General features: G+C 36.2%; 2 protein-coding genes across 3 annotated transcripts; both read right to left on the bottom strand.

Moving 5' to 3' along the window:
• Positions 1-12,286: 12,286 nt before the first annotated feature.
• LOC128227722 (protogenin-like) lies at positions 12,287-57,812 on the bottom strand. 2 transcript variants are annotated; one of them, XM_052938505.1, is made up of 21 exons: positions 57,503-57,812; positions 37,868-38,179; positions 36,485-36,635; positions 33,464-33,600; positions 32,594-32,728; positions 32,195-32,359; positions 30,415-30,563; positions 28,470-28,587; positions 28,042-28,179; positions 27,677-27,859; positions 25,804-25,989; positions 24,807-24,944; positions 24,193-24,378; positions 23,676-23,937; positions 23,403-23,530; positions 22,958-23,134; positions 22,656-22,826; positions 20,273-20,384; positions 19,560-19,722; positions 18,854-19,042; positions 12,287-18,421 (listed from the first exon to the last, which is right to left on the bottom strand). In XM_052938505.1, the coding sequence occupies exons 1-21, from the start codon at positions 57,585-57,587 to the stop codon at positions 18,395-18,397; spliced, it is 3,312 nt and encodes a 1,103-aa protein (XP_052794465.1). In that variant the 5' UTR covers positions 57,588-57,812; the 3' UTR covers positions 12,287-18,394. The 2 variants fall into 2 exon arrangements, with proteins under 2 accessions (XP_052794465.1, XP_052794464.1); XM_052938504.1 differs by having other exon boundaries at positions 12,287-19,042.
• A 225-nt stretch (positions 57,813-58,037) lies between these two features.
• LOC128228782 (uncharacterized) lies at positions 58,038-68,103 on the bottom strand. Its single transcript, XM_052940283.1, has 7 exons — positions 67,813-68,103; positions 60,771-60,875; positions 60,274-60,417; positions 59,664-59,803; positions 59,226-59,364; positions 58,945-59,074; positions 58,038-58,284 (listed from the first exon to the last, which is right to left on the bottom strand). Exons 1-7 carry the CDS (start codon positions 67,948-67,950, stop codon positions 58,190-58,192), a joined length of 891 nt encoding a protein of 296 aa, XP_052796243.1. The 5' UTR covers positions 67,951-68,103; the 3' UTR covers positions 58,038-58,189.
• Between the last annotated feature and the right edge of the window lie 3,986 nt (positions 68,104-72,089).

Below are 72,089 nucleotides of genomic sequence, written 5' to 3'. Positions count from 1 at the left end.
TTGTTGTTGTCGTGAAAACAAAGGGTGACCCCCTTACATTTGATTGAAGCTTGAGTTTAACAAATATAATATATATATTACAGCCTTAATAACGCTTCATCAGGCCTCAAATACTACAAGTGCAGGTCTTGAAACCAAAATACCAGTACATTTCTGAAGTCATAATCCAACAATCTGTAGAGCATATGTAGACAGTCGTATAATATGAAATATGAATACTTTTTTATGTCAATGTGATCTGTGAAAATTATTACCTTACACGGCAAAATCGCGTTGAAGGTCTTTCTGAACCCGGTTATACACATGTAAATTCCCGTCTACGTGTGTATGTTCTGTGGTAACATACTGGTGACATGTTTCAGTAACTAGAACACAGTAATGCTTCTGTACACGCTTATGTACGCGCGTTGAGAGTTACCAGCAGTCCTCAAAGAGTTCATAAAATACATTGCAGACGAACTAGTTACTAGCTAACTGCTCTGCTCTGTTTTTGATATCGACTAACACAGTTGGTGTAAATATTTTGCTTCAAATGGCCAAAGTGTATAAAACAATGTTTTGCATTAAGGTTGTACGTTGAAATATACTTTTCTTTTAATAATACAACTTATAAACAAGTCAGTTTAATGTCAGAGTTTTTAGTAGATTATATAGATGCATGTCTTTCAGAATAAGCTCTACACCAGTATTGGGACGACACACACCATGAGCGTACTCATTTTTACGACGAATAAAAATGAAATAACAATTGCACCAGTCATTATGTCACAAAATACACCATCTCGTTATATTAATGATTTGTTCTTGCAAATTTCCTAAAAAGCGCGTTACCGCTTCATATGTCGATTACGAGCGTTCTCATATTGCATGAACGCACGTAAAATACGGATCAATCCTTAAATATTTTACAAAATACAATTTCTCAAGATCACGTTTAAAACTGCTCATTCGGTTAGTCGACTAATTCGGTTCACCATCATCTCCTTCGACACGCTAGTTCCTGGCTGTGGAACACATGACGAAGCGACGTTCGTTAGAAGTAGGATTAGACAAAAACCAGCCCTGATGGCGGGAGGTTCTCTGGGGAGCCCGATCTCGTGTTCCTGTCGTTCACAAGCCGATAAATTTATTAGGCTTGTTGAAACTGGAAACAGCTTCTTATTATAGTTATGATTATTACATTACGTGACGTCTGTTGTAATTGCAGATAATAAAATACTGGCTAATTTGCGTACATCCGTGTAAGGAAGAGTAAATTTAACACCATAAAATTATCTCCAAAACAATGTTAAAACTCAACCACATTGGTATCATGGTCATCAGATTTTTGTCTAAAGGAAACTGGGGCGAGCGAACGAACTAGTGTTTGGTTTGTCAATTTTTGGGATAGAGCGAGTAGTAAAATAAAAGTGCTTATTTATCGTTGAAATAGCATGATTTTAAACCCAATCTCAACATGTATTGTACGCTAATTGTATTGTATATTTTGAGTCATTAAATCCAACACGCCTTCGATTTTCAGTTTTAGTGTTTAGTGAATGTTCATGTTCCAGTAAACGCGCCAAATTCCATGGAAATATTTAAATAAAACACATTAAGGTTATATTTCGTATGCCCCGTCCAAGTAAGAACCTTTTCAAAAAGCTAAAATTGATTTAATCCAGAAGACGTAGGCAATTTCTATCTTTCGTAAGCTTCTATTCCCGAGTCTCCGTAATAGCAGATCATACAACTGCATCCTCAGGATTAGCATATGCACTGGTCGTCATGAAAAGCTGTCATGTGCACTTCAATTGTATACATGTTGTGCCAATCGGTCTTCAGGTACACACACGGCATGCTGTGCCTATCTGTCTTTGGGTAAACACACGGCATGTTGTGGGTAAACACCTAGCATATTGTGCCTATCTGTCTTTGGGTAAACACCTAGCATGTTGTGCCTATCTGTCTTTGGGTAAACACACGGCATGTTGTGCCTATCTGTCTTTGGGTAAACACACGGCATGTTGTGCTCATCTGTCTTTTGGTAAACACACAGCTTGTTGTACTAATCTGTCTTTGGGTAAACACACGGCATGTTGCGCCTATCTGTCTTTGGGTAAACACACAGCATGTTGTGCCAATCGGTCTTTACGTACACACACGTGTTGCCGGGCCACCTATGACCTCTACTGGGCGGTAGATGGGGAACAGAACAAACGTGAATTCGTGCCAATCATTTTAATAGTACCTATACTATCGACGTCATCGTCATCCTCCTAAACAATGCTTAAATGATAAAGTATATAATCTAACATAGAACATGTACAAATACTCGAACACAGAATTTCAGATAAACAATGGCGCGATCATTAAACAATACATTGAAGCAATGTAAATATCTCACGACATACAAAAACCTATAACACTATAGATCAATACAAAGATAACAGATTATATTAACGGGATTTAATGAATTACCTGCAGTATTCTAAATAAGTAGCTGCATAAATTGGATAGAAAAGCACCGTATAAAAATGGCGTTGTACGTGAAGATTTGTTGACTTAAAAGTGAAAGTATTAATAAGTTGATTGGTTAATTTAAAACACTGACGGATTAGTTTTAGGTTAATATATACTATTACTCGATATTTAACAAACTACACTACACTATATGTAAAAGGTACCAAACCTGATAATTTACGGGGCGGAGTAATAAATGAGAATTAGGGTATTTTAACAAAATACAAATAAATATATTTGTAACACTTTTATTGAAATATAAAAGTCACACCCTATGACACAGGGCATGTTGTGCCTATCTGTCTTTGGGTAAACACACGTCATGTTGTGCCTATCTGTCCTTAGGTAAACACACGGCATGTTGTGCCTATCTGTCTTTGGGTAAACACACGGCATGTTCTGCTCATCTGTCTTTGGGTAAACACACGGCATGTTGTGGGTAAACACCCAGCATGTTGTACTCATCTGTCTTTTGGTAAACACACGGCATGTTGTGGGTAAATACACAGCATGTTGTGCTCATCTGTCTTTGGGTAAACACACAGCTTGTTGTACTCATCTGTCTTTTGGTAAACACACGGCTTGTTGTGCTCATCTGTCTTTGGGTAAACACACGGCATGTTGTGCTCATCTGTCTTTTGGTAAACACACAGCTTGTTGTACTCATCTGTCTTTGGGTAAACACACGGCATGTTGTGGGTACACACCCAGCATGTTGTGCTCATCTGTCTTTGGGTAAACACACGGCATGTTGTGCCTATCTGTCTTTGGGTAAACACAAAGCTTGTTGTACTCATCTGTCTTTGGGTAAACACACAGCATGTTGTGCTCATCTGTCTTTGGGTAAACACACAGCTTGGTGTGCTCATCTGTCTTTTGGTAAACACACGGCATGTTGTGGGTAAACACACCGCTTGTTGTACTCATCTGTCTTTTGGTAAACACCCGGCATGTTGTGCTCATCTGTCTTTTGGTAAACACCCGGCATGTTGTGCTCATCTGTCTTTGGGTAAACACCCAGCATTTTGTGCTCATCTGTCTTTGGGTAAACACACGGCATGTTGTGCCTATCTGTCTTTGGGTAAACACACAGCATGTTGTGCTCATCTGTCTTTTGGTAAACACCCAGCTTGTTGTACTCATCTGTCTTTGGGTAAACACACAGCATGTTGTGCTCATCTGTCTTTGGGTAAACACACAACTTGATGTGCTCATCTGTCTTTGGGTAAACACACAGCATGTTGTGCTCATCTGTCTTTTGGTAAACACACAGCTTGTTGTGCTCATCTGTCTTTTGGTAAACACCCAGCTCGTTTTACTCATCTGTCTTTGGGTAAACACACGGCATGTTGTGCCTATCTGTCTTTGGGTAAACACACAGCTTGTTGTACTCATCTGTCTTTGGGTAAACACACGACATGTTGTGCTCATCTGTCTTTGGGTAAACATACAGCTTGTTGTACTCATCTGTCTTTGGGTAAACACACGGCATGTTGTGCCTATCTTTCTTTGGGTAAACACACGGCATGTTGTGCTCATCTGTCTTTTGGTAAACACACAGCTTGTTGTACTAATCTGTCTTTGGGTAAACACACGGCATGTTGTGCCTATCTGTCTTTGGGTAAACACACGGCATGTTGTGCCTATCTGTCTTTGGGTAAACACACGGCATGTTGTGCTTATCTCTCTTTTGGTAAACACACAGCTTGTTGTACTAATCTGTCTTTGGGTAAACACACGGCATGTTGTGCATATCTGTCTTTGGGTAAACACACGGCATGTTGTGCCTATCTGTCTTTGGGTAAACACACGGCATGTTGTGCTCATTTGTCTTTTGGTAAACACACAGCATGTTGTGCTCATCTGTCTTTGGGTAAACACACGGCATGTTGTGCCTATCTGTCTTTGGGTAAACACCCAGCATGTTGTGCTCATCTGTCTTTGAGTAAACACACGGCATGTTGTGCCTATCTGTCTTTGGGTAATCACACGGCATGTTGTGGGTAAACACCCAGCATGTTGTGCTCATCTGTCTTTGGGTAAACACCAGGCATGTTGTGCTCATCTGTCTTTGGGTAAACACACGGCATGTTGTGCCTATCTGTCTTTGGGTAAACACACGGCATGTTGTGCTCATCTGTCTTTGGGTAAACACACAGCTTGTTGTACTCATATGTCTTTGGGTAAACACACGGCATGTTGTGCTTATCTGTCTTTGTGTAAACACTAGGCATGTTGTGCCTATCTGTCTTTGGGTAAACACACAACATGTTGTGCCAATAGGTATTTAGGTACACACACGGCATGCTGTGCCTATCTGTCTTTGTGTAAACACACGGCATGTTGTGCCTATCTGTCTTTGGGTAAACACACAACATGTTGTGCCAATCGGTATTTAGGTACACACACGCATGTTGTGCTCATCTGTCTTTGTTTAAACACACGGCATGTTGTGCCTATCTGTCTTTGGGTAAACACACAGCTTAATGTGCCTACCTTTCTTTGTGTAAACACACTGCTTGTTGTGCCTATCTGTCTCTGGGGGAAACACACGGCATGTTGTGCCTATATGTCTTTGGGTAAACACACGGCATGTTGTGCCTATTTCTCTTTGGGTAAACACACGGCATGTTGTGCCTATCTGTTTTTCGGGTAAACACACAGCTTAATGTGCCTACCTGTGTTTGTGTAAACGCACAGCTTGGTGTGCTCATTTGTTTTTGGGTAAACACAAAGCCTGGTGTGCTCATCGTCTTGGGGTTAACACATAACATGCTGTGCTCATGGGTTCTGGATTAAACACAGAGCTTGGTGTGCTCATCTGTCTTGGGGTAAACACAGAACAAGCTGTGCTCATTTGTTCTGGAGTAAATACACTGCTTGGTGTGCTCATCTCTCTTTGGGTAAACACAGAACATGTTTTGCTCATTTGTTCTGCGGTAAATTCAGAACATGTTTTGCTCATTTGTTCTGCGGTAAACACAGAACATGTTTTGCTCATTTGTTCTGCGGTAAACACACAGCAAACTTTGCTCATTTGTCATTGGGTAAGCACACAGCATAATGTGCTTATTTGTCACTGGGTAAACGCACAGCATAATGTGCTCATTTGTCATTGGGTAAACACACAGGGTGGTGTGCTCATCTGTTCTTTGGTAAACACAGAACATGTCTTGCTCATTTGTTCTGGAGTAAACACACATCATGTTGTGCTCTTCTGTTCTTGGGTAAACACAGAAAATGTCGTGCTCATTTGATCTGGGGTAAACACACAGCATGTTGTGTTCATCTATTCTTGGGTAAACACAGAACATGTCTTGCTCATTTGTTCTGGGGTAAACACACAGCATGTTGTGCTCATCTGTTCTTGGGTAAACACAGAACATGTCGTGCTCATTTGTTCTGGGGTAAACACACAGATCTACATATTTACACGTATTGCTTCCTGTTTAAATTACATCAAGTTTTGTTTCTATTCTTGTAAAGCATGACGTAAATATTTAAACTGAATCTAGGACTTGTAAATCGAGTTGAATTGTCATTCGCATTCGTTGAAACATTCAGGAAGGCATTTAAATAATAGAAATTACATAATGATACAAGTGTTGGATTAAACCTTCTTCATTAACGATAAGGATATATTTTGTATCCGTGTAAATGTAGGGGGAGTCATCAAGCGGGTATCTTTTCCCGCATGAAAGGGTCATTGCAGATTGGTTGCCGTTTCGACTTATACCGGAAAATGTTCCCATGATAGTGTCGTTCGAAGGGAGAGTAGATAATGTAGATAGACAATGGCCTCTTTAAATGGCTGGAAGATGATATTAGCCGTTCACAAATCATAAGGTATTGTTGCGACGAATGACCAGTGTAATGCTTTGCAAATATAAATGGTGTTGAATAGTGTATATAGAGAATTTCATTTGAACTTGAATCTTAATTAGATGGTATAGAATTTAAAAATCATAGCATTGCTTTCACAAAATAACGTATATGTTCTCATTGTTTAGTTAATAGTCAGATGACATGAAGTAATATTTTTTTATAATTTAGAATGGGCGAATTGAGCGAAGCGAATACTTCTTAGAATACTTCCTCATTGGCTGACACATAATGTCAACGCAAACTCTGACGGAGGGAGTGTGTATCGAATGAGGGTCAGAAGGCGGACCTTTAAACACCCTCGAAAGTTGAAAGTCTTTATGATTAAACCTAGTACTTAATGATTGCCTTACTGCAGTATCATTGACTAAAAATGTAGGTCATATTCGGAGAGTGTATACTGGTATATATCATTCATGTCATTGTTTAGTGTGTGATTCAAATTAAATACAAGACGGATTTAATTTTATGTTTTAGTGTACACCAACTGTTCAGTAAAGAGAAACCTATATAGATGTTATAATAGAGTTTCACCTAGTATGTTTAAACTTGAACAGCTGCATTATACACAAAAAAATCTGACACATTTATGTTAAGCAAATTTATATCGGAAGCATTTAATGTTAGCTATACTTCACATATAGAGGATCGCAAATGAGTGTTTATTTTGTATCAAATTTATTAAACGAGTTCATTTTAAAATGATAGAAATGTTTATCGTTTTTAACTGACGAGTTTGATAAAGTTGATACAAAATAATCACGAATTTGAGATTCTAATTATAACATAACTCAATTACGGTCCAAATACAGGTCAAAGTTTCTTCAATACACATTCTCGTGTTATTTACAATAAAAACATATTTCATGTCTCAATTATCAACCAATTTTCAAAGGTTTCACTTAAAAAAGCGAACATATTTCAATCCAAATAAATCAAGCAAATCAACAATTAGAGCAATGTCATAACTGCGTGACATCATTAGTAATCACGCGAGTGTGTACATGTCATTTGGCGGTTGAAGTTTAAAAAGACTGTTCGTCAGCGTCACAGTCGCTTTCAGAAGTGCGAATTCGCTTTGTAGCTGTTGGTTAACATCATGGATTTTTTCATTTGATGGATATGCACAATGAGTTTTACCTCCGTGAAATGGAGCATCAAAACTGTTCTAAAATCCAACAGAAAAAGTGCGATTTCGTGTGGAATCAGTGACTGTGTGAACTTGAGCATTGCAGGCGAACTGTGTGCATAGACTTAGCATTGTACAGGTATTTTCATTGGAGTACAGAATGTTGGATATTTCCTTGTGTTGATTTGGATTTATGTGGCTACGGTTGTTTAAAGATGCAGTGTTCTTGTGTCCCCCTATTTGCATAATCATGTACGCAGGAACATTGTTGTCATTCATGATTTAATTCCTGCACGAGGTATTTTCTGGCGCTGTGAGCAGGGGGTCGTTTGTTTGGATTAAACCAAGCCTTCTTCATCATTCGTTTATCGTTGAGCTGAGTTTGTTGACATCGACAGGATTTGTTTTGAAACATTGTTTCTGATGTTTGTTTACGTTTTCGACAGCGCGTATGAATACATTTTTCTGTGATGCGGTTACCTAATTTGCATAGTTATTACACTAGTTATATATGAAAAATATTGCATGGGGTTATATCACTCCTGTTCCGTAAGTTATGTTATAATAATGAATATATAAGCCATTCATTTATTGCAATTGTATCGTTCCAACATGTGTATGTTAATAAAAAATGATAACATGTATCATATGTGTTTGTCCAATAGGTGCCGTAGAACTTCTATGAGTTTTCCTCAGGCTACCTTGCCTTTTTATTCAAACCAAGGAGTAAAGAATTATTTCTCTAAACAATCACGTTCCATTTTGCCTATTGTTTAAAAACTTAGACATAGTTACCTACCACGTCCGTTGATGGACAAGATTCGAACTCCATATTTATCTGGACATGTGGATGTCGTAGTGTCGTGGCACTACGGAGATGCAATGTAGACACTATATCAATTAGGTTTTATGACCCCAGGTTTGATATAGGGGATCTAGATGTAATACCTATACAGAAATCGCTATCGCTTGCTGTAACTGAAGACATCTTCAATGTACGTCTATACATTTTGACGCTTTGAAAGTAAATCAGATATTGTGAAAATATATTTGATCAAAGTAAAATGCTTTGTACTGGTCAAGATAAAAAAAAAAGATAAACATGTATGGCTAATGTAAATAGCTAAAGAACTTCAGCGAACACGTTATATATTACCTTTTTTGGATAATGTGTTGTAAACATCAAAAAAATAAATATCAACATTAAAGTTATGGAAGCCAGAACTAAATATAAACAGCTGTGTGAAGTTAGCTAAACATACGACATTGGACATTGGACATTCAAAAGTGAAAGTCGTGCTAGCACGACTTTCACTTTTGAATGTCCAATGTCCAATGTCGTGCCAGCACAACATTCGATTTGAATGTCCAATGTCCAATGTCGTGCTAGCACGACTTTCACTTTTGAATGTCCAATGTCCAATGTCGTGCTAGCACGACTTTCACTTTTGAATGTCCAATGTCCAATGTCGTGCCCGCACAACATTCGATTTTGAATGTCCAATGTCCAATGTCGTGCTAGCACGACTTTCACTTTTGAATGTCCAATGTCCAATGTCGTGCTAGCACGACTTTCACTTTTGAATGTCCAATGTCCAATGTCGTGCCCGCACAACATTCGATTTTGAATGTCCAATGTCCAATGTCGTGCTAGCACGACTTTCACTTTTGAATGTCCAATGTCCAATGTCGTGCTAGCACGACTTTCACTTTTGAATGTCCAATGTCCAATGTCGTGCCCGCACAACATTCGATTTTGAATGTCCAATGTCCAATGTCGTGCTAGCACGACTTTCACTTTTGAATGTCCAATGTCCAATGTCGTGCCCGCACAACATTCGATTTTGAATGTCCAATGTCCAATGTCGTGCTAGCACGACTTTCACTTTTGAATGTCCAATGTCCAATGTCGTGCCCGCACAACATTCGATTTTGAATGTCCAATGTCCAATGTCGTGCTAGCACGACTTTCACTTTTGAATGTCCAATGTCGTGCCCGCACAACATTCGATTTTGAATGTCCAATGTCCAATGTCGTGCTAGCACGACTTTCACTTTTGAATGTCCAATGTCCAATGTCGTGCCCGCACAACATTCGATTTTGAATGTCCAATGTCGTGCTAGCACGACTTTCACTTGCGAATGTCCAATGTCGTGCCCGCACAACATTCGATTTTGAATGTCCAATGTCCAATGTCGTGCTAGCACGACTTTCACTTTTGAATGTCCAATGTCCAATGTCGTGCTAGCACGACTTTCACTTTTGAATGTCCAATGTCCAATGTCGTGCCCGCACAACATTCGATTTTGAATGTCCAATGTCCAATGTCGTGCTAGCACGACTTTCACTTTTGAATGTCCAATGTCCAATGTCGTGCCCGCACAACATTCGATTTTGAATGTCCAATGTCCAATGTCGTGCTAGCACGACTTTCACTTTTGAATGTCCAATGTCCAATGTCGTGCCCGCACAACATTCGATTTTGAATGTCCAATGTCCAATGTCGTGCTAGCACGACTTTCACTTTTGAATGTCCAATGTCGTGCCCGCACAACATTCGATTTTGAATGTCCAATGTCCAATGTCGTGCTAGCACGACTTTCACTTTTGAATGTCCAATGTCCAATGTCGTGCCCGCACAACATTCGATTTTGAATGTCCAATGTCCAATGTCGTGCTAGCACGACTTTCACTTTTGAATGTCCAATGTCGTGCCCGCACAACATTCGATTTTGAATGTCCAATGTCGTGCTAGCACGACTTTCACTTTTGAATGTCCAATGTCCAATGTCGTGCCCGCACAACATTCGATTTTGAATGTCCGATGTCCAATGTCGTGCTAGCACGACTTTCACTTTTGAATGTCCAATGTCCAATGTCGTGCCCGCACAACATTCGATTTTAAATGTCCAATGTCGTGCTAGCACGACTTTCACTTTTGAATGTCCAATGTCCAATGTCGTGCCCGCACAACATTCGATTTTGAATGTCCAATGTCCAATGTCGTGCTAGCACGACTTTCACTTTTGAATGTCCAATGTCCAATGTCGTGCCCGCACAACATTCGATTTTGAATGTCCAATGTCCAATGTCGTGCTAGCACGACTTTCACTTTTGAATGTCCAATGACCAATGTCGTGCCCGCACAACATTCGATTTTTAATGTCCAATGTCCAATGTCGTGCTAGTACGACTTTCACTTTTGAATGTCCAATGTCCAATGTCGTGCCCGCACAACATTCGATTTTGAATGTCCAATGTCGTGCTAGCACGACTTTCACTTTTGAATGTCCAATGTCGTGCCCGCACAACATTCGATTTTGAATGTCCAATGTCGTGCTAGCACGACTTTCACTTTTGAATGTCCAATGTCCAATGTCGTGCCCGCACAACATTCGATTTTGAATGTCCAATGTCCAATGTCCAATGTCGTGCTAGCACGACTTTCACTTTTGAATGTCCAATGTCCAATGTCGTGCCCGCACAACATTCGATTTTGAATGTCCAATGTCGTGCTAGCACGACTTTCACTTTTGAATGTCCAATGTCCAATGTCGTGCCCGCACAACATTCGATTTTGAATGTCCAATGTCCAATGTCGTGCTAGCACGACTTTCACTTATGAATGTCCAATGTCCAATGTCATGCCCGCACAACATTCGATTTTGAATGTCCAATGTCTAATGTCGTGCTAGCACGACTTTCACTTTTGAATGTCCAATGTCCAATGTCGTGCCCGCACAACATTCGATTTTGAATGTCCAATGTCTAATGTCGTGCTAGCACGACTTTCACTTTTGAATGTCCAATGTCCAATGTCGTATGTTTAGCTAACTTCACACAGCTAATATATACAATGCATACCATTTAACTATTTCAAATTCAGAACCAGCGGTACCCCACACATCATATAACATCATATAAATGACTCGATATTATACGTAAAACATGGCGTTTTCAGCAAATTGAGTAATTAAATATTGAAACAAAATTATAGCCACTGGCGCATTATCCTATGTGGCTCTTCAAATGCAGCATTCTACATTATCTAAAACTTCAAAATTAAACATATTCCTCTGATAAAAAGTGCCTCTAGTAAAAAAAAATCCAGCCATGTTATTTCAAATATGTTAGTTGGTGAAGGTGCAGAAAAGTATTAGCTGGTTAAAAAAATGTTGACCTTTTCCTTTTTATGAAAATAAACAATGATTTTGACCATTTCATATTATATATTTTACATTTTCTGAAGGAAATGCATACAAAACTAAACCAATATGACTACTAGTAAAGTAAAGATCATAATTCTGGGACTCTGAGACCTCGGACTAGGGGAGAAAATTCTCAACGTCGTTTGAAGGAGACATACTGGAGGGATCATGTGATGTGATGTTTCCTTGCTTGGACATTATATATTTACACTCAAGTAATAACGATGCTGCACAAATACCGGAATTATTCATTGCAGATTTTTGAGCAGTCATTATCTGGGATCAAATATTTGTTAGTCGATGTCAGATCGACATATGTCTTCAGTGTTTCTTTCGATAAAAATGTATTTAAAAATAATTCTTTCACCAACCGGGACTTAGCGGATAAAACTAATCCCTCATAATAGAATACAGTATAACCTATATTCAGTTGCCACCATTGGGAAATGGTCAAATTGGCTGCTTAAGGCAGGTGACCACTTAATGCAGGTTGAAAAGTGGTGCCACTGTAGTAATAGGTACCATGGGATAATGTCATTAATAAAATGCAGAACAATCTTGTCTTATTTCTATATTTTATTAACCTAATAATGCACCTGTAAACAACAAGAACATCGAACAACACCGAATTATCTTAATGCTCCTTATACAAAGTATATTCAAACAAAGTTCAAATATGTTAAGAAACGTATTTCTACTCAAGAATACATCAACAGAAGAACAGAAGAATGCACAGTGTAAAATGCAACGACAAACGAAAATGAAACCAAATATTGATTTTTCACAATGTATTTTGACAAAAAATGTATATATAAGGAGGGCAATATCGCTTCCTGGAGTATTGTTACATCTGCCATTATTGGCAATAGCGATCTGCATGTGTTCCAAAAATGTTGAAACTACTCCTTTTCGTCCAGAAAAAAATAATCGTATCCATGTATGATTTGAATTAGTTATAAAACAATTCACACGAGTGTATACAGATGTATAAAAGACGATGGAAAGACGGCAACCTTCATAGAGTCACGAACTGAGCACTTTTTGCTCAATTGCACTCAAAGTATTAGTAAATGGATAACGTTACAGCATCCTCATAACATAACGTCTTTAGTGTTGTTTAAATTATACATCATCTAAATTAAAAACTGTCATTTTAAATGTAAATGAGCAATGTGAATGAACAAGAAAGTCAACCGACCACAAAGGGAAATCGTTAGTCGATACATATCAGGTTTCTACCAAATCCAGTTTTGAACATCGCTGTCTGCCTCTCGTCCATTGAAATTGCCAAAGGAAAAATACGCGAGATTTAATGTTAAATAATTGCATCGTTCTTTTTCGTTCAACTCATACTGTAAACATTTGAGATTTCTGCTCGAAATCCATGAAAAGATGCCATATTTCATTTTCACTTCCGTTTTTTTTATTCATTAATAATTTAATATGTTAATATGTTTCGTTTCCTGATAAAATTGAGATTCGAGTTTTCATTATTATGTATTATTTGCGGAGACTGTGTGTATGTTATTGTAAAATCCCTCTGCATATTCGTGTCTAAAAGTAAGTCTGGGATGCGGAGGCGAGCTGGCGAGAACATAGCATTGAATATCGCGAGTTTGTTTTATGGACTTGGAGGAGAAAACTTGTTTACTGCGAAATTGAATGAACTAAAAATGCGATAATGTAACAAAGAACTTTCGCTCTTCCTTCTTCACTATTTCAAGGGGCGAGGGAGGCAATCGAGATATCCCTATCAGGTTGGTCGTAGGTTATAAGCATTTTTATTTTTACCCATAATGATACACGCGGTAAACCGTTTTTGAGAGTAATTGGTATACAAAACATTGACGGTTTGATACGGGTGTTCCACCGACAGACATTTGTTGTTAAGGTATCGTGATAATATTGTACATACATAGTAATAAGCACGGCTAAGTACTCTAGCGTGTATTCACATAATAAAACAAGTACGGAAACAGACAAACATCGAAAAAAGATGTTCCTCACAATGGACAGTATCAACAGCTGTAACACGCCGTAAACTGTGTATACTCGTTTTGAACATTATAAAGGAACCGGACTCACAAACCATACACTGTTGATGCCGGGTGACCCCATACACATTTTATATTGTTCGGAAGGGTATTGTAAATAAATTACATAAATTTCTTTATATATACCGTCATTGCAGTTTGTTTTCTTGCTCTTTATCTAAACTGAAATCGGATTTGAAATACCGCCTTTGAAGGCCAACAATTCTGGTTTATAATAATAGTATTATTGTTTTACATTTAAAACCCTTCCAAAGGATATCAAAATAGTATGTTCACGGTCCACCATGCAACTAACATGCATGTTTGTAGGAGTCGTATTCCTTTATCAGTATCTAATATAGAGTATGTGTTGCATGCATTGTTACACACACTCCTTATGAACTCAAACATCTAGTCCGAATAAATATACTGACACTTAAACCTGATTCAGTCATTCTACAACATGTATATAATCTATGCACTGGCATGATGTTGACTATTTAGAAAAATACACAACAGACAATGGTGCTTAGAAGGAACCATTCACACAATTCACATATAACTAGATAGTATTGGCACAAAATGTAAGCAGCATGTCATACAGTATGTTATAAAGGTATTGTTTTCTCCGGAAGTACCATCTTGTAATAAGAGCACGATTGTTTTTTATTGAAAAACAAATACAATTAAACGCTGTACACCGCTTTGAAAGTATAATATGCAATTTCGTTTATTTAAGAACTTGTTCATGCATTCACTTCGCATATAAAATGTTTGGGTTTAAAATGCCCTTGGTAACGTTACAAAATGATATTCGTCAAGAGAGAAGCGAATATCAAACCTGCCATCATTCAAGTGATTTCATCAGCAATGTCTTTTGCAATACAGCGACGACTTGCAGCTGAGAACTGACTCAAATTAACATTAGTTAAGATGCGCATATAGTTTAGAAGGAGAGAGAGCACGTCGTCTTATATGATGTTGCTGGCCTAACTGCACAGTTTTCTTGACACAGTCTTTGTCACCTCAAGACGAAACCTCCTGAGATTCACATGATGAGCAGGCTGCGAGTGCATGGCAATTCAGGTCCTGAGTTAGTGATTGAAACAGCATCTAGATTGTATAAATCTTTAACTACAGTCTTAAATACGCGATTTTTACATTCAAAAAAAGCTTAGCTTATATACATTGTGGCTACTTAAACGAATGTTTGGTTCTAATCAATCTAATTTCAAACCCGAAATATTAAATAAAATACTGGTACATTTATACAACAGAATACTTATTAATCCTGATTGATTTTACCTGCTATGTATGGCCTATATGCAAAACAGAGTTCTATAGATATACGCCCCGAAGACATTTTTGATTTATCGAAGCAAATTCAAACATCTATGACAGCCAGTGAGTCGACAACACTTACTCAAAACCAAATTTAGAATTACGGTCACCATCGAAGGTGTACATTATCTCAATACGTTCTTACAAAATAAGAAAGCAACAAACATCACATGCGCAACATAGCAACACATATAGCAACAATGATATTTATGATGATGATAATAATAATAGTAATAATATACACATTATTTATATCAGTGTATATAATATGAAAAGCAATATTTGTATCTGAAAAACAAGTCGATTGGTATCCGTAAAACAGCCAAGTCGACTAGAAACTGTCAAACTTTTGCCGTTAAAATACACTTGTGCATCTCAGACAAAGAGGGCTTGGTAAGGAAACACTTTTCTCGGGTAAGAAAAAAATATTAGCGATATTTTGGAACATTTTTACTTGAGAATTTCTGGCCACGTTGCTATTAATTGCAAACCCACATTTGTGAAGGCTTATATTTTTTCAAAGGAGTCAAATATAATAATGCATTAAAATTAAAAAGATTCTTTTGTGCATTCAGTGTAGAATTATATTGTCCTCCTTTAAAGCGGAATAATTTGTTATTAAATTCATGTTTGAAAATTAAATAAAAACCTCCCAAAACAGCGATAGCGAATTCAGAACAAATCCAGATTAATTCGTAGCACATTAACTATAATTAATAGCTTATCAACTATGCGAAATTAATAAATTGACTTCCTTAGGTAGGTTAATAAACAAAATAAAGGGCATGTGACTTAATTCTTCACTATGATTTGAACTAAGCAAGCGATGAAATATTCTGCTTATACCACTATCAATTTGTCAACAACTAACCTGTATATCAGAACTAGAATAAGAAGAGTACCTAGTCCGTTTCTTGCTCGGGTGAATGTATATCTAAAGGCTTATCAAGTATTCATGTATAAAGTTCGTCGCTCGTCTGTTATGTTTTAGGCAAAAGGGTTGCATTTCCCAACAATGATTAAAGCCGAGTTATGTGCTTTGCTTTACATGCATTATTGTCTCTGGCAACGTGGGTACCTAGTTTCAAATGAATATCTTGAACACTTTTTGAGTAATGACCAAGGTTTTAGTTTTTGCAAGCCGACGACGCCACCGACCCCGACAGCGATATCGACGCTTGGGTTACGACAAAACCTCGACACCAGGGCTATGTGAATATACCTCGACGCCATGACTTTGACAATTCCTCGACGCCAGGGCTATGATAATAGCCCGGCTTCTTTTCTTCGAACAAAATGAGGTCCTACCGCTAAGGTAATACCACGTACAGAAAACACAAACACAAATACATGAAAATATCATTGATAAAATGCAGATCTAATTATACAGTTCTGCTTATTTCATCTGCCAGGAGAAAAACCATGTCATTTGATTCATCAGGTTTATAATTTATATTCATAAAACAGTCAAAAAAACATCAATAACGATGATAAAAGACGAATAAACTCAAATATTATGTCATGGTTGTTAGGCATTCACAATGTTGTAGATAGTCATATCAATGCATCTGTATGTACCGAGGTATATTTTATGGTGTACGAAATGGCCCAAAAGTCCTGAATGTACGTTGTGCCGACTAAAATGAATTTACTGGTCAAATGTTTATGGTTATGTTTAAGTTGCACATTGACGTCTACGTAACAAGGACAAGCCGTTGAAAGAAACAGAACCGTGAAAAACACACAGAACAGCAAAATATATCATCTAAGGTATAGCAAAATGGAAAGAAACATCGATGATGACATGTTATGAAACATTTAGGCAAATTGAGGTATATAAATTCCATATTTAATTTAGTACAAATTACAATACAACTTGAACATTCAGATAAAAGATACGGCCTTTTAAAAAATGTGCTGATGACAGAAATATAAAAAAAAGTAATTTAGTGAGGCGTAAATCAGACGATTGCGACTTTCCTTGTGACCATTGGTAATGAAGGCCGTATCTTTTTATTTGAAATGTATATATACAAATGGTAGAGAAGTGGTCCAAGCGTGAGGTATAGTAATGTCAACATCGCTATTGGCGGGGCCGTAACCCCCTAATACTGATGTTTTAAAGTGCTTTGCTGTTAAATGGGATTTACTGATTGTGCACTGTCATATAATGTAATTATCTATGTCAATAATCGTGCTGTAAATCGGTTACAGTGAAAACATAACTTATAAACAAATGATCAAAATAATTATGCCCCTGACCACTTGTGTCCGATTAATGCGCTAACCAAAGCATTCATACTTCCACACTTGTAGGATAATATTACCTTCCGTAATTGATCACCTTCACTTAATCCGCCCAATTTTGACATTTAACAAACCAATCCAATAACTTGTTAGGCTTAAGGGCTTTTTCAGGAAAATATCTCAAAGTAGGACGTGGAAGCGACGAGCGATTTAAACACGCAAGCATTACTTGCATGATACATCTGCAATTATGACGGGCTACTTTTTTGACTGGTGGATCAAAACATTTCATGATTAATGCCCAATTATGACGTGTGTCAACGACAGTGAGGCTAATTAAAGTGAACAGATGCTTTATGAATGTTCACAACTATTGAAGTCTAACATATTATTTTATTGAGGACAGGATGACGCAGCATTGACAATTCTAAAGAATAACCTAAAACAGAGTGTAAGAACAGATGGTTGGTTGTAATGAGGGAAAACAGACATACCGTCGGGAGTAAACGGGAAGATATTAAATAAAACGTGTATAAAGACGCTCGGCCCAATTCCAGCCTCGTGAGATATTTTCTTGAAATAGTTCAAATAAGAAAAGTCCTCTAGATCTGAAAGTTGTCAGTTTGCAAAAGAACACCTAAGATATATGTGGAACTATAAGTATGGCAACAAACAATTATAATACATAGAAAACATAAACCTGACATTTCATTGTCATACTATAAACATTAACAATTAACATGCTTGTAGACATCTACATGTAAATAAAGCACATATCTATTTACAAACACACAGGTATGCCAGTATAATAACTTACTAACTAACGATAGTTTGAATGGCAATGACTTAGGTTCCAACATACCGGGATATTCACAACGAGCAAAAATATCGAAACATAGAAAATATCTGCATTGATGCTATCTCATTGACGAGTACACTATTGCTCCTAGGACAACAAATCATCGGACCTGATGTACAGGTTGTGTCTTCCTTCTTAAACCCTGGCATAACATCTGAGAGGTCACTGTTTTTTTGTAAAATGCGGGTCCGTTTAGACCGATGAGATATGTGTTAAAGTCTGAAGATAAATATAATGGCAAGTACTGGTTCGTGTAAACCACAGTGAAAATCAAAAGCCAAACATTGAGATTACGAAGATGCCAAACAGCAGAATACAATAAATCAATCGTAATTAAGAAATATAATAACCCGAACTTTCAAAATTGTTTCCCTGAATAAGGATCTAACAGAGGCCACAAATTTCCTGACAGAGCGGCTTTTGATCGCCTAAAGCACGTATGAGGCTCTCCCTGTTCTAGTGAATCTGAGGTAGTTCCATAGCAGTATCCGTATATTAAATGAATATTACCTGCCAAAGGGCTTATTAGAACCTGTATATTTAAGTTTGACTGTCAGGTCGGGAATTTGCCATCCCCGCTACTATGTTAACATTTTCTGTGTTAGGATAAAAGCAGACATCAGAATGAGCGGAACACCCAAGGCTACTAACAGAGTCTCTATTTTTGGAGGTAGTGGCATCGACCAGGAACACATGTCGGTTACCAGGTGACGACAGGTGCTCGCAGTCGAGGCAGTCGAGCTTACTCTCACAGGATTCCACGTTGGTGGAGGCGGTCTTTCCGGGTTCACTTCCGTTCGAGCTGCACGATAGGAGTGCCCCGCTGTCATTGTCCTCCGCCTTAAAAGAATGTGCAGATTTGAATGATATGAGGAATCCGACCCCACACAGATATCTCCCTTAACCTGAATATGAAATGTTGATGCCTGCTGTCCCCATACAATTGTGGTATCATTTTACAGGTATCTGCTGGATGATTACTTAAAATTATATAAAGTATAACCACATGTACAAGAAATAACACTGTTTAAGTGTGTTCATTATGAAAATAGACGAAATTAAATTGTTTACAATCTTTAAAGAAATGTGTTAGGCGTTTTTGATATGTTCTTGTTTTGCACACAGAAACCTGTCAAATTATAATCAAATAGTGTGGGTTCACCAAAGGCATCTAAAATTCAAATATTTGTGTAGTCGATTCCATAAGCTATTGTATGTGGTATAATATTATTATAACTACGACCGACCCTACTTTTCTTTTATCATGTGAAGCCCTTGAATGCGTGGGTATATTGTATTAGTTTTTATCATCTTAGTTGAAGAAATTTAGTGCTAAAACGTCGTTTACATTTTATACCTCATTTTCGACATCTTTGTTTGCGATCATCCTGCTTAGCATAGGTGAGTACGCCTGCGCGTCGTGCATGTAGCGGGCGACTCCGGCATCCGGTGGTTGTTGGATGGTCTGCTTCTGGGCGCTCAACGCCGCAGCACGCTCGGCATACATACGGCTCAGGTTCCTGGTAAACAGGAGGATTTTGATTTTTTGGGTTACCATGTTTAAATAGTTATATTACGCACAGCGTTCTGCAATAATAATGATTTTAAATATGTCTCTACCTAAACCCGGCCACTTTTCGATATGTTTCATAAGTTCGGCATGAACAATTGTTGGGATAATATTCATATCTTTCACTCAAGAAATCATAAAAGACAAACGTTTGAAAATCGAATATCTGAATGTTATATAAAAAGGAAGCCGGTTACATAACAGCTCTTTATCTTTTAAGAGTACTTAAATTTCGGCCATTTTATACTGTCAAGTTTTCATTCTGAAATTCAAACAAATAATAAAACGCCGACATGATTCTATCACATTTTAAACTTTTTAATTTTACAATGTTTCGTAGCCAAATTTGCACGTGCACCTGAGTACGGAATATTCGTTTGAGACGTATATAACTTTGGTAACATGTGATAAACAAAGTATCATTTATGTTGAATAGTAATCGTTCAAGAAGGATGTTTGAAGTAGGTCGTACGTGTTTTTGTCTATGATAAACACCTTACTTGTGTTTGTACACGAGAAAGGTGACGCAGACGACAATGCACATGACGCCAACACCGCAGCCAATCAGAATCCCCAGGCGCTGTTTAAACTCGCCGTCTTCTTCAGGACCTCCTAAACAGGGCAGGATAGTTATATTATCAACGAATGTAGGACAAAATATCGTTGGATTAAGCATTTTGAGTGAATGTCACAATTTTTCATTGAAATATGTACTCACAAAATCAATACACTTGCATTTAAAACATGGCCCCTTGACACGAGGTTCCATTTTCAATGCATTTCAATAAGGTTCATTGAAATATTTGTTTGTGAATATTTACGTAAGTTAGGGCAATATCTATTGTGTTACAAATGGAATGAGACAAGATCAATGGGAGACTACTTCTCACACGCACAACTTTCTCCTTCCTATCGGTTCAACTTCCCTTACTATTGGTGTCGCAAATTGTGCAAACAGAGACTTCTACATTCGGAACTCCTCGGTCATTTTTATCGAAAACAACCTCGGATGTATTTGGACGGTTTACATACTCAAAAAGAGGTACCGGTTTAAGTCCGCTTCAAGTAGATGGCGTTTTTATTTTATTTAACAGTTCAACTTTATGACTGAACTCTTGGAAATCTGAATTATGTTTGCAATAATACACTTCACTGACAATCAATTTAAACTTAGATCAATAAATAAAACTCTAAAACACTATATTTAATTAATGATATAATTCAAAATTTTACGAACTACTTCAACTGATGTACCGACATACATCCGAGGTTGTTTTCGAAAACAAGAGGCCCAAAAGGGCCTATGCTCTACTGGCATGACTTACGTTTGAGTAATAGGCAACAAATATATAGTTCACTTTTAGTGTTTGGGTTAGCTGAAAACGCTGCACGTTCAACATCTGAGGACAGGAAGTGTTGTAAGCAGATTAGTTGCATGAACTATTTTAATATGTGCCAAGTAAAGGTAATCCGAGAGTAAAAAAAATGCTTTCAAAACTGTACTCATTGTCAAAATTTCATTTCTGTAGCTTTAAAAATAAAGTCGGTCAAAGGTCAAAGTCAAGGACATCCGAGGACAACATTAATGCTAGTTTCCAAAACTGTTCACATGGTCAAAATTTCATTACTGTAGCTTTAAAAATTAATAAATAAGTCAAAAGGGGTGGGGCCAACTTTTGCCCAAGGGGCATTATTTCAAATGTTTCAATTGCATCATATGATGCTCCACAACAAATATCAAAGGTATGGGCCTTGTGGTTTGAAACAAGAAGATTTTGAAAATATTTCTTAAATAAGTCTCTATAAAAATTGTGACACCCAGAGCAGTTCCAGTTTTGACCCAAGGGGCATAATTTGAACAACCATGGTAGTGGACCACTAAATAAAGCCTTGTCCAAAATAGCAAGGATTTGCAAAGTGGTTTCAGACAAAAAGGTTTTTAACATTTCCCAATTTAAGGGGGGGGGGGTCCGTCCCTTACAAAGAAAAGAGACCTCTTCTCTGGGACTCCGCCAACGTCGCCGAGGTCGTTTGCATTTGCCGCACTGGTCCCTTACGGGACAATCTCCGTGGGGTGGGGGGGGGCAGTAATGACCCAAGGGGCATAATTTGAACAAACCTTCACAAGCAATTGTGACTTTACATGTAAACTTGGCTAAAAATAGATTTCGCTCATGTAGACTTGGCTAAAAATAGACTTAGCTTATAATAGCATTTTTATACTTTCAAGGCCCATAATCCAGGCATGCATGGGTAGATCTGGCTGGTTTTCAAAAGGAACCAAGTTCTAATGAATATCTAAATACTGTACAAGTTTCATCGAGATACAATCAAAACTGAAGACTGTATCATGTTCATAAGCAATTGTTTACAGACGAACTGATTTTTTAATACTTTCAAGGCCCATAATCTAGGCATGCATGGTCGGATCTGGCTGGTTTTCGACAGGAACCGAGCTCTAATAGATATCTAAATACTGTACAAGTTTCATCGAGGTACAATCAAAACTGAAGACTGTATCTTGTTCACAAGCTAGTGTTTACACAATAGCATTTTTTTTCTATCAAGGGCCATAATCTAGGCATGCATGGTCGGATCTGGCTGGTTTTCGAAAGGAACCGAGTTCTAATGGATATCTAGATACTGTAAAGTTTCATCGAGATACAATCGAAAATGAAGACTGTATCGTGTTCACAACCAATTGTTTACACAATATAATTTGTTATACTATCAAGGGCCATAATCTAGGCATGCATGGGCGGATCTGGCTGGTTTTCGAAAGGAACCGAGCTCTAATGGATATCTAGATACTGAAGACTGTATCGTGTTCACAAGCAATTGTTTACAGACGCATGGACGCACGAACACAGATGGGTCACGTACCTTTCACTTTACAGCCAGTCTCGGTCGTGCAGTCCGGACACGAGTCGCACGTGCGCACGTCGACACTAACAATCTGGGTAGGGAGACCTTCACCCGCGTTAGTACACGCCCCCAGCTTGAAGAAATACAGCCGTCCAGTCAAGTCCTCAAGAACAACTGAGGTAGTCGTAGCTGGCAAACAAAAACAGCTTTTATGAGACCCAGATTTTATCTTATCATAACGTCAGCATTATTTGTCTTTTTTAATGTTAAAATAGAAATTATTTTCCTATGAAATTTGAATTTATGTGAACGGTACAAACCATTTTGATGAAAGGAAGACCATGAATCGTCGGGGACGCCTTTGAGCGGGTTTCCCGGTGTGAAGTAGATGATATAGTACGTGATTATGCCATTTTGGTGCCGCGGCGGCCCCCACTCCAGCTTTACCTTGCCCGGCGACACATTCTCCGCAACAAGAATTTGCGGCGGTGAAGGTTCTAACAAAACAACACGGCTATACTTTAGCATCAATGTTTCAGATATTTATCACAGCATTTGTCTGCCATGTATTCTTATGCGTACACACGACATAATTAACAAAACAGATATATAAGCAATAAATTTGTTAAACTTTTTTATTTTGTCAACCTTGCCGCATATTACAATGAGTATTTTTAATACAATATATGTATCTCTCTCTCTCTCTCTCTTCGTTTCTTACAAAATGTGATCATATTTTTTGTGTGGCAAGAAACTGTAGCGTACTTCCTTCTTTGGTCTGTACAATGACGGGTTTGCTGTAGGGACCGTAGCGGTCACTGGTATGGGTGCGGACGCACAGCATGTACCACGTGAATGGCTGAAGGTCCGTCAACAAAGTGTGGGTGAATTCCCTTAAGAGTGAGATGAAAAGTCATAAATTAGTAAATGAAAACAGAGGTTATAGTTAATATACTGATCGTAATAAATTTAATTTCGTGTCGCTGACACTAAACCAAACTTCAGTTTAAGTGCATAACCAGTTTTGGGAATACATACGCCTGAACCAGCCTTGGTAACTTGTCTCCTCCTTGTCGCTCGTAGCTGACGGTGTAATGGCTGATGTTCATGTGTGTTGGCGGTTTGTCCCACGTCAACTTAATCTGTATAGCAGACAGTGGGGTCGGGGTCAGGACGAACGGCGGAGGGGGCTCTGGGAGGTCATCTGGACCAAGCGCCTGGTGCCATTCGGTCACGTGGTCCATCACATCATTATCAGCGTTTCTTACGTCAAATTCTATCTGGTAGAACTTCCGGGGTACTGAAAAAAGACATTGATGACATTTGTTTACGTGTATAAGTCTCAAGACCTTTTATTCTAGGATTGAAGTTCGTATTAGAAAAAAAACATTTCCCAATCCAGATTTAAGCACTGATGTGAATTATTATCAACTCAATTAAACTACCTTTTTACTTCTTGGTTTATGTAAAACAATGTAGACTTAAATTTGAATCATATTCTACATATTTTAAGGCTACATCATTCCATCACTCTAGAAATCCCAATAGAGCAAACCTAGATCGGTGACGATGAGGCTTAAAGTGTGAACAGGGAGTATAAACTCCATGACCGGTGCTCCATGGATCATCTGCTGGACGACCACCCGGAAGTGACTCATGCCGCTCACATTCACTGGGGACCAACTCAGCTGCAAGGCGCTCGCGTTGACTGACTCAACGTGCAGGACTGTGTCCGACGTCTCTGTAGACACAAATACAGTAATATGTTATTAATATTACAACCTAAGAAAGGAAGCCAACCTGCGCCAGCCTGTGAAATACGATGAGTACACTATAACGTTACGCACCGCCAATTAGTATATGCTTAACGGTGGTTTATAGAGATTTATCAGTGAAAACAATGATATTCCACTGCTCCAAACAGTGAAATAATATTTGATATATTTCGTTGTTTTGAAATTTTAGCTACACCACTCGTGCACTATAGCTGTCGGTGCTCACTCAGTGAAATAATACACTGAAAAAAGACAGTTATCCTCCATGTATTCACTATAAATGAATATCTGTTTCAATCACCTAAACGTCTTCGGCATCAGCATCACATAAAGTAATAAACATATAAAATGTATAATGTTAATTTACTGAACGAAGAATCCATGGTTGTTTCACCTGTGAGTGGCGTCTTGGCCGTGTGGTATCTCATCCAGCCGGCGTCCGTCTCCGGGAAACAGTTGTCCTCAGCGTCGGGGAAGCCCACCGAATTCCCTGCCAAAACGCGCACCTGGTACACGCTGTCGGGTAACAAACCTGCAATAATAACAGCGACTTGTGTGTAATGCATTAAAAGGAAAATGATAACTTAAATGTATATTTTCCTTCCAGCCTAATGCACGTACTCGTACTGATCAGGATATTAACAGCTGGTTCGGTTGAAACAATTGATCGGCAGTTGAGGTATCCGTTACACAATGATGTGAAATTGTGAATGTTGGATGCCGTGTGACCCCATCTTAGTTTGGTATAATATGGCAGGTTTTCTTGTGCAGAGAAAGAATAATTAATATGATACTGAAAATAGCTTTACAAATAAGTATTGTTTGCCTTGAAAGATTGCAAAAATGGTTATTTCAAGACTGGTTTCAGCTGAAATTAGGAACAAAAGTACAAACTAGAATAACTTCATCTATCCTATAGTTGTGATCTTTATATAAAATGTAATCAACAAAGAACGCCCTTTCAACTGATACCAGAACAATACGTTGGTCCACCAGACATCAACATTATGGTGAGTGGAAATATCAGTGACATTTATCGGTTGGAAGTCCAACGAATGAATCTGTATTGTGCATCATGTATGTTTGAGTAAAACCTTGTACGCCACGAATTTGCAACAAACTATTTGTTATCCTTTGTGTTGAAACGACAAGAGTGAATTTTGACGGCTTAGTAAATATCGTTTAAGAATAATTTAGCCTTACTGATGTTATACTGTTAAAATCTCTTACTATTCTTTATAAGTTGACCAATGTCATATCTGTTCCGAATGGTGTTTCGTTTGTCAATGCAGATAAGACTTTAATAAAACAATAATGTTGATGTCTAAATACAAATACAACTGTAAGTGGGATAAATCTGATTATACCATGACAACAATTCAAAAATTTACCTGTAACAAGGTATTTTCGAGAATCTGCGGACAAGATTTTCACCGACATCACCTGGTTAATGCCATAACAGAGTTTGTAATTGGTGATCAGTCCGTGAGCTTCTGATGGGGGCAGCTCCGACCACGTGACCCGGAAACTTGTGGAGGAATCATGAGAAATCTGCACATCCGGGAACCCAGACGGCACTGAAATTAAACAACATTAAGTATAGCTATCATTTGTTTGTTTCCAAGACGGGTATGTAAAGAGATAAAAACGTATCCAGACATGTTCATATACGTGACGGCATCTGTATCAATATTGAAGGATCGTGTGTAGTCATGGCAACGAATGTTATGGAACTGCTTTAAATTGTAGTGAAGTCACGACTTTTGTAATTCAAAAAGAAGTTCAAGTGCTTTGGTTAAGTGATAGCTCTCACTGCCAAGACAACGCCCCCATACTTCAGGACACGTAAAGGAAATGTAAACTGTGTTGAAAGATTGAAGTCCCGACATAACATGTAAACGATTATTCTATGATCATAATATCATATTTAATTTACGAAAATAAACATCAACGAATGAGTACGTGCCTTCAACTTAGTGCGATATATGGCGTGGAATGTACGATACATTAGTATTTTTACAAAACAATGTTAAAATAATACAAAAAGTAATCTCGCTTAAATAACAATTTCCCCGATTTATCTACGTTTACAATGAGTGCTAAGAAATAGTGTAGCTGTAAATATTGTATTTGTTGAAGTCAATTTCCGTCTGTACTCGTCGATACTCGTAGAACTCTCGCGCATTATCGTACTGATGACGGTTAGTTACGAAATGTGTACGGCGAGAAATTCTAAAAACAAAAAATAACGAAGGCAAATGGCTTAATGCTAAACCTTTTTGATTGGCCTTAAATGTGATCAAGTTCTGCTTTTTAGCATGCTGTATGAGTAACTATGTTGCTGACAAAACGATCAAATGGCGAAACTTTTAAAGGTTACAATGCCAGTTCGAAAATACAATGGAATCTACAGGGACAGGTGAGACAACGATGTCGATAGGCGACTGAAGGCTACATCCTGAATGCAATGGCGAGCATTACACGACTAATTACACAATGCTTAATCGTGAACTATCGCGGTCTTGTTGACAGTGAGAGCTACGCTCGAAACGGTCACCGACAAAAACTGGTTATTTTATCCCAGAGTGTTGCTTATTAAAAGACAGAATAGCATATATCCAATGTGCTTAAAATAATGATCTCATACGAAAGAACGAGATGAAACAATTATTCAAATCGGTCAGGTTTCACGAAATAATTAAGTTTCAAAGGTTTGTTCCTCTTTCAATTGCTGGCTATGCCATAATTGCCACCTATTTGAAGTCACGCGCGTTAAGATTGCAATGCATTGTGGAGCACGTAGGTATGTTCGTCATTAAATGTGTTAAAGTTATGCATAGTTAAATAAAACATACGCATACTAAGTTACATCATTATACATGGTCCCGATTTTCTGAGTTAATACTGAAAATTTAAGCAAGTATTTTTGGATAGCTTAATAACGCGGTCGTGTTGTAATCTGTCTATGCAGATCTAGAGGGATTCCATTCCAACAGTTGCATTTGGGCTTTGTTTTCTACGTATTTCGTGTAAAAATGGTATTTCTCCTTACAAATAATTATAACTAAAAATTCCAGCAACTACGTCAAAGCATAATTTATATGTTGTTGAGCGGATTCGGGTGGGAGGTGGTGGGGAACGTATAATGTGTTTTCATTGATTCAAATGAAACAGTTCAGTTCTATACATAAGTATCATATTATAATTGAGGAGCAACGACAAAGCAACGGTTCGATGAATGTGTCATAAAACTGGTACGAGTACCTGCTTCCAGCGTCCTTACGACAACAGGCTGTGAGAGCGCGCCGGCGCCATTCGCATTGTATGCTTGTACGGCGAACGAGTAGCGTGTGAAGGGATGCAGACCTCCGATACGGATATGCGTGTTCTGAGTGGCCTCCCGCTTGTACTCGCTCAGGTAGCGGCAATGGCCAGGACAAGCCTTGTCTAAACAACAATTTAATTGGTAACATGTTCTTCAAAAAAAATTTTTAAATAGATCGACCACGAAATAATACTTCCTATAATTTTGAAAAGGTTTTCCAAATACAGCATCTTGAAAAGGCATACTAATAAAACTTTCATAATGATATTATAAAACGTTTAATGAAATAGTAATAACTACTCACCATGTACTTTGGAGTAGTCGATGGTGTACGCACGAAGAGGGAACCTTTCCGGCAGAATAGCCGGGGACCAGGAAACCTGCACTTCTGTTGATGAAAGAGGCTCGACGTGGACATCACTCGCCGGCCCCGGAGTGTTCGCTAAATTAAAATAAAAAACAAGCGTACTTAGAAAATGTCGAAATCGTATGTGTATAGCTATTAAAAACTACAGAACCAATGACAGATGACAAAAATACACTGATCTATCGAAAATGGTTGGAGTTATCATATGCATTCTGGAAATCTTTTTTTATTGTTCTCAATGACTTGAAAACAAATGAAGACGCCTTTATTTCTGATATTTCGACATACAACTGGTTTTCCTATTGTGTAAGCTGAAGTGAAGGAAAACCTGGAAAACATGTCTCAATCTGAAGACCAATACGTACGTTGTTGTTTGAAGTCAATCCAGGTTGTTGAGAAGGCGACTGCCACGGAGTTGTTGGCCACACACTGATAGTACGCCGCGTCCTGGCGCAGTCCGAACAGTATTACAGTGTCGTCAAGCTGGAGTTAAGATATGGTAAACGTGTAAAGGTTATTTGTGCATCTATTTTCATCATTCTCGTACACAAGAGCGATGATACTGTGTATACATACAACAAATAAATGTATCATTATCAAACCTGAATGAGAATCGTTTACATGAGATGCACGCATAGTACTCCGCGACCTGTCGTAGCCCGAATACAATTATAATGTAGTCAAACTGTTGTTAGCATATGATAAATTCAATCAGTCGCTTTTTATAAAACATAGTATGGGTGGAAATAGCATGCGCATTGCCGCAGTCTGAACAAGTGACGCCAAGCTGGAGTTACAACAATGAAAATAAAATCAGGGTGAGGGTGGTCTAGCGGTATAGTTGTCCGCCTCTCAAACAAGAGGTTGTGGGTTCGATCCCCACCAGGTGTTTTTTTCTTACAAAAAGGCCACAGTACTGGTTTCTGCCTAGGAAAATGGACTCGAGAGTGTAAGCTATCAGCTTTCATCACAATCGAGCTTAAATAAATTAATATAAACCATTGTAAGACCTTATTTTTCCCAGATCATATTCTTCCCACCTGGGAAAAATAGGATCCTATTCTTCACAGCTGGGAAAAATTTGATCTCATTTATCACACATTTCGAACATATTTGTCACAGCTCCTGGGAAAGTTGTGATCGAAGCCGGTTTTTTAAGTGTGCATGAAATCGCATTCCTCACAGGTCAAAAATTGCATCATTTTTTTACAAAAAAAGTAAATTTTACAACTGAGTCACATTTGTCACCGATTGCTATTTCCAGTATTGCAGATATATTATGTTGATATACATGTATGCGTATATGTTCTTGTCATAAAAAATCGTTGATTATGTTGTTGTCGTTTCTGCTGTTATTGCTGCTGTTAGTTGGTTGCAGTTGTAGGCGCAGTGGCGGTTGTTGTAGAGATAGTTGTTGTATTTTTTTTTTTTTTATGTTGTTGCTGTACGGGTGTTTTAGGGTTTTTGTATTAGGCGTAGTTTTAAGAATATGTGTTGTTGTTGTTGTTGTTGTTGTTGTTGCTGTTGTTTTCTTCTTCTTCTTCTTCTTCTTCTTCTTCTTCTTCTTCTTATTATTATTATTATTATTATTATTATTATTATTATTACTTTTATCATGCTATTATTATTATTATTATTTTATTATTTTTATTTCTCTTTATTATTTTATTTTTAATATCAAATTTATCAAAAAGCAATGTCATCGACAAAATCTGTAAAGAATATGATTCTCGTGCTTACCACCATTTTGGTCAATCAGATATGTCACAGTTTGAAACTGTGAAGAATAGGATCCTATTTTTCCCAGACCTGTGAAGAATATGATCTGGGAATAATAAGGTCCTACAAACCATAATTAAATGAGACTTAACATGCACTATTATAGAATAAAGATTTATCCCAAGTCAAAGTCCGAGGACATCAATACATATTCGAAAACACTACAATGGACAGCTGTCTTTTGGTGAGGTCTTTTGGATATGCCCGAGGTAAGTATTTCTTATTTTGTAAAGGCTGGTGTTTTTTACCAATTGAACAAGAACGACACTCAAACTGTTATTTCTATTCTAAATGTTGTCATGTGGGACCAATAGAATGGCCTCAACCGTTAAAGCTAAATGTTTAGGTGTTGTTGTTGTTTTTTTCAAATACGTATTTTCCCATTACAAAAAACTAAAGATATAAATTATTGAAATGACTTGATTTTTAAACTGAGTCTGAACAAATGTACAACAATAACAATTTAGTTTTGTTAAATATTCCATACGACTTTTTCATTAATACTTATATTTGGCACAAAAGAGGTAGTACCTGGTCTCCGTTGGCTGGGTAGAGCCTGTAGCCATTTTTGTACCACGTGATGCTTGGTTTGGGGTTGCCCGTGGCGACGCATTTGAGACGGTCTCTCTGTACCAGAATTCGAGTATAAACCTGGGGCCTCTCTAGGAACACAGGGGGCGCTGTAGGATAAAACACTTTTGAACCTGACTGAATGTGACACACACTAAAAACATAGAATACATGTCAATGAAGCCGGTATGCAAATATAAGTCAATCAAAGGCAAATGTTGTATTCAATTCGAAATTCGAAGTTTTCTTGTGTTTTTTATAACATTGCTGGATTTTTTAAGTCGAAAAAGACAAAATTTCGATTTAATTTCAATAGAGTTTGATAACGTGCTTGCTAACAATGTCATTCTAGGCTATGGACTTGGTTTGGGCTTGCAGGCAATACTTCGACGGTCATACAAGGCCTTCATTTGCATTCACTCCTTCAAATCAATACTTAGCTGAATTGTCTGATACCTATGGCTACGCTGAATCAGGTGCAAATAGGTTAACTGAGAAATGTTTCACAAAGCCGTGATCGCAACGCAGACCTCGATGGCGCTACCATGACTGTAAAAGTCTCCTTATTTCTGAATAGTTCAACTAAAATGGCCAAATTATTAAAAGTGGGTCTTCGATTAAATATTTGACAACATGTACTCAGTTTGTCCCTGTTGTTTTAGTTGTGTTCTTTACAGACGAAAAGATAAACAGAAATCAAATTCGTGAGTGGTCAACACTTTCGGGGCGCGCGATGTGAGATCTATTAAAAATGATTTCTTCGAAAACTAAACATTCCCCTGTAAAATTGCCTACGAAATACCTGGACTAATAATGAAAAAGGATATGATTAGATTATATTGAAGCTGTTAAAAAAGCCAAAAAGGCAAGGTAACGATACGCAAAATTATTACGAATTAATAGTCAGCTTTAACTAGAAAAATCCGATATTGTTCATATTATGGTATTGTACGTGGTACAATGAGTCAGCTGTATTGGCTGTATGATGTGATGTCCGGCAATGTAGTTCACTGACTTTCTTGAAAATAAATTGCCTGTTCTGTTCTTTATATGGCCCAAGAGAAGAGGTAAAGTGGGATGCCACACACATTGTTGTTCACTTTATTGGCTATGGTGGTCATTTACACATCCATTTCGGATGTAGTATAGCATTTTCTTTTAATACATTAAACCCAAATACGGTGTTGTTCGACCAGTCTCTAATTTGTTGTCCTTGTTAGATTAATATAGGAGTGTAAAACTTGTTTCTTCGTAGGTTATAGACGAGTGGTCAGTATATGTCCATTTACACATTCATTTCAGATATAGTATTATATGAATATTGACTGCCTAGTGGACCACACGGCATATTATCAACATGAGGTAAATACTGTCTAGTGTCGACCAAGGCAGTTAATATCTATCTTAATTTACCTAACAAAAGAGTTCATGACATCAGAGGTTAAACAGTGCGTAGAAGGCGATAGTGTGGTGAAGGTCGAAAACATTGCCCTGGCGCTTTTACTAAATGTTCTATAGAAGTGAGGTATACTAAAGTATTATATCAAACCAAAACCACACAGCTCTGTATGAACACTCCTTGTTACATGTATATGTATACATTTTGTGAAACTGGTGTCTTCGTATAGTGGAAATGGACGAGGAACCGTTTGGCGCTTTGGTGACCTAACAACTGTACCAACCCAGCCAGGCACTTTGTGTTGAACAATTATTCACGTCGAAATAAGTGTTTGAGCCTTACTCAGTATATCAAGTGTGTATTTTCTGGTGACGTCAAGTCCTCTCGAGTGTTTGACAACACACGTGTATTCCCCGGCGTCAGACTTCACCGTGGAGCTTATCAAAAGGCTCGAGCTGCCTGAAATCTTTAATCTGCCATCGTCTTTTGCCATTATTGTACTGCCATCTGAAGAATTAATAAAGTTTATATTGCCGCAATGGATATAGCGCTGCGGAATATATTAAATATGCTCCAAAATATATGGGTTGGCATGAGTTTGTCTCTGTGGAACAACATATCTATATATTGTGTTAATAATAGTATATAATAAAACTGTTTTTTAATTTCTTTCAGGTCAAGTTTGTTCCGTTGTGTATTCGCCTGTTATTACACTCATAAGAAGCAAAACATTTCCCCTACTTGTTGTTGTGCGCATCCACTTGATGGAGACGCCGCTGCCGCCGGTGACGAGACACTCGAGGAGCGCAGGTCTGCCCTCCGCAACAGTCACCGTTCTTGGGGTAGGTAACAAGCTGGGCGTCGTCGGCGGCGAACCTGATCGGAATATATTTATATGTAAAATAACACTTATAACACCAATAAAACATTCCTGGTTCAACCTGAGCTTCACAATACAATATTTTACAAGTAGATTTTATACGGTGTTTTGATAATAACTGACATTGTCCCGGCAGTTTGTATTCATTGTTGTATGCTACAAAGACCAAATACATTCAAACAAAAAACAATCGTTCATAGCACACATGCAAATAATATCTCATCAATATATTAATAGTGTGTACAAGCTTTAAAACTACTAATACATATTTAATGAATTTGAAAGTGATGCTCTTATCAAGGTTTATCAATGTAAATGTTCAATATGGGTCGCATAAAGCATTGTCGTGTCACTATTTGACAAGAACTTGTACAGAATCAAATGAAGTAAAACCTTACAAGACCAAGCATCAGACTTTCCAGACAAAGTGTTAGGTTCGCAAATAAGTTCTCTTTAGCATTGTCAGCGAACAGAATAAGAACATTGTACACAAACAAGCAGATACCGCTGGTATTTTGACAGATTTATGCTCATTTTTATTTTGTTCGGTAATTTAATTTGATTATAAGAATTTATAGCACACCAGGTGCAGAAAACAGGGCTCGTTCCAGTGTTCTCGGTGTTCTTTAGTTTTCGCAAACATTTTAAGATATATTTATGTTTTTGCATGGTCAGTTTTCGCTCATTTTGTTATACCAATATAAGTTTTCAAATATAATAGTTTATGCTACCGGGTTGAACGAGAAGTGTGGCGGTCTTTTGCTGGATGTCTATGTCCTGCCCGCTACGGAACACCTGACATATGTATGATCCCGTGTCCCCCTCTGTCACGTTGTACAGGTACAGCACGCCCGCCAACGCAGATATCCTGCATAAGAAAAAGGGAAGTCAGCGCTGTAGTAATAGCAATAGTATCGCTATTAATATCAGATATTTAATGATATATTACAGTTATTTGATCCCTTCGATGCAAAAAAAGAGTTTCAAGGACTACATCACACACTTTCAAAAATCATCTTTTATGCAAATTTAGGCAATAAATTGAACACATAAAATACAGGTATCCGTTTAAACTTGATGATTTATAATATCGGTAATAAAGGCAAGTTTTTCTGGTATTATCTACCTCACATCTAAAACACATCGATATATATAGGAACTTTGTGTTCAAACGCATACATAAAAGTTTTAAAACATGATTCAGGTGTGCATTTGTTTGAAACTTTCCAACCTTCAATACATTGAACGTTTATGATGACTGTTTCAACAACTTTTTTTTTGGTCTTGGGATTAGCCAATTCTTGCGTCAATGTCTGGTAATCAGTGATACAAAACTGCTGAAAAGAGATCTTATCATAGTTTTTGTTCATACTTACGTTTGAAATATTGATTTTTGTTGGCTAAAAGCGTTGCTAATGCTTTAAGTAAAAAAATTCTCAATTGAGCTCTGTTCTATTGTGAGGTTTCTTTTATGACTAAGTTGAAGGCATTGATGCCAAAATCAGCTGATTCTGAGACAAAGACTAAAAAAATATCAATGTCTAATGTCAAAACTGTCAATCTGTGACAGTTCAGCTTTATTAGTTTGGATTGTTTCACAAATAAGTATATTGCAGATATCTAATTCTAAAAAAAACGCGCTTATTTGGACAGATGTCACCAAAAAAACACAAGACCATGTTGATTTGATACTCGGCAGTTTCTTGATTATCAAAATACCTTTTCGATATGCAAACGGGTTCATAACACACCTCTGATGAAAGCTTCCTTCGCCTAATTCCTTAACACATTAAAGCCTATATCAAAGGTAATATGATATGTCCTTGTAAAACAATTACCTCCAAAAGAATAAAACGTTAGACTATTTTGTCAACTCCACCCACTTGTGTAATGATGAAGGGCCTAGATACTATAGTTGAATGTCAATGGTCAAGCCCATAAAAAAAGGATACTGTGATCTTGTTTAGAAAAACAAAACACAGCAATGCATAAACAGCCAATGGAATAATCAATAGAAGTTGTTGGATACAAATCACTCGACATTATTTAAACCGATGACATACATACAAGTCAATCGGTAGTCTTTCTTATATCATTGAAATACCATATAGTGAAGTATTTTCAATTGTAATTGAGATGAGATATAAATATTATTTTAAATAAGTTGGACATTTCACAGCAAATGCATAAACAGCTTAAAACAGAAGCCCGGTAATCGATTAAAAAATGAAAGAAAGAGCTAAAATAACAATGCATGAACCTCCACAGTTCACTGGCACCACAACCTATAGATTGGCGCCACAATGATCACAAACTCGAGCCTAGTGTACCCAGTATAGCAAATAAAGCTCCCAAATCTGTAAAGAGGCAACCTTTTGTCAATAAAAATATAAAATATGTGAGGGAATTGCTAAAACCTATGACACGATACCATTTTTAATCAACATTCAGATTTTGATTCTGGATTGCATTTGTTTGCTTCAAAACAACTCAAGTGTATTATTCCGTTGTATTTGAATAAAGAGCATTGGTCATTCCGAAACTGATACAGCCAACCAAAGATAAAAAGCAGGCGTTTCTGATTGAATCTAAACTTTATTGACTTAATGATTTTGGTTTCTCAAATCATAAAGTCGTAGAAACAAGATATGGAAGATTATGAAAGTAACGAAAATCTACACGTTTAAAAAAAAAATGGCAGTCTTTGGGCTCAAACAAAGGCCTGAAAGAAATTATAAGATTTAGAAACTGTGCTTGAACCATAACACTGGTAAAACGATGATATTGAAGCTGTCACAAATACTTTAACCAATTTATTTGTTTCCCATGCCGTATCAAAACTGCTGCTTCCGGTAAAAAGTAGACATAAAACAAGAAAGATGTTATTATCTCGTTTAAAACAAGGTGAAGTTATATATCAAAGTTCATCTTTTTGTTTCGCAAATGCTTGTGTGAGAAACGCAGTTTTTTGTGTTAATTTTCTACAATTGTAAAGGAATTCACATGAACACCCTCCTTTCTGTTATGGGGAACGTACAATGACTAATGACTATTTAGTAACAGTTAACTCACTCTTTCTTGCAAAATTTGTTAAAAATGGTTAATTACTTGTTTTTGATGTTTCCAGCAAAAAATATCATGTATTTTCAAAACTAGCCTAGGAATATTTTTATTTAATTATGCGTAATCATAATTAAGAAATGTTCTTCAAAACGTCCAACTGGTTGCATAGTGGTGTAGTCACTTTAGAAACTTCGTGTAGCTGCTAGCTTATCAGATAGCTGTCGTTAAGCCATAACCATTTACTGTAAGGTATTTCATCCATATTTACGATGTCTGGCAACCATACGTGAACTTAGTACTATTAAGAGCATTGAACACGTGGAAAAATCACATGTAAACAAAATTGTTTGTGACGTCATATGGGTCTTTCCTCTGGTAAATGTAAGGTTCAGTTATTATGAAACTTAAGGCTGCTGTCTCCATGGAATGTCCCTGTAGTTTCTATTGACTAATGTAATGTATGTATACTATAGTATATGACCAGACAAATATAACGATCGACACGTTATTGTTGCAATCTTTGATCTGTTTCACTAACAACTGTACTCTTATTCAACAAGCAAACCTTTCAAATGATACCCATATAAATATGTGGCCACTATGCAGGATTTTGTACCTTTCTAAAAAAATACAAAAAAGTTGTTCCCGCTGATTTGTGTTTTGAATCCATTGTATTTGGTGGTACAAACCTGTGGTCGGTTGTTGAAACTGAGGTACCGTCGGGATGAAGCCATGCGAACAAGGCGGATTGGTCATGGTTATGGCTCACTGCGCACTCAAAACGCACCGTGCTCCCAGCAGTCGCGTCCAGGCTGCGTGGAGTCAGCGTTATGGAAGGCTCTATAGTGATTGGAATAAGAGGGAGACGTTTGCAGAAGTAGAAAGCGTATTTATAAAACGCGAAATGAAATTGTACTTATTTTGCAATTTACGTATGCTGTTTTTATCATTATATCATACGTTATTCTAACATGTCTACAAAACATATACAGAAAAAGAGATTGCTTTTTTTTTAAAGCGCTAGTCTCTCCTATTGTGTGTGCAAGCGTTCTATAGTTATTAAGTGAAAAGCGTTTTTTTCAACTCAAGGTCACTGCGACCTTTACCTTTAACCTACTTATTTCAAAATTAATAAGGGTCATCAACAAGTCATAACCAACTAGCATACCAAGTATCTGGATGCAAGTGTTCTTTAGGTATTGGGCAGAAACCATTTTTCAGCTTCAGGTCACCGGACTCACAGCAGAAATACCGTTTTCCACCAGAAGGTCTCCGGACCTTGACCTTTGATCTACTGATGTCAAAATCAACAGGTGTCATATTCTAGATATGACCAACTTGCATACCAAGTATGAAGTGACCCACCTAAAGAATACTCAATTATTGAGTGGAACCCGTTTTTCACCTCAAGGTCACCGTGACCTTGAGCTTTGAACTTTTGATCTCAAAATCAACAAGGGGCCATCTACTAGTCATGACAAACTAGCATACCAAGTATGAAGCTTTTGGGTGCAGGCGTTTTAAGCTATTAAGCGGAAACCGTTTTGGTTTTTTTCACCTCAAGCTTTTACCTTCTGATCTCAAAATCAATAGGGTTCATCTACTTGTCATGACCAAGTAGCACACCAAGTGTGAAGTTCCTGGGTGCAAGTGTTCTTTAGTTATTGAGCAGAAACCATTTTTCAGCTTTAGGTCACCGGATTCACCGCGAACATATCTTTTTTTCCTAAAGGTCACTGCGACCTTGACTTTGACCACTACTTATCCCAAAATCAACAGGGGCCATCCTCATGATAAACTTGCATACCCAATATAAATCTACTAGTTATGACTGGCATACCAAGTATGACGTTCCTGGGTGTAAGCGGTCCCAAGTTGAGCGTAAAGAAAGTGTGACGTACAGACTGACTGACGGAAGGACTGACTGACTGACTGACGGACTGACTGACGGACAGACTGACGATTAGGGCAAACACAATATATCACCCCTTGAATGGGGGAGACATATATATGGTAGTAATAAAACAAATACTAAAACAGGTTAAAAATGAAACAGTTGTGTGTGATCTTACTTGTAACGTAAGTGTAAATCTGTGCTCCGATGAATTCTCCATTTGCGTTGGAGACGAAACATTCATATAGACCGCTGTCGTCCCGCTGGCGTTTGCTGAGGAATTTTTCGATGATTAAGGACCCGTTTGATGAAATAGATACCCGTTTTTGAGGTAGCTTAATATTTTGCCCGTCTTTCTTCCATGTGTACTCAAGTACTGATGAGGTTGATGTCACATTACAGTCAAGCACCACTTTACTGTTTTTGCGTACCTCGAGGAGATTCTTAGTTGTGTGAACGGCAGCATTTTGAGGTATTGTTATGACTGATTCTGCAAAGAAGTATGTTACAATGCATTCACGAAATTATTGTAAAAAAATAGCATTTCATTCTGACAGTGAAAAACAGTAAAAAATAGTAATAGTTTTCTGTTGATTTTTGTTTTTCCGGCGCAAACTGTTTAAAAGATCAGTTACAGTAATTAATATGTTGCAAATGTATAAGGTTGTTGCGTGTGTAAGCCCCTCTCGCCAGACATCGTGCCAACGAGAGGGATTATCATTAATATATGTTGTTATCACTTCTTTCACAACAGTTGTAAATAAAAACAATCTTTAACTAATAACTAATTCTGCTGTTTCACTTTAGGGTCCTTACATAACAGTCCAATAAATGTCTGGTCGTTTTGCGTTACATGCATACTTAGTGACATTGTTATGCAAAGAACCGGTTTTCTTTGTTCATTTTTGGAAATCTAAACGAAAATGCCTGGAAGCGGTTTTTTAAAAATAGGCAGCCTTTTAGCGAAAACATATGAAGATAGGTTTGAAAATTCATCAGACGATAGCGAGCAGGCGAAACCAGCGCAAACCCGCTTCAACGCAAGAAAGACAACCGGTGCTTTGAGATTTGAGAGTACTAAAACAGGGGAGAGAACTACTCGCGTCCTTGTGTTGCGGGTAGCTTGGTATGTATGACCGTGAGGACAACTGCGGAAGACGTTAACTAATTGAATTTGAAGTTAACATTTTGAACATTTCATTTTTCATATCTATAATTGTAAGATATGAACTCAAGTCTGATTCACTGATTCTATGACAGGCATTGAACAATATGACACTATAATGAATTAATTTATTTTTGGACCAAGGTCGTTGCAGAAGATTTTAAAATATACGTCATGGTTATATTAATACAGATCCTACGTTTATAAAAATGAGAAAAAACACACGCAATAAACATATTTGTCTAAACCTCTCTTTATCCTGAAATGAAACGGATGTACAATGTTTTACACGTTTTCACTATATTTGATCGTGATTCTACGGTACATGTATTTATATACGCTCACTGCTGTAAGTTGGAGATCGTGTGAAGTTCATCTTAAAACGGAGCGTTCATTTGTGTGATGCAGGAAGTCAAAATAAACCTCAAAGTTTTAAATCAGCAAGACTTGAGACTACGTTTCATTACCAAGTTTCATGGACCGAAATTCAAAGAAATGAGCAAGGCACCAAATGCCGTATCGTTGATTTATAGTATTAATACACGATCTAATAAATTGACAAATTTGTGTTTATTTTAATTTCTAAACTATATGTCAAAAAAGAGAATAATTCTCACACTGATTCCACAAAATGACGTAAGCATTTTCTTCCACATGCATGTTTGTTCAGAGTAGCTTAAAAACAAAGCGGCGAAAGTCAATAAGGCGCGGCATGATATATCAGTTTTCAAAATTAAGTCTGCACATGAAATGCGTTATCATTTATTTTAGGTCTTTACGAAAGATGAACGGTCGTTCAACTGTGTTCAAATGGTTCGTTAAATTTCAATATACATCTCTAAGTATACAATAAGCTATAACTAGCCTACTCACATTATGTGTTACACATGCATTGCTCTTGGCTTTTTATTGGCAATAAAACTCCTTTTATAGCAACTGTGATACATGTAGTTGTATAAGAACACTGATTTCACTGATCGGATCACAGAACAGAACAGAACAGAACACTGATTTCACTGATCGGATCACAGAACAGAACAGAACAGTATTTCATTCATGTAAACTGTTTAATAAATACATTCGAAGCAGATCATACTAAACGCTAGTATTTGGAATCGGACAGAAAAAATGCTATCGATAATCGGTTTATGAAACCGATCAATGATTGATAATTAATCGATTTTAAATTATTATTTAATTATGTTTGGTCATCATATTAAAGGCATAAAGATACAGTGCATGCACAAGTTTTAAGCACAAATGTTCCCTTGCAATATTGTTTGTCAATTTCTCTACATAAATTACATTATTTATTCAGAAAGCAACTATCGTTTTGTGTTAACAAGTTATTTTTACAGAACATGAGACCACAGGCTCTATTATTTTGTCTTAAATTTAGTATTGTATACATGTGTAAAATAAACACAAAGAAAGATATCAATTTCTTTTTAATAATCATTCAGTAACAAGTACAACAAGCAGTTGAATATTCTATGTTTTACAAGAACAGTTTCTTTCCGAAAACTAAGATAACTAAATTCTTACATAAGTAAACGGTATCTTGTTTTAAAAATCCCTTTTAAATCACAAACATGAGAAGTTGAGAACCAATCCTGTAGCTGTTAAATTACAAAGAACATTTGTAATTAGGTACTGTAGTGACTTATTGACTTGATAAGATAATGAGTACATAACTAAACATAGTACCACCTTAACATTTCAACTCAAACTAGCATTAATCAGAAATAAGTAAATACGTATGTAGCGGTAACGTCCCTTGTTTCTATAATCGATTGTTCAAATTTCACTATCGATTGTCGCCGAAGTAGGCCTTTCCGATCAATTGTCGATTTTAATCGATCATCGGCACAACACTACTAAACGCAATTCGGTTGTAGCACAAAGTCAGGAATGACTATCATGGCAAACAGCTGCACAAATGGAATAAAACATAATTAAGTTATTAAGTAAAGTTATAACATACGTTATTAGTGCTTTGTAAAAATGCCAGTAAGTAATAACATAGTGAAAGATGATTTTAAACAGTAGTATCGCCACTGCATTACACAGAGTACACAAGTACGTGTCTTCAAGGCATTGTATATGTATTTGCTTGAAACAAACAGTTCAGACTTATTTTCTTCGACAGCAATTGAAAACATTTACACATGCAGGGTCTTGGTTTATCAGAACGTTTTATTTAAAAAAAGTCTCAGATCCGCTCAACTCACACCTGCATGAGTTCAGTTCAGAATGGGGGGGGGGGTAAAGATTGTGTGTTAAAAGTTAGAAGGTTAGTGATTCAGATAATGATTCCTGAATGTGGTTAAAGATAAGTTCCATATATGTAAGTGATAAGTTCCATATATGTAAGTGATAAGTTCCATATATGTAAGTGATAAGTTCCATATATGTAAGTGATAAGTTCCATATATGTAAGTGATAAGTTCCATATATGTAAGTGATAAGTTCCGACCAGAACAGTTATTAATTCATGAAATGCTAATATTGCGTACATAAGTAATCGTTCATGATCCATTCAGTTCTTAGCACAAAACAATGACATACTGCTAGATAACATAGTGCATGGCACCGACAAAAACGTATAAATGTCATCCATTTCAGGAATAGGAATAAACACACTCATTGTGGTAGTGTCCGCTCTTTCGGTGTCTTATGAGAATGGGCAACTAATTAGTAACGTTCGCCTACTCGTCCTTGGAGTAAATCATTTCGGCATGCTCTTGCGGTTCGCTGGTTAATCATAGTTTGAAGAGCACACTTTAAATTACTATACACTAAAGACTGATATAGTAACCGAAATAATCCATTCATTCATCCGACTTCTAGATCGGGCTTGAAATATTGACGCTTTGAAAAAAGGGCGAATGCTCCGATTGAGAGTTCCTTAATAACAATGATGAAACAAAATGCTACATAACACATCATTTAATGATGACTTCGGGACTACATCAACACACATTGTACAAATGCCGAACATTACGTAGGATAGTTTTAGTGTGCTGTTAAAAGGTTTTAAATTGGTTATAGATTTAGACTGCATTATTTAGTAACATATCTCATGTCGATTGCAAGTTGACCTCTTGTATTATGTTGGTTCGCTTTATCACAAATGGAATTTTTATATTTTTCTTGAAAATTATCATATTTTTAAGGTACATGCCACTAGCAGGTCACAGACTACTAAACACAATTCCTATATATTCTACACACAATTGACCAATTTGCAAGAATAACACTGATTTCTTGAGTTTCATGACCCGAACACCATCTATGGGGAGAAAGTTACACATGTGTACTTAACACTAAACAAAGTGAAGAAAAAATACGTTTCTAAATGGAAAAAATAATTCACTGAACGTAACCGTTTATTCGATAAAGTGACCAAATCCGACGTATGAACACAAACAATAGGGTGAAAATGTAAACAAAAAGTAGGCACTTCCGAACTGGTGTTACTTGCCCTTTAAACTGCATGCTTTCTTTTCTCTGTTTCTAAAGATACTGACAATTGCGTTCCATTCACCGTTATCGTGAAGCGTAAATGTTAACACACGTACACATTCGACTCTAGATTGTTCTGAAGCACTACGAAAATAGCTCATTAGTGTCAAAATTGTTCATAAATTTAAGACGCCTTTCATGGACTCTGAAAGATTGGCACCAACAAGCGTTCACCATTAAATCAACACTTGAACACTTCAAATTAATAGAAATAGCGTTTTTTTCAGGATTATGTAGATTTTGACAAACAATACCAAATATTCATTCAAACCTTAATTAACACTGATCTGGGAATTGTATTTGTTTTATTTGTGTCTCAATCACGTAACAAATTGAAACATATGACACAAAAACAAATTCAACCACATCACTACACCACACTTGAGCCTAGTAGTATTTACGTAATCAAAATGATTTTAAATAGAATCTCGTGTCAAACTCAGTTCAATACGTGAAATGGTAAAAAATACAATTGTTAAGAAATCATTGGTCTAGGAACATTGATAAGCTTATATGAATTCCCTAATAACATCTCGATAAAACATTGGTCACTATGTGTATTCGTAGAAAAACTTAATAACGCGTATACAAAAATACAAAAATAAATTCAAAGTATGGACACTTAATTAGCAGTTGACTCATGAAATGAGTAATGATTATCCCGCCAACAACACTTTTCAGAATGCCAATTGGTAACAAAGTGGGTATACACAGTAGAAATGAGCGTTATTGAAACGTAATGTCCCTCGTCCGTTTTATCCTTTCTACAATTTATGAAAGTAGTCAACAAAGAGCAAAAACATAATGTTATCGATGTTACATGGGCAATAACTAGTATTTGCAAAGACCAAGGTAAAAAAAAATCGTATTTGTCGCTTCTACCAAACATTCATTCATTTTATGAAAGCCTTTGAAAAGGTTTAGAGTAACAAAGTGCACACCAAATTTACACTTATAGTATGCCAAATAATAATGACGATGTATGTAACAAATATATATAATATATACAATGTATTGTCCAATGCCAAGGTTAACTAAACTTTGTCTTGCCCTTCTAATCAGCGTGCTTGTCAATTATTCCCATACAAAACTATGCCACAAACATCTACTCAGCTTGCTATATGTTTTGCATACCAAAACAAAACTATATATTGTACTTCTACTCCGCATGCTTGTCTACTTAGCGTTTGTGAACTATAACAATACAAAACTATGTCCTGCACTTTTACTCAGCGTTTGTGAATTATACCAATACAAAACTAAGTCATGCACTTCTACTCAGCGTGCTTGTCACTTATACCATTACAAAACTATTTCATTCACTTTTACTCAGCGTGCTTGTCACTTATACCCATACAAAACTATGTCATGCAATTATACTCAGCGCGCTTGTCACTTATACCCATACAAATCTATGTCATGCACTTTTACTCAGCGTGCTTGGCACTTATACCCATACAAAACTATGTCATGCACTTTTACTCAGCGTGTTTGTCACTTATACCCATACAAAACTATGTCATGCACTTTTACTCAGCGTGCTTGTCACTTATACCCATACAAAACTATGTCATGCACTTTTTCTCAGCGTGCTTGTCACTAATACCCATACAAAATTATGTCATGCACTTTTACTCAGCGTGCTTGTCACTTATACCCATACAAAACTATGTCATGCACTTTTACTCAGCGTGCTTGTCACTTATACCCATACAAAACTATGTCATGCACTTTTACTCAGCGTGCTTGTCACTTATACCCATACAAAACTATGTCATGCAATAATACTCAGCGTGCTTGTCACTTATACCCATACAAAACTATGTCATGCACTTTTACTCAGCGTGCTTGTCACTTATACCCATACAAAACTAAATATTGCACTTCTTCTCAGCGTTTGCGAATTATACCAATACAAAACTATGCCATGCACTTCTACTCATCGTGCTTGTTACTTATAGCAATACAAAACTATGTCTTGCACTTCTTCTCAGCGTTTGTGAATTATACCAATACAAAACTATGTTTTGCACTTCTACTCAGCGTTTGCAAATTATATCAATACAAAATTATGTCTTGCACCTCGTCTTAGCGTGATTGTCACTTAAAGCAATACAAAACCATGTCTTGCACTTTTACTTAGCTTGCTCGTAACTAATACCATTACAAAACTATGTCTTCCACTTCTACTCAACGTTTGAGAATTATACCAATACAAAACTATGTCATGCACTTATAATCAGCGTGCTTGTCACTAATACCATTACAAAAGTATGTCATGCACTTTAACTCAGCGTGCTTGTCACTTATAGCAATACAAAACTATGTTTTGCACTTCTTCTCAGCTTGCTTGTCACTAATACCATTACAACAGTATGTCATGCACTTATACTCAGCGTGCATGTCACTAATACCATTACAAAAGTATGTCATGCACTTTAACTCAGCGTGCTTGTCACTTATAGCAATACAAAACTATGTTTTGCACTTCTTCTCAGCTTGCTTGTCACTAATACCAATGCAAAACTATGACTTGCACTTCTACTCAGCGTTTGCGAATTAAACTAATACAAAATTATGTCTTGCCATCGTCTCAGCGTGTTTGTCACTTATAGCAATACAAAACTATGTCTTGCACTTCTATTTAGCGTGCTTGTAACTTATGCCAATACAAAACTATGTTTTGCACTTCTACTCAGCGCTTGCGAATTATACTTATGCAAAATTATGTTTTGCACTTCGTCTCAGCGTGTTTGTCAATTATAGCAATACAAAACTATGTCTTGCACTTCTACTTAGCCTGCTTGTTACTTATACCAATACAAAACTATGTCATGCAATTAAACTCAGTGTGTTTGTCACTAATACCATTACAAAACTATGTCTTGCACTTTAACTCAGCGTGCTTGTCACTAATACCATTACAAAACTATGTTTTGCACTTCTACTCAACTTGATTGTTACTAATACCATTACAAAACTAGGTTTTGTACTTAAACTCAGCGTGCTTGTCACTTATACCATTACAAAACTATGTTTTGCACTTCTACTCAGCTTGCTTGTCAATTATAAAAACCAATACAAGATTGTTTGATGGAGGGAAGGACAGATATTACTGGAAGTTGATAAAAAAAATTGGATGTTTGTAGTGTGCGCTATGTCAGTCGAGTCATAAATATAATTACTAACGAAAACGTTGTAAAAATAGTTCATGACAAAATACCTTATACGACAATTGAAGTAATGACGGATATAAATTGTCTTCATATGACTGCCTTTTGGGCAATTTTGCTTGGTTTATGAGTACAATCTTATCGGGTTTGCTTTAACGAGTGCATATTCTTTCCAAATCTGTTTAATGAACAAATTGTTTTCGAAATGGCTCATTGATGTTCAAAGTCATATTATAACACTTGTTGGTGTAAAAGAGTGTACTGTCCTCCTAAACATTACAAGAGCGCGGAGGGCCAACACTATCGCTGGTCTTTTTTTCGCAATTGAACAATGGGCGAAACCTGACAATTATTAGAATTATTCACCTCAAATACATGCGCTTATTTGAGCTGGCATTATGTGTACCAAGCCTGAAATGAATATCTTGACCGGTTATAGAGCTTACGTTTTGCACGACGACGACACCGAGACCTCGACTTCTTATCTTAAAAACAGGCGAGCTAAAAAAGTAGTATTATTATATACATATTGCACACAACCATCTTGACAGGGGGATATCCCGTTGTCAAATAGTTGTTTTACTTATGAACAGTGAAATAAATTACACCAATAGGTTAAAATAGACTCATAAGCGCTCATAATATTCGACATGTATCCGGTGCAAAAAATATTTGTAAATTAAGTCCAGCGGCCTGGGATACATTTCATCAAGTTCTTCTGTTAGAAATATCTCCTACTTAAATAACATTTTTTAGATCGAATCTCTTTAAATACTAGTAAAATTACACCACTCATGTCAGGATCAATTTCATACAATACATCTTGTGTTTCAAAATGCAGCTATGAAGTATGAATAAGAACATTTAGAACATCAAACTGAGCCTGTTTAAACCATTATTGTTGTGTGACCTGATCTTTGGACCGTAATAAATGACATTGAAAGATTCGTTTGTGGTCTGGAATGTATTACCCGTCCTACATATAAATGAGATGCATGATTTAAATGTGAATGAAATTCTCTCCCTCTCTACCCTTGAGAACTGGATACTTATTTAGTTTAAAGCTAGTCAGATTACTGCTAAATGTTTTACCTAAGTCCTCGCTATATCTACTTTTAAAGTTAATCATTTGCATAGGAGTATAATAAAGTTTAAGCTAGCTCTGGAGTTTGAATTAGCTAGAGTCATCCTTAATACAACTGACCCTATAAGAGTTTGACGTTCATTGGGGCTGGCATTTGTCAGATTTATTTTACGTAGTCTATTATCTTCAAAACCGTTAACTACTAGTAATAATGTGCTACAACTATTGCATAAGAGCTAAAGAACTTTTAACACGTTAGTGAACCCAGTAAACATACACGTATTATATGAACTATGTTCAATACATCTGTCTAATTGTCCTTCGGGTTTGAGCATGGAATGAAACATCCTGGTAGAGGGCAGTTATTAAATGTTTTATGTGAAATTGCTTTTGGTGGGGTTTGAGCATGGAATGAAACATCCTGGTAGAGGGCAGCTATTGAATGTTTTATGCGAAATTGCTTTTGGGAGGGTTTGAGCATGGAATGAAACATCCTGGTAGAGGGCAGCTATTGAATGGCTTATGTGAAATTGCTTTTGGGAGGGTTTGAGAATGGAATGAAACATCCTGGTAGAGGGCAGCTATTGAATGTCCTATGTGAAATTGCTTTTGGGAGGGTTTAAGCATGGAATGAAACATCCTGGTAGAAGGCAGCTATTGAATGGCTTATGTGAAATTGCTTTTGGGAGGGTTTGAGCATGGAATGAAACATCCTGGTAGAAGCCAGCTATTGAATGTCTTATGTGAAATTGCTTTTGGGAGGGTTGAGCATGGAATGAAACATCCTGGTAGAGGGCAGCTATTGAATGTCTTATGTGAAATTGTTTTGGGAGGGTTTGAGCATGGAATGAAACATCCTGGAAGGGGGCAGCTATTGAATGTCTTATGCGAAATTGCTTTTGGGAGGGTTTGAGCATGGAATGAAACATCCTGGTAGAGGGCAGCTATTGAATGTTTTATGTGAAATTGCTTTTGGGAGGGTTTGAGCATGGAATGAAACATCTTTGTAGGTGGCCGCTTTTGAATGTGCTATGTTCAAATGTTCAGTCATGTACTCCTTGATGTCTTAGAAGCTTATGAAAGCATTGTAATCGTTTTATTTTCAGAAAAAAAAATATACAGAGATTAGCCAAGTCGACCGAAACATATTGGTACATGTGAAATGCGTTTTTCAGTTGGAAAAATATAGCAAAACCGAAATGACAGACAGACTGAAAAAAACCCACAGAAACAAACACAACGCACAAGACAAAGACCATCAGGGTCTACATCAAAACATTGTGGGGTTGCCTCGGTCAGCCAAAGCACACATGAATTCACTTTGGGAGTCTCAATGATTAATAGTCTAAGGACACACACAAACGAATCTGTCACAAACGAGAAATACAAAAGCCAGCAAAACTTCTCTAGACTAGTGATAAATGCATCATTAAGGGGTCATCCCGTACAGTAAGGACAAAATATGAACACATTTGGATAGAAAACGTTAAGTTGATGTCACAAATAAAAGTCAAAACTACTGGCTAGTCAGACTCATATGTATGGTTCGAAAAAGCATGTTTTGGTATATGTATAGAACAAATCCCACAAATAGAAAGATCCATTTTTTAGAATCCCATTATTGGGCCGTGTTCTAATGTTATTAGAAACAGTCTTTCTGTTGGATAACGTTTTAACAATTCCTATTATGATTGTTTTCTTTATATTTAAAAGCATTATCATGTATGAATATCAACGACATTTTGAAGCTTTTTAACCGAAGAGTTTGTGGCCATGTAGCTATCAATTAAAACATTAATAAAAGGCTAATATTTTCTATCTGTATATAAAGTATATGTTGTTGTTTTTTTTAATTAAAGTAAAATGAGTTTAACATGATAATGAATTAATATAAAAGATACATCAACCTATGTTGTGAGTCTTTAAATGTTTGATACTGTACTCCTTATGTGGGGGGGGGGGGGACTGTCGCCCACACACCCATATTCCCATGATATAAGGTTCATGTGTTCATCGTTTATACGTAATACAGTACATCAAGATTACAAAATCGAGCTGAACTTAGAAATGATAGATGACAATGCTCAATGTTTTTGTTTGACAAACAAAAACTAAAGAAACTCTATATGCATATCAAAATTCATTATAAACGCAATATAACAATACTGATATCAACTTCAATACGTAACTATCAAAATATACAGGTTTTATGACTCTAGGTGGCGAATTATTTTTGGAGTTTTGGTCGACACCAGTCCAGTTATGCCTACTTTTGCTAATTCAATGGCCATAACTTTTTACTGAGTGAAGCAGGATACGAAATTCCAGGTGTAACACTTTATCACGTAAATAAAAACATTCCGCCAAGGTTACTTGACAAAAATAATTTTGGAGTTTAGAGCGACGGATACTTGTAAACTTACGATCTGACGGACAGGGTCAAATCTATATGCCCCCCCTTTTTTGTGGGGACCCAAATTTTAACTGACTTTGCTTCGTGAACATATTGGAGTATTTAGAGCTGTAAACATGAAACTCCATTTACTTTAAAAAAACAACATATTAATAGAACTGTCACTTCCATCAAAACAAGAACCATAATTCGAAAATGTCAATTTTTGCTAATTGAAGTGCCATAACTCTCTCTTATCTATGTGCACTGTGCAGCTCCAAAACAATCCCAGGAGCACAACTTATTCAACCCTAAAACATAATCCTTTGGTTTCATGAGTCTAGGTCACACAGGTTTAAAGTTTTGAATGCCAATTTTCGGTATTTAAAGGGCCATAATTATCCACTTACTATGTGTATCTGCAAACGAAAACCAAGATGCAAAACTTCGTCATCTCAAAAACATTCCTCTAATGTTTCAAGACAATCGGTCAAATAGTCTTGGAGTGACACAAATTTGAATAATAAGTACGGACGGAATCACGAACGGTTCTCACATATCAACCTTTGTTAGGTATTTTCCATACATCAATTATGAAAGTATACCCACTAAGTCCTACTAACGCTGCCTAGCTGCCAGAAATTCTGATGTAATTTCGGATTCAAATTTGCCCATTCGTATGAAATTGATAAAAGAAATAACCCATTCGTTGAAAAGTGTCTAACAATAGCGCAAATCTGCCCATTTAGGAGTCCTAAATGTGAAACAACAATGTGCTTTAGATCAGAGCCAGTACCACAAGACTCATGTCGAGTAGACCTCTGGTTGATGCTACATAATAAATCAATGTCATATTGATCAAATCTTAACTCTGTTTAAACTAAAAATAGAAGCCATGCACCACCCCTAACAGAATTATACAGTTACTTTGAACACGGAGAGGAGCATAGGTGAGGAGGTGACTCCCTTAATCCAATCAAAAACGAGGGAGACAATCAATGCCCCAAAAATTGAAATATTCAAACTTTTATACAGAATTTTAATTATGGAAAATGTCCAGCGAAGTTTGACGGGATTTTAACAGAGTCTATACAGAGAACCTCTCATCTAATGTTGATCCTGTATAAAATGAAAAACATTATTTTAACAATGGGTTTAACTTCAAAAGTGTGGTCAATAGGAAGTATCAAACGTATTTTCAAAAACAAAGGGAGTAAAGATTAATGTAAAAACAACAGACATAATACTGTTTTGAGCCACCTGGCAAAATTATTTATTTCTGTTCTTAATATCAGATTGATTTCGTTTCTAAACGATACTCATTTATTTAGTGCAAACAAGTTGACTTTCGATCATAATACAACATTTACTCAACATTGTCATATTTTTGTCTTACGCAAATTAATTTCATTACTAAGGTCAAAGAAAAGGAAACTCTTGTGATGTTTCGTTGACTTTGCTGCTGCTTTTGATAACATCTCAAGAATAATTCTTTGGAGCAAATTACTACATAACGGCATAACATGAACATTATTTCAACTGATACATAACTCATTCCAAAATAGCAAGCCTTGTATTTCCGGTGAAAATAATGAGTTATACATATAAATGAGCAATTATGTCCGGCAAGGTAAAAACCTCTCATCTGTGTTGTTTAACAATGTATTTTAAACTACATAGAGCAATACAAGATAGCTAAAGGTAGTAACGGAATTGAAATTAATATACAAGATGCAGACGTGTACGTCCTTATGAATAGTAATATTACTTATCGCTGATAACAATGTCCTGTTCGCAGAAAAAGAAAATGAGATGCAATCAATTTAATGCATATTGCAACGAGGTGCAGCTTACGGTAAATATTGACAAGACAAAAGTAGTTATATTTGGAACAAATAAACAATGAAAGTACAGGTGATGAACGTTGATTAATGTTAATTACCTATAAATATATATATGGTTGAATTTAGTACCTCGGGAAGCTCTATCCATATAAAGAAACATTTAATAGAACAAGCGAATAAGGCTGTACATCTATAATACAGAAGAATACCAAATCTTGATTTACCAGCTGGCCTGCCCTTACAGTGATTCGATAACACAATTACACCAATAATTTGCTACGCTTATGAAATCTGGGGGTATAAAAAACTGAGAGTGATCGAAAAAGTGCATCCGTCCTTTCTGCGCAGAATAACTTAAACCAGACAAAGTTCACCGTCATGTATGATTTATGGTGAAATCGGCTGATATCCTTTAGAAATTCAAACTAAATAAAAAATGATTAATTTCTTGAGAACAATTATCACAGGTAATGATGACAAACTTAGTTTTCTAAGTTATAAGACCCTGACTTTATCAACACGATACTCCTTCAAATGGTATAAACATGTCAAAACAACTTTAGGTGAAACTGGTTATTCACATGTGTGGAATAACGCAAGTCACATACTCCAAAAGTAATCGACAAACTAATCAACAAACTTTAATTGATTCATTAATACACACGTTGCAAAACCTCAATGAATAATTTATGTTTTAAAGATTACATTACAAACTAATTTAAGACCAATTGCAATTAGAACCTTACCTTATAAATCTAAACCCATCTTTAAGGATCCCAATGTCAACAATCAGAACATCACATCATAAGTTTCCAGTGAAAACAGGAAGATATACAAATATTGACTTTAGCCTAAGGAAACGTAATTACGGTAGAAGAGATATCGGTGATGAATTTCATTATATCACGCCTCCAACATGAATCACGCAACGCCATTGGTCAAGGACTGGTCGCGGTGACCAAATATGTTTCCATATTGGGTCACTAAATCTTGATATCGTACCGAATGGCGTTATTTTTCTGACTCCGATGAATAAACGAAACATTTATCAATTTAAACAATTTTCGACATGATTTATACTCTCGCTCGAACCCAAATATGGTTTCCTGTGCCCCTTATATATCCAATATCGGACCACCTACTAACCCCGTTATTTATGATACATTGTTCTTCAAGGTTTTGGCTCGGTCCCTGCCGACCTCGAGCGATCGCAGTTTTACTGTATATAGGATTTGCGTTCGTGACGGTATAATGCAATCCAGGGTAAGACGTAGTCTAAAATAATAGACGTGTTATACGGGATTCTTCCAATCCCTAACTACGTGAAGAATTTGCCATATCAAAAATCTAAAAAAATCCGTCAACGTACAATTATTTGGAATAGAGTAAGACGGACTTGACCGCCGAGATATGGAGATAATGCTGTATTAGTGGTCTGTAACCAAAGTCAAACTTGCACTGTGTTTATGGTGTTAAACATGTTTAATAAAAATCATATGCATCTGTCAACCTTTTCATGGGTTATTGTCCGGACATCGTATTTTAGGCAATTTGTACGTTTTAAATGGGGCTTTTCTTCGTCAAAACTGAGTGGTGTGTAACCATAATAGTGTTAAACATGTGTACCAAAAGTTAGTTAAGTTATTGATACAGGTGATTCATTTGAATCTAATTGGTTAATAATTTTGAATAATGTATTTATTTCAATTGGATTCATTTATAGCTTAAACGCATAATGTTTTATATTAAGAAATGGTCAACAAGATAATTCAAGGCCAATATCTCTAAAATAAATGTTGCAAGCTGACAGGCTATTAAACGCAATTTACTCTGCCTGTAAACATTAGGTTTGATTAAGAGTGCATAGCAAAAGATTGAGTGAAGGAGCATACAATGTTATTTCGACAAGTATACAGGCTCGTACGCCTGAGTGAAGAGTGTGCTAAAGGTGGTTTATTGACATCAGTTTAGAAATATACATATAGACATACATTTGGTAGGGATTGAAAAAGAAACGCTTAAGTTAGAGAATGGACAAAGTGAATTTGGTCAACCTTGAACTAGTCATGGGCCATAACTCTGGAAATGTGATCTGGCTGTTAATCAAAAACTGATTAGATAATATCAAAGTGAACTTCGTTAAATTTTGAATACTCAAGGGCCATAACTCAAATTGTTTCGATGGATGCATGCCCATGAAACAATGCTACCCGAATTTGTAAAGATTTTATATGTTAGCATTCCGCGAAAATGGAAGTGTTGCATGTTTGCAGCGACCTATCATATTCAAACCACTTATAATATCAATTTTAATGTAAAGGGATCAATATATCCAATAAATAAGTAAGCCAACTGCATTGAATGTAGAAGGGGCACAGCTGTGGTGTCACTTGAGAGATTTATTTCCCGTTAGAAGATGAAGACACTATGCCGCAAACACGGTCACTAGGCTGAATCGTGGATGATAATTAAGTTAGTATGTACAAGTGTTGAAGCAACTATATTGTATTGTAAAATACGACGTTATGTAATAGTTAGATGACATGAAGTCAAATATTAATGATAAAGAATGGGCGGAGTGAGCGTAATCATCTTACTGACTTGAACACAACCTGATTGACTGACACATTGTCAACGCAAAATCTGACACAGAAAGTGTGACCTTTAAAACCCCGCGAAAGTTGAAATTCGTAATGATCCCTAAGCCTAGTACTTAATGATTGCCTATCTGCATTTTCATTGGCTGAGAATATTGGTTGTATATTGGTGCAAAAGATGGTGGAAATTCACCGCATACTTGGTCTTGACAATGACTTAACGCCTACAAACACTGTCAAAAAGTGTCATCATGAATGGGTACTTAAAATTTAAGTTATTATCTGCACAAGGTTTTGCTGACGCCGCCGCCTCAGCCGATAGGAACACATATATGTTGCCTTTACAAGTGACACGAGCATTGATAAGGTATTAAAGGGAGAAGTCGACGTAAGTTTGGTTAAATGTTGACAAATCAAAGGCCATAACTCCAGAGTTAATGGTGCGTCCGGGCTGTTCCTCGCACATTGACAAGACTGAAGGAAGTGTGCCCATTGAAATATTGATTAAGAAATATTTAAGTTAAAGAATGGATTGTGAATTCGGTCATTTTTTCATAAATCAAGGATCATATCTTCATAGTTAAAGTCCATCGTGCAAATGATCGAACTCCATCGATACATTATGCCTATAAACATTATAATCAAGTTTGGTAAATATTGGATACGAAATGCTGAAGCAAGACAGCAGACAGCGTGTATTTGGTCAAGGCTAGAAAATAGTGTAAACGTGCTGTTGACTCGCTGTTGGTCGAAGTCAGTCAATTATATATTATGCCAATAAACAAGGTTTGGACGACGACATCGGGCAAAACGATCCCTATGTGCCTGCTCAGCAGAACCAGGGCGTGCTTGACAACATTGACTATATAAACTATGGCACTGGCAATACATATCATATAATTAAGGCATTTCACTTAGTGTATGAAAATGCTTTAAAGAGATATTAAAAAGACTGATGTACACTCAAACTCAATATGCAATACATTGCTATTAAAAATGGTGACACGTATTTAAAATGCATGACTCAAAAGTTATGAGAAAATTTACAAAAGCTCTCGTGTACATTAATCTACAAGCGAATTTGATTGTGTTCACACAACTGAGCAATGAAAAATATGGCCTTGATATGTAGATTTTGTTTAGTCGTTTTGAGTTCAATTTCAAATATCGCCTTATATTTATATAAGTAAATACTCGGTTATCATTATTTTGCAGTAAAAATTAGTTTGAAAGTACTTTCGTAATAGTGCATTCCCTGTCCATATTTCCCTTTATATGTATTTTACAAAATCTCGAAACAGGCAAGTAACCCAGCGTAACTTCAAAGTTCTCGCTGATACAAAGCTGAACCTCACCTTGTAATCTTTACACCTACTATGATTTCAAAGCATGCATGGGCACATTTAAAGTATGTGGTATTCACAGATGTGCTTGATGTAATTTAGCTTCACGAGAGTTATTTTGCAAATTTTATTTTAGGAATTGGCGAATTTCAACTTTTCGCACTTTTTTTTATCGAACACATTGTGCTTGTGGCGACAATTTTTCCCTTATATATGTAATATTTTCAAGTAACAAAACAATTAACATGGAAGTTATGTTGTGACATTGCCGAACTGGATGAAAATATTACTGAAAACTTACTGCAAGTAGACGTCGAATATTTTCAAGGACTTATCTAATGAAACAATTTTCATTCAACATGACTGTCTGAATATATCATTATGGTTCACCGGCAAATGTGTTAGATGCGAATGTATGTAGTCAAGTGGCGGCACATTTATCATGCATTACAATAACGACATAGTAATTAGATTGTAACAGATTATATCTCGAAACTTCTCGGTTTAAACAGTATTTATTTTATAACACATTGTATCAAGTAATAAATAAACAACATACATATACAAGTTAAAGATTGAGTCGAAAGTCAACACATTTTCTTGCTATAAACAATACTATGAATTTATGAAACCTTTGCAATGTAAGCTTCTTAAAGAACATCGTTGAATATACCTTGTATATAATGGTGTATGTGTGTTGTCGTTATTTTCTTTCTTTCCCATTCGATTCTGATTTTTTTTTTAAATTGGTAAAAAATAAAGATAATTGAATTAAATTATTTATAACACATTAGGCCATCAGCAGGGAGGGGGTGGACCCGGTGCCCCCCCCACCCACACACACACTTAAATTGACTTTTTATGTGAAAATAAGAGACAAAAGCAATAAAATACGCTCAAATTGTCTGTAGGGAGTACCCCCAACCCGCCTGCCAATATTTTATAACCTTTAAATTTCGATTTTTGGGGGAGGGTCGAAAGTCATAAGGCTGTGCCCCTAAGTTACGCCCAATCTAACATCATTTTTTTGGATCCGCACCTGCAAGTGCATGTGGACTTCTAAACATTAAGAATTACCTCTACCAACCTATGGGACTAGAAGGGTGTTGTCCACAAACTGCGATGGAAACTTCCAGTTTTCAGCAGTCTACACTGTAACCATGAGCATGTTCTGTAGCATTACTTGACACAGGCTCTATTGTAATGTATCGAACTTTAATTGTTTTGCTTCACGTACCTATTTATTTCAGCCCACACAAGCTTTAATGATTAAATAAGTTATTGTAACTTTATATGATGCAGGTTGAAAGCTAGAATTTCGCTTTCAATCTAGCTTCTTGTATATTCTGCAGTTGCAGCCTCATTCAGCTTTTCGATTTTTTGTAAATATAAACTTTATCAATTACAAAATATTATTTCTGATCTTATTACATACTATCAACGGTGTGTGCATTTGATGTATATATGCTCGAAGGTTTGTGTCTTATCTTGTATATAAGTATCGCTTGTTCCTGACTGGAGGGAAATAAAAGCCTATCTCACATATACTGAAAGAGGGACACGACGTCACACGAGATCAAGCGCAAACTATTTATACATTGAAATTGTCTAATCAATAAATATAGGGATGAACAACTTCAACTGGTCAATGAAAACATATAACTAGTGGTTAAGCGGTTATAAAAAAGATAGAAATACTCCCCCAGAAATAATCATTCTTCAAATGCTTTGAGTAATCAGGGGCGGTCAAGCATTTGGGACGTAATTAACTTAAATTTCAAAATGCCAAACCGAAACGAATTATAATATGGTTTTAATGTAATGAACGCCCTCCCTGACTTTGGCTTATTTTAGTCCGAAATGGTTCATTTTTGTGATTTTTATTCATTTGTCCTCCAATATTGTAAAATGAAAACCGGGCAATTTGGGGTGTGGGCGCGGTATTCACCCTTGCCTCCTAGATCCGCTAGTGATAACCTCCATTCTAAATATATATTTCAAATAAGAACTGTAATGTGTTATTCAAGGTTGTGCATCAAATTTATTTGCGAGACGAAATAATAATAAAAACAGAAAAAAGTTCTGACCAGTGTTGAATATAGATTCATATGCACTATATTTAAAAACCTATGACGTATTAAATTAAATCAAGGATCTTTTCAAGAAAGATGCACTAATTCTGCGAGGTAAACCCCCTTTAAAGATATGTCAGAGGTCTGTAGTTTAACGATGTACTTTGAATTGTAATTTGAAGCAATGAAATTAATTAAAATATAACAAACTTCCTTCATCCCTTTCAGGCGTATGAACATGAAACCAGTGAAATGGCAAATAAATCCCTGAGCAACCGCGTCGACAAGTCCTTCCAAAATATTCAATATGGATTTTCAATTTTAAATTTGTATTAAATCAGTGCTTACACATATACTGACATCATTTTAAGGCAAATACAAACAATATTCACATGAATGCCCATTTTACGCCGCTGTTGGAAGCCATGGTTTCATTTTCCCTTTGTTGATAAGAACAGTAAACCTTCGTGACCTACATAAACCGTTAATCCGCCATCTTGCTTTTAAGACCTTACTGGCAGGGAAGGTTAAGAAGTGTCAGTACGTTTTTGTTAAAATCGTTCTACATTTAAGTTGTATTTCTTCTTTCAAAATATCCTCATTATAAAATAAACTTACCAACTGAGAAGGCGATAACTCCGATCAAACCAACAAACAGAAGCATGTTATTATACCACATTTTTATAATTAGGTCTATAAACATTATAATGTAACATTATTGACTTCGCACTTGTGATATTTTTACTTTCTCTCATCTTTACTTCCACTTGCACATTATAAGAACTGTTATTGTAATGCAAAAACGTCAGTTTTTGTCGACCTTTTAACAGCGCGGGTCGCAGGTTCCCTTATCTCGGTGAATTTTGGTTCACCTACAATCAACAAACCCTGCTCTTCTTGAGAATTAGAGCATGTTACAAGTTGTGCATACGCAGTGCATGCATATTGTGTTATATTATGCTAATAGCTGCCGCAAAACCCGATAAAATACATTATGCAGTATTGCAGCAGACGAAATTTGAATATCCTCAAGGGCAGCAAGCGAATTACGTAACATTTCCCGTTTAGCTATGTGCTCTCCCATTTCTCAACAATATATTTCGGGGGGGGGATTAATTGAGAATACATTCTTAAAGCAAGGACAATGTTAAAATAAAATGTGTATAAGGTTTATTCTTGCTTGAAAGTAAACATATACATGTATATTAAAATTTCCGCTATACACAAACAATTCAAATTCAAGAGATACAATTGCTGAGCTTAAATGTTCTCTAGACTTGCATAACGCAGCGGACATGACGCGTGTCAGAGATCAATTCTTCCGGCCAGTCCGACAGTCAGGCTGCTTCGACTAAGACAAGTTACATACTCAATGTCGTACAAGAAGTCGGTCACCATCACTGAAATAGAAGAATATTTAACACCAAGTGGACAACGGCACGGGTCAATGAACAATTTCGTACTCGATGTTTTGAACAATTCCATAGGATTTCTGATATGCTCATCATACGTAGAACCGTTTCTTTGACTATGAGCAATGTCTTACTAATAGCTATCTTGCACATAGGCGTCTGAAAGCATATATCATATCATTTATTTGCTGTGATCGAGTATGCGCAGGTTTAACTGAGTAACTGTTTTGTTTGATGAAATGCCTCTAATTTACAATAATAGTGAGTATGCCTTCAATGATTCAATACTATACAGGACCTGTGTATGTGTGTTGAAATGAGGGGACCGTTATTCTTAAACATACAGGGAACTTCCACCCATTCAGACTAGGATTTGCTAGTCAAAAGTAACTTTAAACAGAGCCAAAATGCCACTGCTTCAAACTCCTGTGAGTTATAACAATTGTAACAATATATGTTCCTTCCTGATGGGTGTAATTTTGCCTATTGAAGAGAGAAAATCAAACTTTAATTAAGTAAACCTGATAAGAATGTTTAGTCATTGGTTTGAAAAAAATGCACTGTTTCAGAGTAGTGTTAACGTAAAATTCGAAGAAAAAAATGAAAAGTTAAACCCGAGAAGGAAGTGACAGACTGAAAGACACTTACAAGATCCTCCCTTTTCCAAAGTTGTTGTCAGTTGAGTACAGTTGTTTAAACACGGTTGTCGCGGTGTAAAAATTAACTCTAGTTCCCCGTTCAACTGAAGCAGTACCATAAATTGGTCCAACATAGGCATCTGCGGAAAAAGGGAAACTGTTGTGTCACTTGTGAAGAATGATATATATTAGGAGTATGAAAAACAGCGTTATAAGAGTTTAACCAGTTAAAAGTCAAACAACTTGCTCACTTATTATCGATGCGCAACTAAACATAATTTAAAAGATCACCTTTATAAGTTTGCGTTCCGTGTACTGTTCACATATAAACACCCAGTTTGATGCGTCGAGCTCTAATGCGGAAGGTAGGAATTCTGGCTTCGTGTAAAGCTGCCGGAATGTCTTTGCAGCTTCAGTGAAGCAATTTTGCCTGGAACGATTGATTAGGATTATTCTTGATGCACTATTATCATATAATGGTTATATCTAACGGTATATAAGTCCTTATCAATAGGTATCATGATAGTGCAAGGACAAAAAATACCAAACATATACTTAAGTAGAAAACAGGAGTGCATTCGAGGAAGACACGTTAATACAAACAACCTTATATAAGGTCAATGCACCTAATTGCACCTAGAACGACTTACTGAAAATGGACGACGTTTTATAGTATATGAATATTGTTATTCGACAACTGTTTTATCCTGCTCGTAAACATGTACGCACCATGATGCGTAGAAGTTGTGTATTTGTTTTGCACGTGCTTTCAATAAAAGACCTCTCTGGTTTCTCACTTCCATAATCGGAAGACTGCTTGCAAATTCACAACTCGTGTAAATGTTCATGTTTTCCTCGTCTAAGTAAAGCTGTTGAGGGAAGAACCATCGTTAAGTACAGTATAACAAACAAAAATACTTAAGGAATTCGACTCACCAATATATTAATTTTGGATACATGGTGACCCCATATTATTTCGTTATCATTTGAAAAGGTTTTGTGAACAAATAAGAAAATGAAAAACATTTACCGAAAATGATATAATGGCAAAAATGAGTTTAACATGAAGGTTAACAGAACTAGATTGCGTGAGGGTCGGTTTCCCTAACTGATTTTCAAAGTGTAAAGTCATTCAGAACCCAGAACAAACAGAATATTACTTAAACATAGACATAAGTGGAATCATAGCTGAATGTTTTATTAAAATTTAAATGTAATAAATGTTCGTACTTTTCCATAAATGGAGCCTTACATTCAATTGTTGTGGAACAATTTTACATGCGGCATATGTTTCTTATATACTTTTCTGAAGTAACCTAAAATATATCGTTCAAACAACCTCTGCCAGAGTTTCCATGGAAACTGTTGGTTGAAGATTTTGGCCGAGTATAACCAACGGCATGTCACTTTCAGAAAAGTGGTTGGCTATATCTTCCTCTGAGGTGTCCAATAGTACCGTCACTTCCGAGACATTCGAACAAATCTGCCAGAATATATATAATTTATAAAATGTCTACATTTGAAATAACAACACAACTAAATTCGGTGCAGTCTTAAATATAAAATGCTGTACTGAATGGTAATAAATCGAGACTTTTTTTAATACTTAAGATATCTCGTATAGGTACATATTGTAGGTTGTTTTATATTATGTACCAGCATATGCCATAACATTGCATTGAATTAAGATTTATAAGTAACTTCGTATATCCTTTTAATTAAAAGTAGTTTTTATGGTCCATTCAAGCTATATAAAATGTACGTCATGGAAACAAACAATAATACTTTATGTATCTGTTTTACTTTCATAGAAGATGTTGATGGCATTTTGTTTACCTTGCAGTCCTCATTGAGAAGAGGCCTATCAAAACTCTCTGCTAACGGATTTGGGACAAAACAGTTCGTCTCGTACAGCTGTGTCCAATCCAGAAAAGGCAGCACCTAAAGTGATCATACACGGTGAATGTTAACTCTGTTAAAATACGAACAACTTCATTTGTTTCATACCAGTAATATAAGTGATTCATTTTTTTATTCAACCTTGTATTACACCTCAAAAAGTTAACATAAATAATTGCCAAATGACAGAGCAAAAATTAAGTCTTCCATTTTTTCCATTAAATTTGACTTCCCAAAAATGAAAAAAACAACGATATTACTGCGAGTATTTTTTTATGAAAAAGCAAATGCACTTTGATTTCAAATCAACAGCTTGTACTTTTGACCAAAAGGATTTTTTTTAAATATCAGAATGGCCTTTTATTGATAAAGTCAAAATTATTGAATATTTTTATCCAAATCATTTATATATTACAAATGCATTGGAAAAAATGTTTTTCATTTGACCCTGCTCCTGTTTTAAAACAAAATGGGTGTTTGTATTCCGCTAGCTTGCTGCAGATCAAAAGAAAACAGATTGGTGTAGCCTTAGAGGATAACATTTCTTCTCGTCTATCATTATGATTAAATTCTGTGTGACTTAGATTTCGAAGTTATTTCTTTTCCATTACTGTTTAGAAATTAAGATATTTAATAACACCAAATGAATTAACATAACGCCAAACCACACTGATATAATTATTCATAACATCGCATTATTTACCACTGACCCTGCATGTTAGTGAACAACATCAGTTAAAATCTCTATATAAGTATGTGCTTGTATTGTTATATTAAGGATGCTAAGTTGTATGTATTAAGCAAATATGATTAACAATAAATCGGTTTGAAACAAGGGGCGCCATTATTTGCCGTGTTTTTGCTATTATTAATCAATGGTGTTAAAAACTGAGTCTGATAGTGATACATTACCTTTATTTATAATAGTGTTTGCAGATGATTTCGTATTACTTACAATTATTTCATTATGTATTCGTCCAAGTGGGGACTAAAAATTAGAATCGAAGATATATTTCTTTGAAAGCTGAAACGGCAATTATAACTCATGATGGGCATTTGATAGGCAATATCTAAAGAGGTAGACACCGAGTATCATAAAACATAGAACTTTACAGAAATTAATAAAAACTAGCCTACTATTATTTACTTCTATCCTAATTTAAGGTGTGTTAGTTTCCTCTTCGTTTAATATTAACCATAACACTAATCAATATGTATCAATAGAAAATATGTATACAGATTTAGGTATATTTTGAATTTTATGTTCCTATAGGTGGATGGAGTATTTCACTCCGTTTCAAAAAATAAACAAATGTTATATACTTCATACTAATGTCCTTAAAATCGTTCGACATATACAAAAGTGATACTCTTTATTGTACAGAGTTACTTCCCTTAGATATTGCGACTACTGAATTAAAGAATGGCAATACAAATTGATACACCATATCTTTTATGCCTCTTATATTCGAATATTTTAGTTAAAGTATGCGATCGATTTTCGTTCATTTAGTTAGAAACTACTACAAATAAACGACCTTAAAAACAAGCTTATTTTCAGTGTTCGGCCACGTAAATTATCACATTTTTATAGACCATTTCTTCACAAACATATGACGTTGACAATGAAAACATGAGATGTTTGCCAAACATTATGCCCCCCCCCCCCGAGCGCCATGTTGTCAGGATTATTTGGACAACTGAATAAAATATGCATGGACCGAAATGACTTTGTAATTGATATTGGGTGCCTTTAAGGCAGTTTTAAGATTATGACCATTCAAAGTCTGGGGATAGTAGGTGCAGTTTTTAATCATGTTCAGATGGTGACTGATATCTGCAGATAAAATGTATCATCTAAGCAGCAGGGAATAAATAAATATGACGAATATGAGTTATAACCATGACCTTTGACTCTATGACCTCAAAATCCATAGGGGTCATCAACTGGTCACCCCCAACCTATATGTCAAGTCTGAGGGCAATGGGTGTAGGCAGTGTCAAGTTATCACACAAACAAGCCCCAAAAGCAATAGGGGTCATCTACTGGTCAGGCTTAACCTCCAAGTCAAGTGTGTGGGTCACGGGTGGAGTTATTGTGGGGTTATCACTCAAACAACCTTTTATCAATCAAGGTCACTGTGTCCTTGACCTTTGACCCAATTACCCTTAAAATCAATAGGGGTCATCTACTTGTCAGGCTCAGCCTCCATGGCACGTTTGATGACCATAGGTCTAGGCATTGTTGAGTTATCACTCAGACAAGCTTTAAAATTGATTTACCATTAAAGGTCACTGTGGCCTTAACCTTTGACCTGATGACCCCTAAAAGCAATAGGGGTCATCTACTGGTCAGGCCCAACCTTCAAGTTTGATGACCATAAATCCAGGCACTGCTTAGATATCACTCGGACAAGCTTTGGTCTACCCACGGACCGACCGATCAACCAACCGACCGACTGACATGTGCACAGCAATATACCCCTCTACTTCAAAGGGGGTCATAAAAATGTCTTGAAAGGCACAACAAAACAACAAGATGTCACTACAACAGCTCTATAAATGCTTTGCTTTATTTGGAGAATATTCTTATTTGTGACTTTGGCTGCAAATTCAAGAGGTAACTTGGTAACCAAGAATTGACATAATTATTCAATACTGTTCTTTTACATATTTCATATGAAGTCGTTGTTACCTATTCACATGCATGTCTTTGAATGGTTGAAATAATTGTACGTTGACGGATTTTTTTTACGATTTTTGAAATCCTTCACATACAAATTGTTTTGTACCAGAAGTGGGCAGTTATTCCAATCGGGATTCCGGGTTAAAGCATATTGCGTCTATAAAATATCATAAACACAAGAAATATTACCAGATAGTGTTATTTTATATTAGTTCCGTACACAAAAAATAAATATCCAACGAATAATTATGAGTTTTATAGGTTTTTCTTCATTTCATTCTGTCAAAACATAACGATATATACATGAAGGGCACCTGCAAGGCTGCAGTTCACAGTTTTACATCAATCGGAACACTTCGGCCATGGCCGAGTTGTTACAATTGTATATACATGGTCTATCTCGAAGCTTGTCGGAGGTGGCTAGGTTATTACGAATTGGTCGAGTTGTTCCAATTTGCATAATTGTTGTCTGTGTCAGTCAAGTTTCGTTTTATTGGAAAGGTAACTCATGTTTTTTAATGTATTTAATGCTTGTTTTGTGCAAAATGTCTTTGCACTTACATGGTAAAATATGAATATGAACCTTTATTATCCATATAAACATAAAATACTTCAATAAATACAATTTCAATATTTTCTTCTTTTGCACAAACCCGTTTAGACATTAGGGATTGGAAGAATTTCGTATAACACGTCTATTGTTTTAGACTAGTCTTTGAAAAGATCAGAAAAAAAGTTTTTTATAGGTTGATAACAAAGGTTAGGAAAGCATTATTTACCTTACCATAACAAGCATTTATACAGGCTTAGAAATGTTTCCCACAAACATAAAACCTCAATATTTTGTATTTTTGAAAAAAGGTGTAATTGTTTTCACATGTGTAATAGTAATCCGATATGGTAAACTTGAACAATAACTGGTAATTATATGAATGTTTAAATGACAAATGAAGCAAACAATATGAATATTGTTCTTTATTAAATATGTTCTAGAGTAGAAATTACATTTTAAAAAAAAAAGATGTTTTACTTTTGTAATATTGTATTCTATTATTAAATAAATATATCAAATATGTTATGATATTGTCACTAGCATAATGAAGAATGAAGAATGTTTGCAAGGACCTTAACATGTCCATTTTTAATAAGTTAATATACATGTATCCCGGAACAACCTGTTTTCGACTGCCTAAGGATTATTTACATTTCAATCATAAATAAGTGATAATAAAAGATAAATGTTTGTGTGTACCATTTAAAGCAATCATTCATCTTTGAAAAAAAATAAAATAATAATATCTGTTTCAATCTTCTGTTGTTTACATTTTGCATCCAAAATGGCAGCTGTCACATGTTGTATTTGACCTAAATACAACCTGTTTTTGACCATGACCATTAATTATACTTCACAACAAAAGTTTGTGCACAATATTTTTCATTATAAATTGTATAACTTGTTTTTTTTACAGTTTCAAGTATTTTATTTTTAAAAAAGTAATTAAATGTTTATATATTTGCCATCCAGTCACTTTATAGTTACTTATCACCACAAGAGGGGCAAATGAATGCATCATCCCTTCTTATGGCTTTCACATGGGTATAAAATAATAAATTCACCCATCATGAACCCTGGTACCACTGGCCCAACTCTGAATGAGCCTCATATGACCTGCCCAGGCTGCAATATGTATAATTTTATGATAACTGAGAGCCCAATTATAATTCAAGATAGTTACCTGTAGATAAATTTCATAAAATTTAGAATAAGCAGTATACATTATGTACCATATTTTGATGCGCTTTTAATGTTGTGCACTATACTTAGAAAACGATAGGGGATAGTTTTTAGGCTCTGGTAGATATGTAAAATCTGGCAAACAAAAACAACACGATTTTAAAGAAGTATTTTACAAGTGAAATCATTATAAATGAAGGTTTTAATTTGGCATTAATTAACAAGAGGCCCAAAAGGGCCTATGCTCTACTGGCATGGCTTTTGTGGTCATATCAATCCAGAGCATGTATGTATGGGCAAAAGGCAACAGACATATACTTTATGTTTTGTGTTTGGGTTACCTGAAAACGTAGCAGTTCAACATCTGAGCCCCCAGAAAGTATTGTAAGCAGATTAGTTGCATGAACTATTTTAATATGTGCCAAGTAAAAGTCATCTGACAAAAAAAAAAAATGCTTTCAAAACTGTACTCATAGTAAAAATTTCTGTAGTTTTAGAAGTTAAAAAAAGTTGGTCGAAAGGTCAAAGTCAAGGGCATCCTAGGACAACATTGATCAATTTGAACAAAATATTCACAATCAATTGTGCTGAGATGGATGCACGAACACACAAAAAGATTTTCAAACCTTTCCAGATTTATGTTTACCAAACCTGTGAACCCTGGGTGTGGCCAGTAATGACACCAGGTGCATAACTTAAACATTCACAACCAATTTTGTTAAGATGAATGTGCAAACTACAGAACTTTAAGCTAAAAAATGGCCTTTGGGCTTTCAACAAGAACAAGGCAGAGTAATTCACAAAATCAGCTGCAGAAGCAAAAAGCAAATTGTCTCTAAAAATCCTAGACTTGCAAATTGTCTCCCTTAACTCTAGACTTGAATTTACATGTAAATGTAAACTTGGCTAAAAATAGAATTCGCTCATGCAGACCTGGCTAAAAATAGAAAGCATTTCTTTAAAACTTTCATGGCCTATAATCTAGGCATTTATGGACGGATCTGGCTGGTTTTCGAAAGGAACCGAGCTCTAATGGATATCTATATACTGTACAAGTTTCATTGAGATACAATCAAAACTGAAGACTGTATCGTGTTCACAAGCAATTGTTTACAGACGCACGACTGCATGGATGCACGAACTTTCATGGCCTATAATCTAGGCATTTATGGACGGATCTGGCTGGTTTTCGAAAGGAACCGAGCTCTAATGGATATCTATATACTGTACAAGTTTCATCGAGATACAATCAAAACTGAAGACTGTATCGTGTTCACAAGCAATTGTTTACAGACGCACGACCGCACTGACGCACGGACGCACGGATGCACATACTACGTACACATTACCATCGCATAAGCTCTTCTGGCCTTTGGCCAGTAGAGCTCAAAATGACTAATTGGTGTTGTTTCAAGTAAAACTGAAGATTTTTTTACACCAGCATTCCCATTCGTTTTCAAATGAAGTTTTCTGACAGTTCTACTGTTATGGTTAACAAATGGAGCTTATTTTTACTGGAAGTGACGCAAAATAGAAGTGTTTAACCTATTTTCAGGGGGCAGTCAAAAATAGGTTGTGGTCAAAAATAGATTGTGGTCGAAAATAGGTTGTTCCTGGATATACATTGAAAAAAAATGCTTGGAATATTGGTTAATCACAAGGTAGTCCAAATAATTGTACGTTGACGGATTTTTTTAGATTTTTGATATGGCAAATCCTTCACTTACAAATTGTTTAGTATCAAAAGTGGGAGTTGTTCCGGTCAGAATTCCTGGTTAAAGCATATAGCCTCTATAAAATATCATAAAAACAAGAAATATTACCAGATAATGTTATTTTATATAAGTTCCGTACACAAAAAATAAATATCCAACTTATAATTATGAGTTTGACGGCTTTTCTTCATTTCATTCTGTCAAAACATAACGATATATACATGAAGGGCACCTGCAAGGCTTCAGGGAACAGTTTTAAATCGCTCAGAACATTTCGGCCATGGCCGAGTTGTTACGATTGTGTAACGAGGTCTATCTTGAAGCTTTGTCGGAGAGGGCCGAGTTATTACGATTGCATAGAGTTGTTCCCCTTCGCATAATTGTTTTCTGTGTCAGTCAACTTTCGTTTAATTGGAAAGGTAAACAACTTGTTTTAATGCATTAAATACTTGTTTAGTGCAAAATAACATTTCACTTACATGGTAAAATATGAATATAACTCTTTATGATCAATTTCAACCATAAAATAATTCACTTAAAACAATTTCAATATTTTTAAAACACCCCCGTTTTTTGCACATTCCCGTTTAGACGTTAGGGATTGGAAGAATCCCGTATAACACGTCTATTATTTTAGACTAATCACAAGGTTATTGCAATTAATGAGTATATTCCAATCATTTTTTGGTCTTGATTTTTTTATAATAGTTTTTTTAGGGGCTGAGGAATGCGTGGCCAAAAGATAGGTTCCTGTCAACATAACTGCCACCTGTGGTACAGTTTGTTAATGATTTTGGTTTTAGTAAATAAAACAGGCCCTTAATCTAAAACTGATGCACTTACATGAATGATTGTTCTCCTAAAGGAATGCTTCATAAATTGGTTGCAAGATTGGTTGGAAAGAAGCCCACCAAGCAAAATCATCACCACTGGAAGAACAACAAACTTGAGAAGAGTTATTTTGCCGTTTGATCCTGGCATGGTTGAAGGTGTCTGGAGAAACGGTTTTGCAGCTGACTTTATCTGAACCGCTGTTTTGTGAGATTCTAAGCAGTTTAAGTACAATGTTTGAAGTTCATTTTCAAGTTCGGCAACATTTTCATCATTGTTTACATTGACTTCCGCGTTGGGGTCGTCCATTTTGGCGGATAAAAATACTCTGCCGCACTGTAATTACATAGTCGTAACGGACAGTATTTATCTGGGTGTAGCAAGCTCCAACGCAGTTACTACCCCTTATTAGCAGAGCAAAGAAAGCTGCGAGTGTGTAAAGAAACAATCCTGGCCAGCTTCGTCAACTGAGGAAAGAAAAATTGGACGTTGAATAAGGCCAAAGAAAATTAAATATGCTAGCAAAATTTGGCTTTTATAATTACAACTGTACTGTATATTCCCTTAAAATATTTTGAAGGATTTCCGGATTGTGGCGTCTTAGACCTGAACATTTTACGAGAATTTTTTTATATTTTGTTATTCTTATTCGTATACATGATTTTCGCCTGTACATTTATTTCATTTAGGCTGGGACAAATCCAACTCCCAGAGTGAGGACATTTCTTTATCATTATTATTTCCTTAATTCATAAATTCACAATACGTAACAAGTTTAATTACCCATCTTTTTGTTTTGTTCTATTGATAGAAAACGGTGAATTATTTTCAGGGAATATTCACTATAATCAATTTTCGGATTTTATTAGGTTCTTTTGCATTGACAGTGGAGTATCTGCCACACTTCAACTATCATTGTGTGTGTTGCATCAATTTCATTTAAGAATGTCACAAACAGACTGGTCAATCCCATCCAAATGGTATGTAGATAAAGGGCCATAACGAGATTATGTCCGTCGGTTTGTTTTGTTGAGCAACAATTGTGATTGGTATGGAAAGGAAAATACATATATAGTGTATACATGTATATACCAATTGTTATCCGGGTTTTCGTATAACTCTAAAATATTTAAAGCTACGCATATGAAATTTTATATCTGTATAGATGGCCATTAGAAGATCATGTAGCTCCTTGTTATGGCAAGGAAAATTGCAAAATATCACATTTAAAGTGCATAACTTATACATGAGTCACAATCTATGCTTCACTAAAGGCTCTAGCTCTGATAAGCTTAATATAGTTGTTATTTTCAAATGATAATTAACAAATGATTGTTTTCAACCTTATAACGAGGCCTGGAGATATTTTCGTTAAGAGCAAGATACCCCTTTGAATGCCATACTATAATTGATAAGTTGGCTACATTAAAACGAACAGTTCGGACAAATTTGAATCTACAATTTACCTTCTTGGAACTAGTAATTAATCGCTGTCGAACTTGCAGTGTTCGGAATCGCATTTATATAGCTATGCACATGGTTGCTTCTTTGGTTGCATAAATGGATGTTGATGGTGTTTGAATGGAACGGAATTCCCCTGATTTCCCCACCCCTCGCTCTAACACCATCATCACGAAATCACCGACGTACGTTTTCACAGTATCTTCACTAGCGGATCCAGGTGGGGCAAGTGAACGTAAAATGTCAATGCGGTCGTAACAATGTTCCTAGGATTAGTTCACTCTAGATTAGAACAAGACTTATTTTGATGCAAAGCATCAAAGACGCAGCTAATGTTTCTGAAACATTAGTAAAATGAAGCCGATATGCGGTTCACCAGCATAGAAACTTCGAGATACATGTACCTAGATACGAGCATTCCTTAGTTATTGAACGAAACCGATTGTCTGCTAAAGGTCACTTAGACCTAAACGTTTGACCATCTGACGTCAAAATAGCTAGGGTGCTGGTCGTGTTTCATGGACCTTTACCAAGTTCGAGCTCGTTTTTCAAATATTGATAGGAAGCTGCGTATTTTCAGCTAACGGTAACAACGACTTTGACCTTTGACTCACATATCCCAAAAACAGTAGGGTTTATCTGCCGGTCACGACCAACCTGCCAAAAAAGTTTAAGGTCCTTGGAACTTAGCGTTCTTTAGATCTACCATATCTTCTTGGAATGTTCTATCAGGAGATGTTCGTTCTTCTCCATCGTTGTCTTCTTTCAAGCATAACCTCAGCAAGAATGGAACTGCAGTACGCGAAGTCTATTATGATGGAGATCGCAAATCTAGTGTTGCTCACGTAAGACTGCGAATGCACTGTAGCAATGTCAACAAATATCTGTTCTAAAAAAACATTGTCGATAACCCCCACTGCCAATTTGGATATATCGAGGATACATATCATATCTTCTTCACCCGCCCACTTTATCATGCTCAAATAAATCATCTTGTTGACCAGTTATCCAATATCAATCATTGTCTTTCCAGAATATACTATATTTGGATCATAGGAAGCCATTCTTCAGACAAACAAAATTATATTCCAACAAGTTCAACAATATATTCGACAAGCGAAACGTTTCTGATCTCCTACATACAGAAGAACAACCTGAATCCACCACTGACCACACCTGTCCACATCGCCCACTGTCATCGTTTTCCCTTTCTCATCCTTCTTATTAATTCCATATAATTCCATATAAGCGCTTACTCCACTTACCATTTTTGCCTCTTATTCTTCAAATCTCATTTTGTTAACAGCGATTACGCATAAAAACAGGTGCTTAATACTAAAAATTATAAAAATAAGGTTTAATGATTTTAGTAATGAGTTAATTGTGACACAAGGATTGAATAAGGGATATTCTATATACTCATCCAGTTTATAAGAGGTATGATAATAAAAATGAGCTGGTATTCATAAAACATTTTAAGTCATTTCTTTACTTAAGTCGATTTCCTTAAATGTTCATTGTCAAATAATAATAAAAAACAAGTTGTTTAACAGAAAAGTATTGGGTTAACATAAAATAATAGAAATAAAGTATTTTATATGTAATTAAGTTATTATATCATACGACCAGTGAGATACCTAACCAAAGTAAATGACGTAAGTTAGGAAATGACTTAAGATATTTCATGAATACCAGCCCAGGAGCATATATATATATATTTATTATATGCCTATCAAATTCCTTTTCCATATCCAACAGTGAAAACTACAAAACGCCGTATTGAAAAATCCGTATCATGACACTGTCGTTTTCTGATTCCGTATCATGCGAGTACCGTGTGTAATCTCGGAACTACTTTCGCGTTGCTAAATATAGCGTGACCAAAAAAAATGGTTAAATCTGTCAACTTTTATATACAATAAATTATCTAACTTTACTATCGCTCCAGAAGCATGTAAATATTCAGGAACATGGTTCTTATGTTCTTTAAAGAACCGTGAGGATAAGCACGAAGCAAAGAACACTCCCAATCTTTCTAGACAGCTACTTGGTGAACTAGTTGTACTTGCCATTTCGAAGTTCATAAATTGTTGCATTATCCATGTATATTATCATAAAATATAAGCAGCTCGCCAATACAAAGAAGAAGGCGAATTCGCGTCATAAATAGAAATAGCGATTTACTCACGAACATCCCTCAATTCTGCATATAATGATCGTCAAATAATCCCACGAATGTTTACTTTTTTTTAAAAATGGCCGCGTTACGTCTTCATGAAATGACGATTTATGTATACTCGTTGAATAAGTACCGTTTTTTGTTGTTGTGTTTTGTGCTGTGACATTTAATAATTGTTTTCGTATTAGCAATTTGATAATTTTGCTAAAACATAAATATTTTGTTTTTATTTTGCTCAATAACGTGAATTCTGTAACTTCTGACTTCGTTTCGCTGTAGTACTTAGCCTCCATTGACTTCATTACTCAAAACTACGTAACACATTCGAATTCATACGCGCATTTGACAGATGGCGGTAAATTTAAATCAAATTGAAACCGAAAAATAAAAAGGAATAACTAAATATGCAGGTATATAATAAATGGAATATTATGATAGGACGCTTTTCTGGTACCCTGCATCACGTCTCGTTCGGACACACCGAACTCGACGTGATACAGGTCACCAGAAAAGCGTCCTATCATAATATTACCTATATATATACATCAGTATATAATAATAATAATTCAATGTAAATATATCAAGTTTAATAGAAGTTGTTATCAAAAATGAGCATTTATGATATTTAAAATAAATTCACATGAATGAA

Source organism: Mya arenaria, chromosome 3 (genome assembly GCF_026914265.1).
Source record: "Mya arenaria isolate MELC-2E11 chromosome 3, ASM2691426v1".
Classification (NCBI taxonomy): domain Eukaryota; kingdom Metazoa; phylum Mollusca; class Bivalvia; order Myida; family Myidae; genus Mya; species Mya arenaria.
Note: the sequence above shows the minus strand (reverse complement) of the source record. Positions and strands in the feature narration are given on the sequence as shown.

What these genes read in the sequence shown, in the direction of transcription:
- LOC128227722 (XM_052938504.1), bottom strand. Translation starts at nt 57,587, where the DNA reads ATGTTTATAGACCTAATTATAAAAATGTGGTATAATAACATGCTTCTG. An exon ending in GTGGATGCGCACAACAACAA is followed by an intron (nt 32,360 to 32,593) that starts GTAGGGGAAATG and finishes TTAATTCTTCAG; the next exon opens with ATGGCAGTACAATAATGGCA. An exon ending in TGTACAGACCAAAGAAGGAA is followed by an intron (nt 23,135 to 23,402) that starts GTACGCTACAGT and finishes TTGTTTTGTTAG; the next exon opens with AACCTTCACCGCCGCAAATT.
- LOC128228782 (XM_052940283.1), bottom strand. Translation starts at nt 67,950, where the DNA reads ATGCCAGGATCAAACGGCAAAATAACTCTTCTCAAGTTTGTTGTTCTT. An exon ending in TTAGGAGAACAATCATTCAT is followed by an intron (nt 60,876 to 67,812) that starts GTAAGTGCATCA and finishes TGATCACTTTAG; the next exon opens with GTGCTGCCTTTTCTGGATTG. An exon ending in TTTGGAAAAGGGAGGATCTT is followed by an intron (nt 58,285 to 58,944) that starts GTAAGTGTCTTT and finishes CTTCTATTTCAG; the next exon opens with TGATGGTGACCGACTTCTTG.